General features: G+C 33.3%; 6 protein-coding genes across 10 annotated transcripts in view; 5 read left to right on the forward strand and 1 right to left on the reverse strand.

Annotated features, from left to right (window-relative positions):
• The first annotated feature begins 2761 nt into the window (after window positions 1-2761).
• On the forward strand, window positions 2762-5014 carry LOC112737797 (large ribosomal subunit protein uL22y). Its single transcript, XM_025787906.3, has 7 exons — window positions 2762-3008; window positions 3099-3135; window positions 3330-3370; window positions 4006-4236; window positions 4314-4416; window positions 4641-4708; window positions 4789-5014. Exons 1-7 carry the CDS (start codon window positions 3006-3008, stop codon window positions 4849-4851), a joined length of 546 nt encoding a protein of 181 aa, XP_025643691.1. The 5' UTR covers window positions 2762-3005; the 3' UTR covers window positions 4852-5014.
• Window positions 5015-6562: 1548 nt separating this feature from the next.
• LOC112737800 (NADH dehydrogenase [ubiquinone] 1 beta subcomplex subunit 2-like) lies at window positions 6563-9841 on the forward strand. 2 transcript variants are annotated; one of them, XM_072211523.1, is made up of 4 exons: window positions 6563-6804; window positions 6892-6937; window positions 7039-7095; window positions 9481-9841. In XM_072211523.1, the coding sequence occupies exons 1-3, from the start codon at window positions 6701-6703 to the stop codon at window positions 7093-7095; spliced, it is 207 nt and encodes a 68-aa protein (XP_072067624.1). In that variant the 5' UTR covers window positions 6563-6700; the 3' UTR covers window positions 9481-9841. The 2 variants fall into 2 exon arrangements, with proteins under 2 accessions (XP_072067624.1, XP_025643696.1); XM_025787911.3 differs by lacking the exon at window positions 9481-9841 and adding an exon at window positions 8034-8319.
• An 11-nt stretch (window positions 9842-9852) lies between these two features.
• Window positions 9853-12825, forward strand: LOC112737799 (large ribosomal subunit protein uL22y). Its single transcript, XM_025787910.2, has 7 exons — window positions 9853-10759; window positions 10850-10886; window positions 11081-11121; window positions 11761-11991; window positions 12069-12171; window positions 12396-12463; window positions 12544-12825. Exons 1-7 carry the CDS (start codon window positions 10757-10759, stop codon window positions 12604-12606), a joined length of 546 nt encoding a protein of 181 aa, XP_025643695.1. The 5' UTR covers window positions 9853-10756; the 3' UTR covers window positions 12607-12825.
• A 724-nt stretch (window positions 12826-13549) lies between these two features.
• LOC112737798 (electron transfer flavoprotein subunit alpha, mitochondrial) lies at window positions 13550-19462 on the reverse strand. 2 transcript variants are annotated; one of them, XM_025787907.3, is made up of 8 exons: window positions 19188-19462; window positions 18926-19114; window positions 17301-17512; window positions 15839-15999; window positions 15414-15572; window positions 15238-15290; window positions 14044-14184; window positions 13550-13966 (listed from the first exon to the last, which is right to left on the reverse strand). In XM_025787907.3, the coding sequence occupies exons 1-8, from the start codon at window positions 19275-19277 to the stop codon at window positions 13889-13891; spliced, it is 1083 nt and encodes a 360-aa protein (XP_025643692.1). In that variant the 5' UTR covers window positions 19278-19462; the 3' UTR covers window positions 13550-13888. The 2 variants fall into 2 exon arrangements, with proteins under 2 accessions (XP_025643692.1, XP_025643693.1); XM_025787908.3 differs by having other exon boundaries at window positions 15414-15569; window positions 19188-19453.
• A 23577-nt stretch (window positions 19463-43039) lies between these two features.
• On the forward strand, window positions 43040-44689 carry LOC112737801 (DNA-directed RNA polymerase subunit 10-like protein). Of its 3 annotated transcripts, none has more exons than XM_025787912.2 (5): window positions 43040-43258; window positions 43439-43531; window positions 43645-43703; window positions 44272-44366; window positions 44469-44689. In XM_025787912.2, the coding sequence occupies exons 2-5, from the start codon at window positions 43496-43498 to the stop codon at window positions 44492-44494; spliced, it is 216 nt and encodes a 71-aa protein (XP_025643697.1). In that variant the 5' UTR covers window positions 43040-43258; window positions 43439-43495; the 3' UTR covers window positions 44495-44689. The 3 variants fall into 3 exon arrangements, with proteins under 3 accessions (XP_025643697.1, XP_025643699.1, XP_025643698.1); XM_025787914.2 differs by having other exon boundaries at window positions 43049-43258; window positions 43449-43531; XM_025787913.3 differs by having other exon boundaries at window positions 43049-43258; window positions 43452-43531.
• A 25400-nt stretch (window positions 44690-70089) lies between these two features.
• LOC112737802 (protein disulfide-isomerase 5-4) overlaps window positions 70090-71830 on the forward strand; it is an 8598-nt gene continuing 6857 nt past the window's right edge. The window contains exons 1-3 of the mRNA XM_025787915.3: window positions 70090-70370; window positions 71431-71521; window positions 71633-71727. Of these exons, the coding sequence (XP_025643700.1) occupies window positions 70330-70370; window positions 71431-71521; window positions 71633-71727 (227 nt within the window). The 5' untranslated portion in view covers window positions 70090-70329. The remainder of the gene's footprint in view (window positions 70371-71430; window positions 71522-71632; window positions 71728-71830) is intronic.

Raw genomic sequence — 71830 nt, forward strand, 5'->3', positions numbered from 1 at the left:
TTGAACCCTTGGAGAGTTTTGAAGCTCGTTAACGGATTCCATGTTGGCATCTTCGTGAGATAACGAACATGTCCCCTTCCTTTTGGCTTTCAGTTCTTCCATCTCAACCATGACATTATCGTACGCACGATGAAGAATGGCAGTCAGCTCCTCCAATTCTGATGCAAATTCGCAAATATTTTGCGAACAAAACACTAATTCGTCAAATCTCTTGCTTCTTGGCTCCAACAGTGGCTCGTCGTGGCTGCTCTTGATGTGTGTGTGTCGCCTCTTTACCTTCTTGCTCCATCGTTCTAATATATATCTTGGTGACACTTGGGTTACTCGTTCAAAGCTTAACACGCTTAGTGCGTGACGGCACAATATCCCTCTTGACTCGAATAATAAGCATTGCCATTTCACTTGGGCTGCTACTGAGTCGTAAGTAATCACAAACTTGTTGAATATTGAGCTGGAAACTTATTCTCCAACTTCATAAACTGAATAGCCTAGAACGGAGTTCGTTAATCTTGTGATGCAATTCGCCTTCCCTCTGAATTGTGTTTGGACTTTCCTAAACTTTTGGTGAGTGTACACATGTTGAACTGAGCTTCAATGGAGGATTTTGTTGCACACGGTATCATCGTATGAAAATCTGCAGCATCCGATTCTCTCTCTGCTTGCTCCCTGCTTCTGAGGCAATTATCGTATTGTTTGACAAAATGAATAAGCGAGCTGTTATGGGTAATAAACTTGTTAAAAAATAAATGCATGCTCTCGCTCCTTTGTGTGCTTCTCATCTCGGACCAGAAGTGGTGATCCAGATAAATTAGAACTCATATATGACGGTCTCCATAAAGATCTGCAAAATGCACCCAAATCAGACTATAATGCACCCAAAAATTTGCAATTCGCACCTCTGCTGCAGATTTTAAAAAATATTACCTGAAAGCCACTTGTTGTCCACAAGACCATACTTCAGGAGAAAATCATTCCAATTCTTATCAAATGATCTTTACTATGAGAGTTCCAAACAACTTGGCTCATTTCTTGTTCGGTTTCTGCATGTCCCTTGTACCCATTTAATTTGCTTGGAATCTTCTTCGTGATGTGCCAAATACCAGATTATACCTGAAACAGATTACCACAAAACAGAATTATAATCAACAAAATGCACCCAAATAATAATTCTTTGCACCCAAAAAATGCCGATATGCACCTCTGCAGCAGATTCCTAAAACAACATAAATACAGCATCATAAACCAGAATACCATGTTACCTGTTTGTATTGTAGGTGCTGTCAAATGAAATAACATCTTCGAAATACTCACAGGCAGCTCTGCTCCTTGCATCTGTCCAAAAAGCAAGCTTAATGAACTGATCGTCCTCGAGTTCGAGCTCAAAAAAGAAATTCTGATTCTTCTCTTTCATTCTTAATAAGTATTTCCCAAATTCTTTTGCATCCTCTTGTTCCGAAACATTCCGCACTTCTCTAGTGATGTAATTTCTCACGTCTTTTTCGATAAAATTTAACTCGCGGTGACCCTCGGTTGCTACAACAAATGATTGGAAAGTTTTGCTAGGTTTGATGCCGGCTTCCTCGTTATTCTCTATTGTACGATGCACGGACATGCTTAATTCCCTGTGCTGTTTGAGCATCTGTACTTGATTTGAACAGTAAGGATGTGAATGATGCAACAAGACATTCGAAATGATCCGAATACCAACATCCTTCAATACATGTATATAAATTCTTGCAGGACAATTTAAACCAGCTGAGGGATTTGTCTTCTCGGTGGGAGATATTTTCGATTTCCATTTTTCCCCTCTAGTACGTGTAATCAATTGATTCATAATTTTGTTTCCCTTCTTATTTGTGCACCGAACTCTTGTAGAAAAACCTGCAACCTTTGAATAATTATTGTAGAATTTTGCAGCTTCGTCAAGGGTTTTAAAAGTCATCCCAATCTTGGAGACAAACTTGTCATCAACTGCACAGGAGGTCTGCTAAAATACACTATATTAAAATAATAAACTGTAATAAAATGTAAATGCACCCAAAAATTTCTAAAATGCACCCAATTATTACTGATCTACACCCAAATGTCTGATATAAAATAGACAAAATTATTTTAATTCTAAGGAGAACTAATGCATTAGATTCAATTCAAATGAAGAAGAACAAACAACAAATATCACAGGCAAAGTTTACAGATTATTTAGCTACACAATCAAAAAACTACTAATCAGATTCAAATTCAAATTTAATTACTAACTAAAACTAAATCACACCTGAAGAACATCATTGGATTCAGTTTCAAATTCCACTTCGCTCTAGTTCACCTGAGAATCTGAAGTTGAATCATCCATCATCTTCAAACACAAAACAAAACGAAAAATCTGACGTAAGGCAGAGAGAAACGAAGGTAAAACACAAAGGAGAAGGCGCAGAAAAAAGGTCAAAAGAGATCGAAGAGAGAACACAAGGAAAAGTAGTAGAAATTGAAAAAAAGGAAACAAAATCTTTTTAAAAAAGGAAATTAAATATTCGCGCATTGATTGATTGAAAAATCTGTTAAGTAGGCGCCTAAAATATACATCCAAAGAGTAGCGCTTTTTAGGAATAAGAGGTATTCATGACTTGTAAGACTTATATAGAAAAAAAATTTGTATGCGAAGATTTGCTGATCTAACAAATAACAAAAAACATCTCAATCCGGACTGAGTTTCGGGTCTTGAACACTCCTATGTCCTAACACCCAAGACCCAACCCAAAAAGATGCTATAGGGTACAGCAGCTATGGAAGCTGTCGGCGCGACACAGCGAGAAAGAGAAAATTAGTTTGGGGTATGGGTTCGGGTGGGTTGGGGTTACGGATCGGGTAGGGTTTTCGGATTTGGCCCAAGAATAAAAAAAATAAAAAATGCAATACATTAATACAATATATAATGAAAGTAAAACCCTAATTTGAGAACCCTTCTGTGTAGCCTCCGCGAAGAGGAAGAACAAGCTGCAATCGCCGACATGGTAATCAATGTTTCTTGTTCGTTCCTCATGCTTAAAATCGATATTCTCCATTCTTCGATCTGTTCTCACCACGCACTCTTCTTTTTTCAGGTGAAGTACTCCAGAGAACCCGAAAACCCCACCAAGTGTATGAACTATTTTGGTCTCATTGAGTCTTCAGATCCTATTAGCTTATATGCAATTTATTGAGCGTTTTTTTTTGTTTTCATAAAATTTACATTCAAAACGATGTTAACAGTTACTGGAATTTGTTTTTATTTTTTATCTTTTGGCTCAAATTGTTGATTTAAGCTTAACCTGTTGTAATGGTTGCAACTGTAGCTTGCAAGGCTAGAGGCTCTGATTTGAGGGTTCATTTCAAGGTACAATGTTCTATTTTCCTTCGTAATAATTTACTACTCTTACATTAAATACCTAAATTTAGAGCTAGGCTAAATGATATTTGTAGCTCTCTGTCATGTTTCATGAATTTCATCAATTTTTCCTTTATTTATCTGTGTGTATGTAAATAGATGGGTTTTTGGAAGTGGAGATTTATGGTAGATGATTATGGATTGTGAGCTGGGTATCTCTTGCATTTGCATGCCTTAGTAAGTGGAATAGTTTAATTAATGACCTTAAGTGTGTGTTTGTGTGCTGGGCATATATCTTTATCTTGCTTGCCTCATTAACTGTTCAACCTCTTCCCTTCCTTCGCTTGCTTTTCCTCGGTCTGCTGATCTCCTCCAAAGTTCCAACTGGCAAAGCCTAGTGGCTGATAATTTCTGGTTTAATTACAAATCTGATTTATCAATTGATGCTTCTATCCGGTGGTCCCTTGTAAATCATTTTGTACATTGCTTTATCATTATCAATAATGGGTTAATTTATTTGTCTCTTTTGTTGATGAAAGTTTGATATAGCAAATTCCATATTATGTGAATAAAAAAGATGGCTTATATTATTCATTCAATTATTCTCTGTTATTGAGCGGTGATTAAGAAGTTTTCTTTTACAGAACACTAGAGAAACTGCCTTTGCTATCAGGAAGTTGCCGCTTGTTAAGGCAAAGAGGTATTTGGAGGACGTTTTGGCCCACAAACAGGCCATTCCATTCCGACGCTTCTGTGGTGGTGTTGGGAGGACTGCCCAGGCAAAGAACAGACATTCCAATGGACAAGGACGCTGGCCTGTAAAATCAGCTAAATTCATCCTTGATTTGCTCAAGAATGCTGAGAGCAATGCTGAGGTGTGTGTGCTGCATTGCATGACCGTGTTTGATTTTCCATGGCTTGCTTCTCTTTGAAATTGTTTTCGTTTGTGCAGGTGAAAGGTTTGGATGTGGATGCTCTCTACATTTCCCACATCCAAGTCAACCAAGCACAGAAACAAAGACGCCGCACCTACCGTGCTCACGGAAGAATCAATCGTAAGTTATAATCTTAGTACTCTAACTAGGGTGATTCCCGTGTTTTGTAAATCTATTTTATCTTTTGGTTCCTTAATCTATTTCTCACGGAGCTTTAATCTCCTTTTATTATATTGATGTTTAATATGATTACAAAAGATAAGTATATGAAAATTGGAGTGGTTAATTCTAACGAGTGTTGCCATTGCACTCTTCATAATATTGGTTATGACTTTTGTTGTCAGCCTACATGTCATCTCCCTGCCACATAGAGTTGATCTTATCCGAGAAGGAAGAGCCTGTTAAAAAAGAGGTATTGATTTTACCATGTTTTAAAAATTTTGATATGATTTTCATGTTGCATCAAATGTTCATTTATTGTTGTTCTTGTAGCCGGAGTCCCAGTTGGCAACAAGCAAGAAGTCTCAAGGCCTTCGTAGTGGTGCTTCATCCTAAATTGCTGTCGATGCAGATGATTGAGTTACTAAATTCCTAGGTTGTTAGTTTTGTTACTCTGTTTGCCCTATATTTGTCATGGATCGTTTTTTTGAATGAACAGCAATTTTGTTCATATATTTTGCCAATTTAATTTCAGATTATGGGAAATTTGTTATGGAAATCTTTTGCCAATTTTTTGCAATTAGTATTTGGATATTTCCTTAGTATTTAACTTTTGCAATTATACTTTGATAGAATTATAAGATTTTGGTTGATGATATTTCATGTAGTGTTTTAAATTTAGAAGATATTAGTATTTTTACCCGTAATAACATTACGGGAATATAAATTTTTTAAAATTACGGTCTATTTTGTTCTGACAGTATAGATTATGCATGACAAAAGAATTATAAAAGCAAATTACTTTTACAAAAAAAAGTTGTAGATTGACAAAAGTCTTTGGCTAAAAAGATTAATCTCTGTAGATAAAAAATCAAGCAATAAAATTTTTAGTTATTATTTTTATGTAAAAAAGTCTAATTTTTTATTTGAATGATATTATTTTGTTAATTTTGTTTTTTGTAGAACAAAAAAGTAGAAAAAATGGAGAATAAGAAAAAAGAAAGAAAGATAAAGATGAAGAATGAGAGTGAAAGTGGGATTTTGTTAATTTTGGAAGAAAAATTTTATTTTAATTGTAATAAAAAAATATTGGATGACATATTTTGATTTGTCAAATTACTAATATAAAATATAAATTATATATAGAGTGAAAATGGTAGAGAAAAATAAAAAAATGGAGAGAGATAGATATAAAATATAAATTATATATAGAGTGAAAATGGTAGAGAAAAATAGAAAAATGGAGAGAGATAGATGAGAGAATTTAAGAAATGAGTTTATTAATTTTGGAGAAAAATATTTTCTCTCAATTTTAATAAGAGAGTGTCATATGACATTTGATTATTAAATTAGCTAGTAATATATGATACATAATATATGTATATTTCAATTTCAATTTTAATATTTCAATTTTAATTTTAATGCAATTAAAAAATGTCATGTTGCACATTTTGATTGTCAAATTAGTAATTAATCCTTGATATTGATAATGATATCTAAAATAGATAGAGTGATTGAATGAATGAGAGAGATAGAGAAAGGAAGAAGGAGGAGAGGAGAATTCTTTAATTTTGAAGGGAAAGATTTGATTTCAATTGCAATGAAGGAGTGACATGTGGCACATTTTAGTTGTAAAATTAGTAAGAAGGAGGGAAGAATTCTTTAATTTTGGATGGAAAGATTTAATTTCAATTACAATAAGAGAGTAACATGTGGTATATTTTAGTTGTAAAATTAGTAAGAAGTAGATGAGAATTCCTTAATTTTAAAGGGAAAGATTTAATTCTAATTGCAATGAAAAAATGATATGTGACGTATTTTGGTTGTAAAATTAGAAATATATAAAAAATTTTAAATTTATTTATTATTTTATTATAAAACAATTTTTTCAGTTAAACCGCAGTTAATCTGATTGAATTAGTGAATCAATAACTTAACTTATTTAATAATCAGTTTGATTCTTAAAACCTTAGTTATATGACACTTAACGTAACGTATCATCATCTAAAATAATTTAACTTAATATTATATCTTTCGGTAATTAATTTAATTAATCAATTTTTAAAGACCAATTTAAATATCAGTTAATATTCTCAGTGACGAATTTAAATATTAACCCATTAAAAATGGAACTTAACAACCCTTCTTTTCCGGAAAACTTACAAAAACTTAGGCTTTGTGCTTGTGAGATTCCACTCTGTACTGAATCATTCCGATTTTCCCAATTCGGAAAGCGAAGTCGAAAATGGGGGGAGGCCACGGCGAGGGCACAACCTACAAAGGCATAACCATACACCAACCTAAGCGGTGGCACACCGTCGCCGGCAAGGGTCTCTGCGCTGTTATGTGGTTAGTTTCGCTCGTTCCTTTTCTCCGTTTCGATCTGCAGTCGCTACTGATCCATATTCACCATGTCTCGGTTTTTGTGTTCTCCAGGTTTTGGGTGTTTTACAGAGCAAAGCAAGATGGTCCTGTAGTATTGGTAAATTTTTCAATTCTAACCTCTCTCAAGCTTTCTTTATTTCCATTTCTATCAAATTAATCAATCCAATTATTGATTTTTGTGTGCGTTTTTTTTTATAGGGTTGGAGGCACCCCTGGGAGGGCCACGATGATCATGGCCATGGTGGTGGACACTAGGTATGATCTTCCTCAATTTCCTCATCATCTTAGTGTTGGAGACTTGAGTTAATGGAATGTGTTATTATCTTCATATTGTATATAAGTTTTATGCACACCCTACTTGTTATAGTAGACAAATAAGCATGGATATGATTCTATGATGGTCTATAAGTGCATCAAAGTTAAACTTATTGGTTATTGCAATAAAATGCCGGCATTCTACACCCAATGTGTCCATTCTGTTGCTGGCATATGCTATGTGGTTGCAATATTTTTGTAGTTGATGGTTATTTTGTTGTCTAAGATCAGTGTTGTTACTTATTAATCAAACTATCAATAGTTAATAGATCATTATAGACATCTATGTGTTACAAACATTAGAAATCAAAGTCCAAAAACAGAAGAAAGGGAACCATATTATCAAATCTGATGATACTTTGATTTTTTTTTTTACCACCATTATGTTTTTGGAAAAAGATTGGGAAGCAACTTTTTTTTGCCAACATTTTTCTTTCCCTTGAAATTTATTTTATCCTCCCTTTAATCTTTGCTCGTCTACTACTTCGTTGGCTGAAAAAAGTTGCTTTCCTAGCAAAACCATACATTTTTTTCTTTGTTATTTTGCGTGGTGACACCATGAGATATAACTGATCCTTGTTCAACTGTGGGATTTTAAGGATTATGCGGTTTTCTTCAAAAGTTTCTTTCTATTTTTTATGATATACCTGGTCAGATTGGTTGTTGGTTTGTTCCTAGTTTGTATATAAGAGATATATGGTGTATAGTGTATACAATACACAACTTAGTGTTTGGTAAACATTTTGACAAGTGATTGAGATTTAAAATTTCATCTAAATATAGAAAGTCCATAGACACACAAACAGGGAGGGAAAAAAAATTTCAGAGGATAATTTACGTAGTGATGTCTAACATGTATGCATTTGATTTTGCGGCAGACATCAGCTCAGGAAAGGGGAACAACAAATCTTGAAGAGTCTGTGATTGCCGTTAGTTTCAAATGTTTACCTTATCGCATCAAATAAATTTAAGCTTAAAAAGAAGAGATTTATTTTGCATAATTTCATGAACATTAATATTGTGCTTTCAGAACCATACCCTGTCAACTTTGGCGATAGTTATGGTTGTCTGGATAAATGTTTCATGTCTTTTGCCATTGGGAGTAATTTATATTATAGACTCAATATTTGTGTATCTAATTGAGCACTTTGGTGTTGTTGACAATCCTTGCCTATGATTTGTTCTACCAATAACGATATTAAATTACTTTCAGAGTAAATAAAACATTATGACATATGGTTTTTGATTTTGTTAAAAGTATGGGTTCTCACAAAACCAAGTATACAATAGAATTGTGTCAGGTATGCGCTCTCTCTGTATATATAAATATCAAAAATGTTATTTATACACTAAAATTAGTCATTAAAATTAATTACTAATGTATTTGTGTATAAATATATGTAGTTTAATTTATTTTTAATGTGTATTTATATTTCAATATGTATTTTATACTAATAATTGGTTTTAGTATATATATAATATTCTTATCCTTATTCTTTGTCGTCTTTCAAAGTTGGTATAACTCAAAAAGAGTATACAAAACATTACTGTGATTGGATATTTTGTAATGTGTGAACTCGAAAATTAAATCGATTTTATTGAATGAATTTGTCACCACTTTAAATCATATATATATATATATATTTGGTCTTGGCACCACTTTAAATTATTAAACACATTTTTTTTCTAAATCTGAAGTATTCCTTTTTTTTGGGACTGGAATGTCCCTTTATTAAATAGAGGCCCAAATTATATGGGTTTTTCAGTAGGAGTTGGGTTGGATATGGAGGGCGTTTGCGTTAATGGGTTAAATCTGATTTGATTACTTGTGAATAATAAGTATGGACATCAAACCAAGTTGGGTTGGTCTAGTGGTTAGCTCACTAGTCCGCTTAAGCAAGTGTCGGGGGTTCGAATCCCGCCTTGTGCATGCAGCAACCCATTGGCCAGCGGCAAACCCTTAAATGGAGCTCAGTACCGCGACGGATTAGTCCTTGACCTGCCGGGTTGGGGGATACCGTGGGAAACCAAAAAAAAAAAGTATGGACATCAGGTCATGAGGACGGTGGCTAGGTTGTTGTTAGGGCCGGAATCCCACCAATTGTATGCTCCATTTTGGTTTCATTTGTCTTCAGATCTTATTAGTTTATATGCAATTTATTGAGCGTTTTTTTTTCCATTTTTGTAAAATTTGCTTTCAAAACGATGTTCACAGTTACTTTGATTCATTGGAATTTGTTTTTATTTTATATCTTTTGGGCTCAGATTGTTGATTTAAGCTTAACCTGTTGTAATGGTTGGGATGACGTTTTGGCCCACAAACAGGCCATTCCATTCCGACGCTTCTGTGGTGGTGTTGGGAGGACTGCCCATGCGGAAAACAGACATTCCAATGGACAAGGACCCCTTGATTTGCTCAAGAATGTTGAGAGCAATGCTGAGGTGTGTGTGCTGCATTGCATGAAAGGTTTGGATGTGGATGCTCTTTACATTTCCCACATCATACTTGCTGTTGCTGCTTTGCTCTAAATGTACATAGTACCAATCACTTTCCTCCTTAGCACCATGCCAGCATTGAGTTATGTATGACAAAGGTCTCTCATTTTTCATTTTTTTTCTCTTTTCATTAGTAGTGTTTATTGTTCAATATCACCTAAAAGTAAAAAGTGTTTGTCTATTCTAATTACATGCTGCAAGAAAAATAGCAGATAGCGTGATTAACCTTAGGCGCGTCGACGATGAGGTGAACAAAGTAGCGATAGTTGCTAACAGGGCTGCCAGCCTGCCACGGTGGCTAGAGTAGCCGTGGTGAAAGCTGTTCAGAACAGAATGGATGGACAATTTTGCTATACTGATGTCTAAGAGAACAGAAGAGAAGAGAAGGGGAAGCTCTGCAGATAGTGAACATAATTCAGAAATTAGGATTTTAAAAGGGAAAAGAACCAAATTGCGAAAAAAGTTTCATTCGGCATATCAGCTCATCGTTGGAGTGCCAGCATGGGACTACTATGAATTCTGGAATACACCCTAACTTTCTGATTGCTAGTTTTGGACAGAAATTACGTGAGGGACTACTATAAATTTTGAAGTGTAATTTCGAAGACATAATTAAATAACTATTAACTTCTGTGATCATATAATATAAGAATATTAATTAAAATATAAAAGTACAATGACATTATTAATTTTACTATAAAATATATATTTTTATTATTAAAAACAAACTTCGAGCCATAATTCGAAGCACAACACAAATTCAATAAAAAAATAACACCGAATAAAAATGACAAATCAAAATCTAACAAAATACATCTCGATCTGGGCTGGGTTTCGCGTCTTGAACACTCATAATATCCAAGACCCAACCCAAATAATGCTGTAGGGTACAGCAGCTATGGAAGCTGTCGGTGCGACACATCGAGAAAGAGAAAATTAGTTTGGGCTTTGGTTTAGGGCGGGTCGGGTTACCGATCGGGTAGGATTTCGGGTTTGGCCCAAGATTAAAAAAATGCAATACAATATATAATGAAAGTAAAACCCTAATTTGAGAACCCTTCTGTGTAGCCTCCGCGAAGAGGAAGAACAAGCTGCAATCGCCGACATGGTAATCAATGTTTCTTGTTCGTTCCTCATGCTTAAAATCGATATTCTCCATTCTTCGATCTGTTCTCACTACGCACTCTTCTTTTTTCAGGTGAAGTACTCCAGAGAACCCGAAAATCCCACCAAGTGTATGAACAATTTTGGTTTCATTGAGTCTTCAGATCCTATTAGCTTATATGCAATTTACTGAGCGTTTTTTTTTTCCCCCTAAAATTTGCATTCAAAACGATGTTAACAGTTACTGGAATTTGTTTTTATTTTTTATCTTTTTGGCTCAAATTGTTGATTTAAGCTTAACCTGTTGTAATGGTTGCAACTGTAGCTTGCAAGGCTAGAGGCTCTGATTTGAGGGTTCATTTCAAGGTACAATGTTCTATTTTCCTTCATAACAATTTACTGTCTTACATTAAATGCCTAAATTTTAGAGCTAGGCTAAATGATATTTGTAGCTCTGTTTCATGTTTCATGAATTTCATCAATTTTGCCTTTATTTATGTGTGTGTATGTGAATAGATGGGTTTTTGGAAGTAGAGATTTATGGTAGATGATTATGGATTGTGAGCTGGGGTATCTCTTGCATGCCTTAGTAAGTGGAATAGTTTAATTCATGACCTTAAATGTGTGTGTTTGTGTGCTGGGCATATATCTTTATTTTGCTTGCCTCATTAACTGTTCAACCTCTTCCCCTCCTTCGCTTGCTTTTCCTCGGTCTGCTGATCTCCTCCAAAGTTCCAACTTGCAAAGCCTAGTGGCTGATAATTTCTGGTTTAATTACAAATCTGATTTATCAATTGATGCTTCTATGATCTATGTGTTGGTCCCTTGTAAATCATTTTGTACATTGCTTTATCATTATCAATAATGGGTTAATTTATTTTTCCCTTTTGTTGATGAAAGTTTGATATAGCAAATTCCATATTATGTGAATAAAAAAGATTGCTTATATTATTCATTCAATTATTCTCTATTATTGAGTGGGAATTAAGAAGTTTTCTTTTACAGAACACTAGGGAGACTGCCTTTGCTATCAGGAAGTTGCCGCTTGTTAAGGCAAAGAGGTATTTGGAGGACATTTTGGCCCACAAACAGGCCATTCCATTCCGACGCTTCTGTGGTGGTGTTGGGAGGACTGCCCAGGCAAAGAACAGACATTCCAATGGACAAGGACGCTGGCCTGTAAAATCAGCTAAATTCATCCTTGATTTGCTCAAGAATGCTGAGAGCAATGCTGAGGTGTGTGTGCTGCATTGCATGGCCGTGTTTGATTTTCCATGGCTTGCTTCTGTTTGAAATTGTTTTTGTTCGTGCAGGTGAAAGGTTTGGATGTGGATGCTCTTTACATTTCCCACATCCAAGTCAACCAAGCACAGAAACAAAGACGCCGCACCTACCGTGCTCACGGAAGAATCAATCGTAAGTTATAATCTTAGTACTCTAACTAGGGTGATTCCCGTGTTTTGTAAATCTATTTTATCTCTTGGTTCCTTAATCTATTTCTCACGGGGCGTTAATCTCCTTTTATTATATTGATGTTTAATATGATTACAAAAAATAAGTATATGAAAATTGGAGTGGTTAATTCTAACAAGTGTTGCCATTGCATTCTTCATAATATTGGTTACGACTTTTGTTGTCAGCCTACATGTCATCTCCCTGCCACATAGAGTTGATCTTATCCGAGAAGGAAGAGCCTGTTAAGAAAGAGGTATTGATTTTACCATGTTTTAAATATTTTGATTTGATTTTCATGTTGCATCAAATGTTCATTTATTGTTGTTCTTGTAGCCGGAGTCCCAGTTGGCAACAAGCAAGAAGTCTCAAGGCCTTCGTAGTGGTGCTTCATCCTAAATTGCTGTCGATGCAGAAGATTGAGTTACTAAATTCCTAGGGTGTTATTTTTGTTACTCTGTTTTCCCTATTTTTGTCATGGATCAGTTTTTTTAGAATGAACAGAAATTTTGTTCATATATTCTGCCAAGTTGATTTGAGATTATGGGAAATTTGTTATGGAAATCTTTTGATCATTATTAAGTTTTAGTTAAATGAGAGTGAGTTACCTTATGTTAAGTAGCTTCTATTCCTTATTAGTTGTATTTTATAATATAACTATCCTAATATTTTAAATTTGTATTAATAATTGTAATTAGACGAATTATTTTTAAACAAAATATTAACTATAATTGAAGTTTCTATTTGTCAAGGTTTTTCAAAGTGAGGAGATAATAAAATATATAATTACTTTTGGATCAAGATGGTAGAACTCAATAAAAGTTGCAAATTCAAAGATGATTAAAGTAGAATAAAGTTCTATAGTGGGCATTAAGATTGGTATTGTGCATCAAAATTGTTTCTTGACTCGTTCTTTCATTTAAATCCTGTTTTGTTTTTGTCGTTTTTTTTAATATTGTAAAAACATAAGAAAATTAAAAATAAAAATAAAAAATGGAAACACAAGTTGAATGCATTTTTTTTATTTAAACTGATTATTGGACTCATAAGTCCAGTTACTGAAAAGCATTTTGCTGAATTCTTGAATAGTTGAATGTTTTAGTTTAAGGGAAATAAGTTACTAGGATGTAGCATTCAAATTCAATAGTTTAACTATGAATTCATAAAAACACAACTAAAGAGAGGCAAAAGTAATCCATAAACCTAAAATGTGGAGCAAAATAATATTGGAAGTTGGGAAAACTGGTACATTGTTGATGTGCGAGCCACTTTGATGGGTAACCCGTTACCAACGCTCCATCGAACTTGTAGATTAGTATCAACATTACTTAAACAGTAAAACTTTGTCACCAATAATTATATTGAAGAAGAAAATGTTAGAAATACTGATGAACTTTCTTTTGTTCTTTGTTAACACTTACTAACTTATCACAAACTTAGCAAAGCCTACTCTTCATGTTAATTGTTAAATTTACACTTCAATCCTCAGGTTTTGATCAATGCTAGATGATTTAGTGCATCAATTGAATCCATCGAAATAGGAAAAGCGAACAGTCTAGTATTCTGGGGATTCATCAATGAACCTCATTTTCTTTATTTTTGGAAAAATAATAGCAATTTAAATGTTACAAGATGAAACATTGAGAAAGTGCACAATTCATACTGATGCATGTTACACGCTTTATTTTTTCTCAGGAAGCTTCTCTAGCAACTCTGGTATCACCTCAAATAGGTCTCCTACAAGTCCATAATCAGCAACCTGAATTTAACACATCACACAAATTAACAACACTTAAACGAAATAGAAAGCTTCAAATTCACAAAAGAGGCACTAACCTGAAATATAGGAGCATCAGCATCATTGTTCACGGCAACAATAACCTTAGAATCCCTCATTCCTGCTAAGTGTTGAATAGCTCCGGATACACCGAAAGCCATGTAGAGTTCAGGGGCAACAATCTTCCCAGTTTGCCCTACCTACATGTTACATTCCCATAGCTATTAGTCCATGCATTGATGACAAAGTTGCTATGACCATTGAGATTTAATGCAAAGGAAACCACATAGGAATCCAAATCCTCCAAAAGACATATCATTACATAGATATTGAATTGCAAGTTAGGAAACTAGGAAACTTGTTGCTGCTATTTTATACATCACGTTAAAACAGCAGCTTCAACTATCTGATGTTAATATTTGACAAGATATTTTGAAAAATGCTAAGAGTCTATAACTAGCAAAAGATAACATGAGATTAATAAAAGACTGCTGGTGCCTGGTAGACAAAATGAAAGAATATTCACGGCCTTTTAATGTGTTTGGTAGGATAGAGCCATCATTACAAAAGTGAGAAGAGAGATTAGTAAAAGGGTCGGAAACGTGCCTCCATGAAAAGGGGAGAAGCACCTGTTAGTGGGATTGACAGTGATAGTTAGAGGGTTTACAAATTAGACAATGAAAAAAAAGGAGGTTGTGAAAGGGAAAGGTGTCTCAACATTTTTTGGTGTGTCTTGGAGAGTTGAATAGTTTTGAGGAGCATTAACCCTTACTGGATCAGTGAATCACTGTTTGTGACAACTGAGAGAATCAATATCAATACAAAAACTAGTACGCCTAGCCTCACTGCGTGGAGCCAGCTACATGGATCAAGTGATACCAGTGTTCCTTTGTAGGCATATCCATGACTTAACCACTATATTTCAATCATTTTATTAGGTCTCATTTTAGTTCTAGTTATGGGACTACAATCCATCTAGTCCACTCTCCTAATTGTAGCCTTGAAAGCCTTCTCCAGTAGAATCCATGTCAATAAAACACAATTTTTCCACGAGCAATATTTCAATAAGAACTTCCTATTCCTCTTTCTTACAATGCAGGCTTGTAGTCTCAATCTTCTACTCTTAAATTCCTTCAAAAGCACATCTCATTTACACAGAGACGTATGAAAATTAGGATCGTAATAACAAACTTCAATTACAAATTTGGTCATACCAAACATAGTTTAAATCTAAAAGGAAGTAAAATTGTCACCTGAAGGTCATTTGGGACAAACCCTGCATCAACAGCTGCACGTGTGGCACCAACTGCACAAGATGGAACAAAGCATATTTAGGATTGGCAATGACGAAGCGATTTTAAACTAAAGGAGAATATCCAATAAAAAGTACCATAATAGAAGTATATAGAGAATAATAATAGTATAATACCAGCACCACCAAGTTTCTTGGCCAAATTTTCTATCAATTTAAAGTTCTCAGCATTCTTTAGTGCTCGGCCACCGGTAATTACAACCCGTGCATTTCCAAGATCTGGTCCTTCATCATCCTGAGAAGTTTGATATATATATCTAGACTTGTTCAGATCTGCTGAAATCCAAAAGAAAATAATTAAAGCTCATCTCACCATAAGGGATACAATTAAATATCAAAATCTGATAGGGTTGTAAAAGATCAAATAGATTTAAATGGCTGTGGACAATATCCCTGATACAGTTGATCCAGTGCTCTTGAAGCATCCGACCAATACCTATATAGTCAGCAGATGAATAACGACGGAGTACTGTATTCCCAATCTTGCTTTTTCAATTTTCCATAAAACAAAATGTCCATGCATCCTAAACAGGGAAACAAACCTTCATCGAAGTTCGAAAGGTTGACCTGGGATATTGAAGCCTCAGCTTTTGAGTCATTTGATTTCTGGGGAATAGGAAAAGATGTGGATCTAATCGTCAGTATACAAGGATTGGAACCCGTATAGCGGACAGTACAAAGTGCATTTCCAGCATATATTGGCCTGAGATGAAGTTAAAATCTTACTTTCAGTCAGATGAAAAAACCAACATTTGATGATAGATGGATGAATAACAAATACAAACACTACTATTAAATTAGCAAGTAAAACAACACACTTACATACACAAAAAATACAATTCTATTTTTATTGGCCTCTTTAATATATCCTACCATGTGCAAACTAGTTTTAAGAATAAGCATAGGTAAGGAGGTCAACAACAGCAATAGCAGAAAGAGAGTTAGACAAATACTAACTCATGAAAAGATTAAATTTGATTCATGTCCTTTCCAAACCATTCATGTCTAGAATTTCTCTATTTCTACACTAAATCTTTCTATAGGAAGCCTTAAGCAAGCACTAAAACATATTCCTATATATCCATGAACACCGTGTCCATTATACCAGTATATCACTTTGGTTTCTCATCTAAAACCACGACTATCATGCATTCACGTATGTTTTGATGTCTTATTATCCAAAGCCAGAAGCCGGCAATGGCAAATATGCTTTAATAGCATTAACTTCCTAAAATCTGAACTCTTAAATCATGAGATAATACAGTTTTAAAGGTTTTTGTTTACTATGGATTCAATATTATTACTAGATCTGCAAGTACAAATAAGTTCTTGTAAAAAATAAGTACATAAGCTAAGAAGAAAGAAAATAAATAAATAAATAAAAGAAATTGAGTTGAAGAAAAGCTTGTATAATACTAAAATTCTGGACAAACTAGAACATGCCTTAGTTCATAGCTAAGGACAGCGTAGAAGAATATCTGTTCATGATTTTCCAGGCATTTCTATAAACTTTGAACACTCAATCTTCCCAATGATTCATAAAATAAGATAGCAATGATGATTAAGAAAATAATGCATCTACGGCATTTTAGCATTAAGACTCTGAAAGCCTTAAACTAATAGACTGTAATTAAAACAAATAAAACAGTTTCTTCTGCAAAACAAGGAGATCTGCTGTCGATCGACAATAAGAACCTAGTGTTACCGCAAGGAGAAGACCAGAATCTTCTGTAGCTATTATGCCTCTCTCATTACAATAGCTTAATTTATCAAATGTCAATAGCACAAACAATACCCTTTTGAGGGATTTGACGAATGTGCAAACATACAAGGGCATGGAATATACAGTAAAGGTAACAATTCCATTCCATGTTACAAAGCAAATACATGATTATCCAACAGTAGTGCTGAATCATGATCCTTTTTCATATTTGATCAGCATAGAATGATGCAATAAACAGAAAGTGGTGTAAATATTAAAATGAAAACACAACAAAAATGTACCTCACAAAAGTCTGTGCATCGGAAATTCCAGTAACATCAGTAATTGGAGAAACGTCTAAAAGGGCAGCTGCACGGGGCATGATATTTTTGCCAAAAGAATTTGAAGCAGCAATTATATGAGAATAACCCCCTTGCTGCTGGACTAAATGGACTAGTTTTGCCCATGGTTCTGCCAGAGGGTTCTTGAATTTTTCTGAATCTGCTATGAGCACCTGCACCACAAGTTGCACTCCCAAAACAATAATCAAAATCCTGAAGTCTATCCAATCTTCTTCAAGGCAAATGCTCTATGCACTAAGATATGAACACCCATATATCAAAAGCATTAGTACAACTTAGCCTCTTCTCAGTGCGGAGTTGGCTCCATGGATCAAATAAGATCATACCGTCGTATTATAAACCATCCAATCGGCAATCAACATCATGAAGATTCCACAAACTTTTATGTTGGTTGTTGACTATCTAACAGAACTTTTTTCTTTTATCAAAACATAATACCAGCCATTTAAATATTTGCAACAAAGAACAATATATGCTGATTTCCCCAAATCTAAATCTAAACAATACCAATTATAATATCAAGAATAAACATCCAAATTGATCCCTAAGGCTGCGCTTGTTTCCTGGGACTGCGACCAAGACTAGGGACAGGGACTGAGTATTGTGTTTGGGGACCAGAGATTGGGACTAAAATTTCAGTCTTGAGACACAAAATTTCAATCCCATCAATACTTCCAAAAAGTGGGGACAAAATGGACTGAAATTTCTGGAGACGGACTGAAGCTTTAATAATATTTCTTTTTAAAAATACCCTCATTTAACTTTTCAAATTCCAAATCGACCTCTTAGTCTCCATATTTATCTTTAACCAAACATGATACTGAGACATAACTCAGTGTCTCAGTCCAGTATATTTTCCACCAAACACAATACAAAAACTTAATTTAGTCTCCCTTCCAAACACAACCTAAGGAATTTCATATCAGACACTTTGGTACCCAACAAATTCTTATTCTCTAAAAATTCTCAAAAATTACTTCTGTCGTACGGACTAGTCTTTGTGTAGTTTTGAAGGGGAACTAGTTTGTCTTAGAATGTATTTTTTGAGCACCTAATTGTCTTATAATAAAATTCGTTAGAGGCTTACTTTGTTCAACATGCATATTAAAAAATTGATTAAAAATGACTCAAGGACCAATATGTCCAATGAGAGTTATTCTCAAGGATAGAGAATAAAAATTTGTTGTAGACTAAAGTGTGTGATCTAAAATCCTAAACCAAATTAGGTGTTTACTCTAATATCAATTTAGGGTAATCTCAAAACCAAAATTTTCAAAATTTGGCGATAGAAGGATGAAAAGAATACATCAATCTGAAATGCCGATAACCCCTTCAACTAACTACTGGTCAAAGGAACTAAAACCCTATGATTCAAAACTCAGAAACTGGATTAGCATAACTGTGAGGTTAGTACTATAATTTGGTAATTAAGTTCAAGAAGTCAAATCGCCTAGTTTATAGGATTTTTCCACCATATCTGAAGAAGCTCCTTGCGTAATTATCCAAATAATAATAATAATAATAATAATAATAATAATAATAATAATAATAATAACAACAAGTACCTGAGAGACTGAAGGGTGAGAAGAAGCAGCGTGTGAAGCAGCTTGATGAAGGGAAGGACCTGAGCCAGCTAACAGAACCGAAACGGAAGAGTTACCGTGACCAGCCAGTGACGTGGCAGCCGTAACTGCAGAGAGAGAATGGGGTTTCACGGCGCCACTATCGTGCTCCGCCACAACCAGCGTGCTTCCCTACACCCAGTTCAAGAATCAGCACCATGGATTGAACAAAGTGAAACAAAAACTAACTGAATTGGAGTGGTACGTGTCGAGAAGAGGAGAAGGAGTGGGATGATGCGGGGAACAAAAAGGGGCGTTTCTTAATTGCTCTGAGGATCATGCGAGTTGTTGCCATTGGAACGGTGATGGATGGTGATGACTTCTTAGTGCTTACGATGAATGACGTGTTTAGTAATATGCGGAAAATTGTGCCGTATGGAGGTCCCCAACCTTGACGGATGCTGATTTGGTTTAGTTTTGTTCATCAAAAACTCACATCGAATTATTCTTATCTTTAATGCATCATTAATTGATTATGATATATATATATATATATATATATATATATATATATATATATATATATTTTACCAAAGATATGAGATTCGAACCCGCAACCTCTTAATTGAATATGGAGAGACTATGCCATTTGAGCTATTACTCATTGCAAAAATTTAAAAAGATAGGAGACTCGAACCCGCAACCTCTTAATTGAGTATAGGAAGTCTATGTCATTTTAGCTATTACTCGTTGACGATTATGATTTATATATACTGGTCGCCTATCATCCATATTGCATAGAACAAAAATAAAATCAGGTCCCTCAAAATAAAGAGTAAGGGTGTTTACTAGGGGTAGCAAACGGGCCTAAATTCACCAGGCCGGTCCGGCCCGCGTAACCTGTCAAAAAAAAATAGGTTGGGCTGGAAAATTGGGATCGCCAAATAGCAAAAGCTCGCCTAACCCGCACCGCTTAAACCGCGGGCTTTGGCAGGGCGGGGCGGACTTTCCGCCGGGCTTAGTATTTGTTTTGCAAGGGGTATTTTTACAATTTTTTTTTTTTGCCAAAACCCAACTTCTTCCAACTCAACTTACAAGAGAATAAAGATGAAAATTGAGTGTTTTGGATTATGTTTATTTTGTTTTAGAGACAATATTTATAATTATGTTTTGGATTGTGTTTATTTTGCTTTGGGAATAATATTTATAATTATTTTTGGATGAAAACTTGGTTTATAATTATGTTTATTAGATATTTATAATTACAAAGACTTTAATGTTTGTGAATATAAAAATTATAATTTGTTTATACTTTTAGAAATTATAATAATTAAAAGTAAAAAACAGAAGATATTTTTTTATACCTTTATATATATTATTTAATAGTTAAAAATAAAAAAAAAGATATTTGGCAGGCTTAGCCTGCCGGCCTGCCAGCCCGCCATTAGGCGGGGCGGGGCGAGGCGGGGCGGGCTTCCCCGCTTGCCACCCCTAGTGTTTACAAGTAGTCCAATTACCCGATTAAAATCAACTCGACTCAATGATATTAGTATTTTATTAGCCCTGTTATACATATACGTCTTTTTAGTTTACAAGTTATACAAGTTGGGTCAAATCCAACAAAAATAACCTTCACGTATACGAGTGTGTGCACATGCGCTCCACTCAACCGTTTCAATAGCGCGCTCACTCACGAAGTCACGATTATGAAAAACACTTCTTCTTCCTCGATCAAAACCCCAACTTTAAAGATTCAAACAACGCTCAAAATCTCTCAAAAAACTATCAAAATCGTCGCGAAAACTCGAGGAAATCAATAAGAAAACTTCAAAATCTCCATAAAAAACCACAGAAACAAAAGAAGAAAGATTGTTCAAGGTATTATTTCACTAATCGTCGAGGTTTTTTACTTTTTTCTTTCTCATTTCGAACACGAAAACTATGTAATCGTATTTCTATTTATTAAGTAGATTCATTATGTGTTTTTGGTTTAAAATAGATATTATTGTTCTCGTCATACTGTTCAATCGGTGATAACCATTTTAGGTACTATTTTTCGTATATTTTAACGTATATTTTCATGTGTTTTGTGAATGTTTGCATGTTTAGAACTGAGTTTGTATAAATAGAAATTTTCACTGTATTTCAAGTAAATTCGACTATAACTGGTACTGTTGTTCTTGAATATTGTCCTTGTGTTTCTTGTGTCATTTTATGTATGTTTGGTTGACTTAAAAATGATTTTGAACTCATATTATGTCATGTAATCTAAAAAATAATAGAGGTGTATGTGGCTGGTATTTCAGTGTATATCATGCGAATTCGAGTGAAACTGGTGCTGTTGTCCTATCCTTGGTGTAACTAGAAACAGAATATTGTCTTTGTGCTTCTGGTGTCATTTTATGCGTGTTTGGTTAACTTGAAAATGATTTTGAACTCATATTATGTCGTTTAATCTAAAAAATACTAGAGGTGTATATGGTTTGTATTTCAGTGTACATCAAGCAAATTTGACTGTAACTGACGCTGTTGTCCTATCCCTGGTGTAACTAGAAACAGAATATTGTCCTTGTACTTTTGGTGTCATTTTATGCATGTTTGGTTGACTTGAATATCATTTTGAACTCATATTATGTCATGTAATCAACAAAATACTAGAGGTGTACATGACTTGAATTTCGGTGTATATCAAGCGAATTCGACTGTAAATGGTGATGTTGTGATCTATTAACCATATTTTTTATTTCTTACAGTAAAAATGGCAAGTAAGAACCTTGTTGGACCAAAATACAATGTAAGCACATATATCTTAGACCAACTCAATTTTTCTTTGTATAAATATAGCTTATTTAAATTATTCTCGTTTCGTTTATTTACAGAAAACTCATGATTTGAGATGCTCAACAAGACTCCTGAATGAAAAGTTCTAAAACATGAGCAAAGAAAAGAAAGCCATCGTCTAAGAATTGGGATTTGGTGGTTTGATGCAGATCCTCACAATGAATGTGCCACATAAGCTCTTGAAGGAGTTGGCATATTCCTTTAATGTGATAACAAACAAATTGGACACCAGTACGTTGTATTGACCATCAACCCTGAAAATATAGGAGTTGCCCTTGGCTTGAATGCATCTGGTAACCGATTACACAAAACTGTTATACTTGCATTCTTTGTAATCTATTCTTTTGAACTCATATTATCTTATGTAATTAAAAAAAAATAGAGGTGTATATGGCTGGTATTTAGGTCTATTTTAAGTGAATTGAAGTGTAATTTTTTATCTTGTTTTGCTGCTTTTGTAGGGGACCTCTTTCCAAACAAAGTTAATTTTAACGAGTTTATTGAGGAGGACAAGGAAGTTTATAGAAAGCTTCCAAGGAAAAACATTGAAGCAACTGACGGACTTGATGATGGAGATTGGTGTTGACAGTGACAAAGATCAGCTTACGTTCAAAGGGTGTTCATCCTCTACATTCAAATAGCGTTCTTGTTGCCGACAACAATAAACAAGATTTCTCCCATCCACATGCCTCCGATTTTTTGTGTGGACACCGTAAGGGAGTGGAATTGGGGTGGTCAAATCCTCGACTTCCTCATCAAGGGAATAACTGAGCACGTCTTGAAAAAGAAAAAATATGTCGATGGCTGCCTCTATACTCTGATGATTGTATACTTTCACGAATCCAAGCACAAAAACAAGGGGGCGGATGCAATCCCTGGACCGTCCTAGGTGATGCACTGGACTAGGGAGTTGTTGCTTGAGAGGATAGAAGCTGAAACTAAGGGTCATATGGTAACTGAACAGAATCTTTTTCTTTAATTTCGGTGTTTTTGTTTTATGTATATGATGTAAACTAATGTTTTACCTGTTTCAAGGCATCGTCAAGAAGGCATAGTTGAAAGAGAAATTAACGAGAATGAAAAAGGAAGAAAAAAAGGAGAAAAAGAAAAAAACACAAAAAAAAGAAGGACATTTCATCGGAAAGAGATAGTCTACTTCCTCTGAGTCTGATTCTGAATAAGACTCTGAGGAACCACCAAAATAAAGAAAACAACCAAATAAAAAAGCAAAAAAGTAAGTATTATTTTTCGGTGGATTTTGTCTTTTTTATTGTGTTTTTTGTCTCATGATTGTTTGCTGTCCGGAATGGTATCCAAAAAGAGGAAGCAGATTGTTCGGGATTCCTCCTCGGAAAGCCAAAGTGAATCTGATGATGAGTAAGATTCTCAAATTATCATTGGAATGCTATATTTTCTGTCTATATCAAAAAATTTTATATTGACAGAATGTTTCTAATTTATTGTCAAAAGTGAAGAATTGGAGCGAATAATAAAAAAAAAGGAAAAAAAAAGTTCAGAGTCCTGCAACAAAGTATGCATTCTTTTCGGGGGTATTTTATCAATTGTGTTGTGTTTGTTTGATTGATAATTCTTTGATTTTTAGGATGCAATCAAGAAAAAGAAAGCACATTATTGAGGATTCATCTTCTGAGAAAGAAACTGAATCCGATGAAGTGTAAGATATATTGTATAGTTATCTTTCTCTTTTACATCAAAATTTTATTTGTTAACATAATCTTTTGCATTTGCTGTCAGAACTGAAGAAATAGAAGAATTTTTTAGAAAATAAAAAAGATAAACAAATGAAAAGGCTGCACAAGGGTATATTTATTTTTGGTGTATATTAGTAATTTTAATGTGTTTTTGTTGTTGGTGATTGTTTACTTTCCCATGATGCAGGAAAAGAGAAGAGAGATACCACAAGGTGGGCTCTGCTCCACGAAAGTGCACTATGATTCTTTCTAAACGTAAGATTCTTTATTTGATAAATCCTAATGTAATTAATTACTTGAGTTTTACTAAATGATGTTTATTTTGTCCTTAGAATGCCGGATGTGAACTTGGAAAGTGAAAATGATGCTGTCTTTTAAACACAGACAAATTAAAGTAGTGTAAATAAACCAAGTGATAACATGTAATTTCTGTTTCTATAAACATTTTCTTATTTCTTATGTTACCATGTCCTGCTTCTGATTTTGTATATATTTTTTTTAGAAAAAAAATCCTTTAATGATTTATTCAAGAAAAAACGGTAGAAAGAAAAAGAAAAAACTGCAACTATGTAAGTTTTCATAAAACAGAGGATGTGTTTCTCTTCAATGCTTAAGGTGTATTCTGAGATTATTTGGTGTATTTCCGATTGGGGACCAAGAAGAATCATTTAGTGACTCGGCTCAAGAAGGAATGATTATTCTTCGAAAAGAGACACATTCGCAGTCCGAACTGCTCAACGTGTGAGTTTTCCAACTTATTTTCAACCTTCCAATCTTCTATTTTAAGAAAGTTTATTAACTTTTTATTTTTGTTTTCATTAGAATTCCACTTCAAATATGTGTGCCTCCATCAGAGACACGAGCATCAAGCCTTCTGCAAAATCCACCAACCCCTGCAAAGTCTCCTAAGGAGGAATTTAGAAAAGAAACAATTAATGCATAGGAATAATATTTGGTTACATGTCTTTTACATAGAGGTGTATTTGGTTCTTATTTTAGTGTATTTCTTGTGAATTGAGGTGTAGTTGGATTTTTTTTCATTTAATTCCTTTTCTGTAATCCTGCAACACTCCACAACTCCATTAACCTGCTGAAAGCACATCTACAAAGCCAACAACTCCTTCTAAAATGTAAGTTCTACACAATATAACTCCCTTTCAATATCTTTTGTCTATTCTTATACTATTTTATATATCACCATGTAGTCATCCACCCCCTCAAGGCACTGCTACATTAATGATAATTGCCAGGACAACATCGCTTGTAAAGCATGAATTTCCTGCGCCATCATTCTGAAGAATTACCATATGTTCATAACACACAGTAAAAGAAAAGAAAGTAATTCTAAAGATCTATTTTGTGCTTAAATTTTATTCCAATAATAAACAATATATAGATCAGATCTAAATACCTGTGTACGCTAGTAAAAATCACTTTCTCCTTCGATGGTACGAAGGCGCTATGCGTATCCACACCGAGACCAACCTTTGCTGTCAACTCCTTGACCAATAGACATCTGATCTAAATTGAAAAACCTCTTGCAACTCTTTGCACGTCATAAAATTCTTCTCCAAGAATTAGGCTCACATATATTTATGTGTGTAGTGGTAAAGGAATAAAATTCTTGTGTTTTTATTCTCATCTTTTTTCTCTACTCTTGGCATACATATATATAGTATGAGATTTGTTACTGATTTTAAATTTGAATCTTTCAAATTTATGAATCATATCATAATTCAATTTGAAACAAAATCAATTAGGATCTCATCCAAATTTAGAATTCAAATTTAGAAATAGAATAAATAATTATTCTCAAATCTCATTTAATATTCTCAATTATTATATTATTATTATATTCTTGATGCTAGCAAAGAATATAATAATATTCCATTTGAATTAATATAATTATTTATTTGATCAAATCAAAATAATAATTAAATAATTCTAAAGCAAAGATTAGAACACTCGTTAGTGTGTGACCCCATAGGTTCAATACTAAGCGGGTAGTAAATTACTCATACTAAATTTACTAATCAATGTTGGCGTCTAGCAACACTCCTTAACGATCCGATAGTATGAAGTAATATATTTTTACTAAGAACCTGAGAAAAACAAAGTATAATTCCTTCTATCTTTTTAGCTTTTGATTAACCCTTAGAGTATGGTTTAATTGTCAAACTCTAACTTAGTACTATTATTATAATGAACTGTGAATGACCTAATAAACTCATTTCTTCATTCAATCAATCCCATTGGCCAAGGTTTTATTCATCTCAGTCATTATAATCATAGAGCTCAAACTATTTACCGAGAGTTGACGGATTCTTTATTGACTAATCATTAATTCTACAAATATTTAAATCATATCTAATATCCATTCAACTAGCACCCTAGAGTATTAGGTGTCCGAAATCAAAGTATAATAAATACATTGTTAATTACTATGATAGTCGCAGGTCAAAGGAAACTCTATTACCATGTTCATCTTGAGAATATCCTATTGACAAATATGCGGTAATTATAACCATTGGGAATTCTCAAAGTGAGTCAGTTCAATGGTCATATCTTTATATGCACCATATATATATATATATATATATATTGATCTTTCCGGATTATAATATCCTTTTTAATAATCCTATGACCAAGAATAATTTAGATTAAATTATAAAAGATTCATCTCTCAATATTAAGATCACTATCACAATGATAAATCTCTAAATTTAATCAAGGACTTTATTATATTAACATTTTAATATAATAACAATAACAAATTATTTGGCACATGACTGATTGGATTGTGGTCATACTATTTATTCCCAACACGTTCAGCCTTGGCTTTAGTGAATCGAGTCAGGAAGATACACTGACTTAGAAGGGTCAGCTAGCAGCCGAGAAGGGAAAAACTCAAGAGAGCCCAATACTGGTTGAAGATTTAGAAGAGCTGGGGGAGTAGGTTGTAACCACTGGGGTTGCGGCGGCGCTAAAATTTGTTGAGGATAAAAGTCCCCTATGCTAAAAGGTGCAGCCCACCGAGCGCTTTGTTGACAAGTTTGAAACTCCTGCGAAACAGAGCAAAATCTCGGACAACCTTAAAGAAAAGTGCTTTCTCTAGACCACAAATATCAAGACTTATGAAGATGGAAGCACTAATGAGTGGGACGTAATATGCATCCTCAACCATCAACAACCGCTGCAAATAAATAAAAGTGCACTTTGCATCTCTAAAAGACAATACATATATTAAAGCCTAGGTAATCTTAGAATAACATTAATAATTTTATTATGAGTTGTTCTGCCATGTATGTAATAACTTTGGTTTTTTGTTTTTTAGATTGTCACTGCAATGTGTCTTCTTCTCAACAAAAAAAAAAGAATAAAAGATTTAAAGACCGAATTTACTGTCTTTCTCCTGATATTGTGGTAAGATATAGTAAGCTCAAATTTTGGTGTATGTATGTAATGTATTGTGTGTAATAACTATTACTTTCGGTGTTATACAAAGCAGAATATGGCTTTGAAAAATCATAAGGGCAAGTTCAAACATTCAAAAATAAACAAGTCCTTTGATATTCAAGACTACAAGATGTTCTTCCCGTATCTGGACATGAAAAAGTTGGCATTCCATCCATTTGTAAGTTTTCGTTTATAAAGTTTCTTAACACAATTCTTTCGTTAATTGTTAATTAAACTAAAAAATTGTTCTCTCTGCCCGAACTTCAGATATTTGCCCCAATTTGCTACGAGGAACATTGGTGGATATGGATTGCCGATGTTAAAAACATGAATTTTGTTAGGTTTTGCCTCAATCTACTTCTCTTCATCGTGTTTCATGAATTGGGAAAAGGGAAGAAGACTGTTTGCAAGCCTTATATGGAGTGAATTACGTGGACTTGGGTCCATTTGGATCTGGTTCAATCGGTTCGGTTTGTTGATTCAATTTTGAGCTAAATTTTTTGAAATTAGTGTTTAAATTTGTATTTTAAATATTTTTACTTCTTCAAATTCTAAATAATAATCTCTTATCCTTCTTCACTCATAATTAATTGTCTTACTCGTAGTGCCGAAAAGACTTAAGTCGGTACTTCCGGTTAAATTACCGGTACGTGTCTTTACGTGTTTTCGAAATAAATTACATTTTTTTACTCAGAAAAATCCTCCGAATCCAAATATTACCATTAAATTTTCAAATTATGAAATCTAAATCTCCCAATCCTTTTATCCTATATTTAATTAATTACTTATTTAGTTACCGTTTAATTGGATTTTACAAGAAACGAATACCGTGGCTGACTCTCTTGCCAACAAAGAACAACACCTCCCTCTTGGCCTTCATCTTTTTATGCTCTGCCTTCTTCTTCTGACATTAAGAATTCTTTTCTGTTAGATAATTATGATTCTCTAAGGTCGAGAGGCTTTTGCTAGTTTTTTCTTTTGTTTTTTTGGGTCTTTGATCCCTCTTTTCTTGTCTACAAAAAATATGTATGAATTTGTGGAATTTGTGCTAACTTACTTACAAGACACTTAAATACTCTGAACTCTCTTATTTAACAATAATTTAAAATAGTAGACTACAAACACATTATCACAAAATAATTCATGTAGTCTTTTAAATATATATTTATAATTTGTGATAAGTGTTTGTAGTTACCTAATTGAATGTCTTCAAAAAGTATTTTATATTCAAGTGTTTTAATGGAAAGAATAACAAGTATCTTCTCAACACTTTTTTAAAGAACTCTTCCAATTAGTATATGAATATATCTGTAGTGGATCAAAATTTCATTGACATTCAACAAAATCAGAATCAGAATACTAAATGATCTTTAACTTTATTTTCTGACTTCATATATGTGAATATGTAATTTTTTTTATTCAAATAAATTTTTTTTACTATACTATTTAGTGATTCATTCTTAACATACTCAAATTTTTGCCAAAGATACTAACAAAATACACAATCACTACAAGTATACCGACTCGGTATCCATCAGATTAATACTGAAAAAGAAAAAAATTTATGCACTTTTAAACTTTATAATTTTTTTTTAAAGGCATCTAATAAAATTATTTTTATCTCTCTTAAAGTTGAGTATATAATCTTAATTACAATTTTGTATGTCACTGAGATACAAGAATAATAAAAAATATATTTATTCTCATTAAACTGATATATATTCATCAACTATATTTATCTCAAAAAATCATATAAGATAATAATTTAATAAAATATAAATTACTAATTAATGATAATTTTTTTGAGTCTATGGATAAAATTATTTCACTTGCAGTCTATATATTTATTTGCATCTTATGACACAAATTTTTGCATATCAATTATCTCATCAACATTACTATTGAAAAACAAATCCTTATATCCATCTAGTGTAACTCAAAATCTAATATACCATCAATGCCATTATAGTCTTAAATGAGCCCTTTCATGAAAAAAAAAAAATCTCCTTGTATTTGATAGCTTTACAATAAAACATGTTTTATATTTTTATATTACCTATTTAGTCTATTTGTATTTAAATATTAATGCTTAATACTTTCAGTAATTAATGAGAAGAGCCTTAAATATTATCGTTTGTTATGGACTTAAACTTTTCACTCATAATACTAATACATAATAGTTCACATAAAATGAGATAAATTTCTTTAATAATATACCAAATGACATTTGTTTTTGAGGTATTGAATTTGTCTTTAGGATAATCTATTAACTATATTTCACTCCAAACTCAATACCATAAATAAATTATCAATTTTCTATCTCCAAAAAATATCTTAATGGTTGAAAAAAATAAGTACTCCTAAGATAGTGCAAGATTAAACAAAAATTTAAAACTTGATCAAGAATCTAAATTACAATTTTCAATGTTTTCTCCCAAAGTGATTTTGGTATTAAAGTATGATTTTAGGTATTCATATTGACAATTGTCAATTTTTTTTTTGTTTAACTAAAAAGTTAAATTCACGATAAAAAGATTTAAATAACAAAGAAATCACAATAATTTTCTTTATAATAAATAGTGGCGGATTCAGAAATTTTATAAGAAGGGCCAAATTAAATACAAAATAAATTAAAATATAACATAATAAAAAATCAACAAAATATAATTTATAGTATATAAGTTAAAATTATTAATTATATTATATAGAAATCAACATTTAACTACATGTTTTAGGATTTTGATATTTTTAAATTTGTTCTGTGATATTTTATATAACTAAAATGATCAATTTATCATCTGAAATAAAATTTGAAGCATTCTCTTTTTTAACGTATACAATCATATAATCTGCTAAAAATTTATCTTTTATCTTGTTTTAAAATCTTATTTTAATAATTTTTATTGTTTAAAAATTCGATTCAGTTGTTACTGTTGCCATAGTAAAAATCAAAATAAGAAATTTTTTTATAGTTGTTACTTTTTTACATTAATCCTAACCTATATATATTTTTCAATAACTTTTTAATTATTTATATATTTATACGTTTTTATTATTTTTTTAAACTTATTTGTTAATTGCTACTAAATATTATAGTACACATTATAATTTACACATATTAAATTACTAATATATAAAATTTTTTAATGTATTAATATACTAAAATATATTTAATCTATAATATATATATATATATATATATATATATATATTATAATAATAATAAACTAATAATATATTATTATTATTTTTTTAAAATTGGAAGATCATGACCATCTTAGACCCCCTTAAATCCGCCACTGATAACAAAATTAATCAATTAATATTCATACTATTATATTCATAATAAAATTTATTTATTACTAAATCTATATTCGTATGCAGAAGAGACCTTGAATGAATCTTTATACAAACGAAAACATATGATTTAAATACTTATATCATATGAAAAAAATATTTAATCCATGATTTTAGTATCTCCAACTTTATTTTCATTTAATTTTAAATTAAAAGTAATAATAATTTATTCAATTCAATATTTATGAAAACAAATGAGATCATCGTTGTATAAGTCGTATACTTATATATATAAAATGAGAAATACTACAAGACCATCAGAATTTATTATTTTTAACTATCATTTTTAGTTGTTAATTTAATTTTTTTAATCTAATAACCCAACGTCATACTTTAGTCTATACTTTAAATATTGATTTATTTCTTTTTAAAAATACTAATATCCTAAACTGATCTTTAACAATTTTTATTTAAGATAAATCACTTTTTAACAAAAAAAAGTGATTTTTTTTGTTTTTTGTAGTATCTAAATTCTCAATCCGACAGGTTAATTATTAATTTATTGCGGGTCTGAGTTTTATTCAAAGATTTATCATTGGCTAATAAATTACTGCATATACAAGATAAAATTTGAACCCTAATATTTATTTAAGTGGACTAATGAAACTAGTCACTAGATAACTACTAGACTAATTTAAGGGTCTTTTTTTTTTATATGGATTAAAGTTTGGTGATATTCAATGTAATGGATGCATGGAGAAAATTTTTCCTGCTATGATGACAGGCGTAAAACGTAAGATGCGTTTTACTTTCGGCCTGTTTTTGTTTTTTTTTTTTTTTTTCGTGCAGGAAAGGGAAGAAACGTGGCCTGCGTTTTGGTTGGTGCAGGATTTTCAAAATTTTTTTAAAATAGTTTTAATCCAAAGGTGGCCTGCGTTTTGTGTTGGGCTAAATAATTTTTTTTTTTGTAATAACAAAACGCAATCTGCGTTTTGTGCTGAGGGCCAGATTTTTTTTTTGGAAAACGCAAAACATAGGCAGCATTTTTTCGCGTTGTCAGATTGCTTTTTGAAAAACGCAGGTTGCGTTTATTGAAAAAAAAATATTTTCCTGAAGAGGCCTGCCTATAAATACGAAGCACTCCTCAGCACAATGGCCTCACTCCCATTCTACTCATCATTCTCCTCTTTCAAATACATATGTTGTAGTTGTTAGTTTTTTTTGGCAGTTAGCTATGTCAAAAAAATCGGAGTACGTGAGGTTAAAGTTATGGAAAATATTGCAAATTTGCGAATATACTATAATGGTGAAGTTATACCAAACACACATGAAGGAGTGACTTTTGTTTGTGAATGTCTGTTGTTATTTGCTATTCCATGTACCATGAGCTTTGTCGATTTGCAAAATGGGCTTTGTAATAACATTCAAAGCCACATTTTGAAAAGAGTGAGCAACCTTTTATACAGAAGTCCTGTGCAAGTATTTGGTGGGCTAATACAGTTTCAATTAATGCCCATTACTAACGATGCCAGTATGCAGCAGATGTTCTGTATTTATCAACAAACCCGATTTCACGTGCCGATGATAGAGTTGTACGTTGAGTTTGAGCAGCAGTCAGGGTCGGGCGCGGTCGGCGAGGAGGTCAATGTTGATGAGCTCGGTGATATAGATTGGGAAGAAGAAAATAATGACAGTGAAGAGGAGTTTGAAGCTAACTATGAAATCGATGACGAGAACGATGATGGAGACTTGGCAGGCAATCCGGAGGTGCCAAATGAAGCGAATGCGATTATAAGCCAGCACCTGTTTGGTGTTCCGTCTTTTATGCGGACTCTAGATCTGAAAGCCATGCATGACCCAGAATTTTCTGAGTATGCGAATACGGGTATGTTATGATTATTAACTCAAGTTTCCTATAGTGTTTATTTTATATGCATCGTCTGACTGATGGTGGTGCGCATGTCGTAGGTGAAGGCAACGCTGCGGCGGAAGATGGCGAGTTTAGTGTTGGAATGGAATTTGGATCGAGAGAGTCGGTGATATCTGCAATCAAAAGCTACACTATCTCTAGAGAAGTTGATTACACTGTGTATGAGTCTGAGCCGCAAACATTCCATGCGAAATGCAAGGGGTATGGTGCAGGGTCTGATTGGCTAATTCGGGCTAGCTTGATTTGAAAGAAAGCTTGTTGGGAGATCAGGAGATACAATGGCAAGCACACGTGCACCGTGGGAACGATATCACAATATCATGCCAAGTTGGACTCGGACACAATTGCATATGTCATTAGGCCATTGGTCGAATCAGACCCCTCGATAAAGGTGAAGTCTGTAATTGCAGAAGTTCAATACAGGTTCAACTATACTGTCAGTTACCGCAAGGCTTGGTTGGCAAAGCAGAAAGCTGTTGCCAAGGTTTTCGGTGATTGGGAAGTTTCTTACCAGACCCTGCCAGTATGGTTGAAAGCAATGACGGTTAAAATGCCAAGGTCTCGTGTTCAAATCAAAACGCTCCCCGTTTACCGTGAGACTGAGGAGGTTCAAGGTGTAAGAGTTCTGCATCGCGTTTTTTGGAGCTTCTATCCGTGTATTGTAGCATTTAGACACTGCAAGCTGCTGGTGCAAGTTGATGGCACGCACCTGTATAGAAAATATAAAGGTGCACTTCTGGTAGCGGTTGCACAAGACGGGAATCAAAACATTGTGCCTATTGCTTTTGCCATAGTCGATGGTGAGACGGCAGACGCATGGGAGTTTTTCCTAACGAATTTGCGAAGATATGTTGTTACCATTGATGGGGTGGGTATTATTTCTGACTGCCATACCTCCATCGACGCTGCAATAGCTCGCAGTAACGGTGCATGGTCACCACCAAGGGCGTGGCACATGTACTGCATCAGGCACATTGGCTCCAACTTCTTAAGGAGGTTCAAGGCTCTATATTTGCATAAACTCGTGGTGAACACAGGTATATCAACTCGCTATTATGGTTCTATTCATAGAAAATTTGTGACATCTGCTTATGACTAAATGGTTTGTTGAAAAGGCTATTCTAGAACGGAGCAGGAGTACAACTAAAACTACCAAAGACTTAAAGAGCGGGGTGAGGCATATACTCAATGGTGCGATGAGATCGGTGTTGAGAGATGGGTGTTGGCATTCGATGGTGGTCATCGTTGGGACATATGACGACAAACTTGGTAGAGTGCATAAATTCTGTCCTGAAGGGGGCACGCAACTTTCCTGTGACTGCCCTGGTCCGGTCAACTTTTTATCAGCTGAATGAGTTGTTCACCCGGAAGAGTACCGAGGCTCATGAGCGTCTCCACAACGGATTTACGTATTCACAGTTCGCAACGAAGAGAGTTGAAGAAAGCTTCCGACGTGCAGGAAACGTTGTGGTCAACCGGTTCAACAGGCGCAATGAGATGTTTGAGGTTCGTGAAATGCAAGATGGTACCATTTACACGGTCAACCTTGCGCAACGACACTGCGACTGTGGCCATTTCCAGGCCGAGCGACTTCCATGTTGCCACGTGCTTGCATGTTGCGCCAACTAGCGTCTCGATTGGCAAGTGTACGTGCACGATGTGTACAAGATGTCTGAAATTTGTAAGGTTTACAGAGGCGAGTTTGTTCCGATGGGTGACCCATCTACATGGGATAGATACGAAGGAGCGAAGGTGATCGCCAACTGGACATTGAGGCGCGCGACGAAAGGAAGACCGAAGTCCACCCTCTACTTGAATGAGATGGATTCACGTGAGATGCGTGGTCCTCGCCGGTGCACTATATGTGGACGCGAGGGACATAGCTGCAGCCGATGTCCTCAGCGCGCAGGTCCAAGCTCTGCTGGAGGTCATTAGTGGTTAAGCTTTTCAATGTAACTTTGTTATGACCTACTTCACAATTATATGTTACTTTTTATGTAATATCGTCATGTATTTTAACCTAGTTAACAATTTATAATAAATAAAATTTTTAATCTCGTTATGATAAATAAAGTTTTCAACCTAGTTAACATTTTCTAGAGTTACATGGGAACAAAGCTAAATATGTCATAATAATAATTACTGAACAGAATCATCTAAATATGTCATAATAATAATACTGAATACAAATGTCGAATACAACTATGAATACAACCCTGAATCACCCATCAACTACAATAGACTACTTCCTCGGCGCCTTCTTTGAATACAAGGATGGGGTGTATTTGTCCAGAGGCGCAGTCTGTGTCCGTAAGTTATACGGATGACCCTGAGACACACTGGCGTCCATCCCACTGCCGACTTCAGGACCACTGCCTAAATCTATCATGCTCACAGCACCAGTGTCATACAAACCGCTGCCACTCATTCCCAGAGCACTCGCTCCACCAAGATCATACCAGTGCTCCAAGTCGGACCCCAAGTCTCTCTCTTCCTGCTGCGGGTACTCATTCAAATCAAATAACTGGCCACGTGGTGGTGCGGACAGACCGAGCGGATCTACATGACCCGTCGAGTGATCAAAGTCGAAGTCACTAGCATGACCTGAAGTGGTGCGACGACCACTAGAATGATGAGATGTAGCAGGCCCTTCCTGCGGTTGCATCGGGCCGAGAAAATCTGTATCTCTCAGGACCTCAGAGAAGCTGATGGTGTCCAATCCACCCAACAGACTAAAGTGACCCTCGGCTGGAATTACCAGATGTGGTATGTAGGACTCAGGTGCCTGAGGCGGCTGTGATTTCGGTATATATGTTGCCTGCTGCTGATATGCCGGTCACTGCTGGGCATATGCTGGATCCTGAAACTGCTGGACATATGCCGGGTCCTGAAACTACTGGGCATATGCCGGGTCCTGAAACTGATGGCCATATGCCGGCATCTGAACCTGGTGCTCATACGCCGGGACCTGATAGTGGTGCTCATATGCCGGCACCTAATTAACAATTAAATACAATTAATAGTAATTACTGATAACTATTTATAAACCTAATAACCATAATACTAGGAATTAAAAACATTACCTGTTCCTGTTGCTCATGAGGCGGGACTCCCTGGTGAGGGCCAGCTGGTTCTTCCTGTTGCTGCTGTGGTTCATCGGCGCTAATCTCTTCGCCTGGAACTCTATCTGACAACCGCAGGTGAATCCCATACTGCTGCGTGTACCAGTCGTAGTACACTGGGAGAGGATGGAAATCAATAATCTCCTCGCCTAGCTGCAATTTGTTATAGCGGTCAAATGTCCATCTGTTAACCCATTGACTGTAAATCTGTCCCCAATCATGGTTCTGTGCTCCTGTCAGCCGCTTGCAGTGATCACGACCAAGGTTGAACGCGGGGCCTGGTGGTAGCTGCTGCATCTCGAACTGTCGTCTGACCCGATCTGTCGCGTGCCATTCTATGCACTCGAATGACACTAGAGGCAACTGGGTGGAGCACATAATCATATGGGGAGCGAGGCCATCAGGAATCCCCACTCCCATATATGGCTGCCATATAAACTGCATAATAGTTACCAAGAGGTCGATTAGAAAAACTATTCTTCTGAATAAAAACATTGGACATTAATGCCAATGTCGCGAAACGTGTTGAAAACCAGTCAATGCCAATGTCACTGCAGCTACCTCATTCAACATATCTGGCGGATCCAGTTTTCTGGGCAACAAATTTCTAATAGCCTGCAAAAAAAAATGATAATTATTAAATTCTAAATAATACCGGTTAAAACATAATAATAATAAATTTTTAAAAAATCACGAATATTTATCTATTATTTATTAAACAGTATTATTAATGATTAAAAATTAATAATAACTTATTCTCACTATCATAACCAGTATTATAAAATAATCATAATAACACTCTAATTATAATAATAGTTATCCAAATATAACAATAATAACAATAATAATAACCATTTATTATAATAACTATAACCTACACGGTTTGTTATTAATATACAGTATTAATTATTATTACAAAATATTACTGAAAAAAATCATTTATTATAATATCTATAATAATAATTTTTTTTTCTACGTAAACATTATTAACAAAACCGTTTACTGTTGACATTATTATTATTATTATTATTATTATTATTATTATTATTATTATTATTATAAAAAATAATAATAAATTACTAAAAAATAATAATAAATTATTACACATTATTCTTATTAAAAATTATTAATAAATTATTTTCATTAACAGATTCACTATTATTATAATAATAATAATAATAATAATAATAATAATAATAATATAATAACAGTATTAAAAAATTTAAAACGTAACGCAAAATTAATAATAACATAATATTAATTATAATAATATTAATAACCTCAATACTACTAATTACAACACAAATAAATAAAATTCAAATAAATTTATATATTTATTGTTAAATATTAAAAAAATTTACTTACAAACTGGAGATGATCCAAATACTCAATAATATGATCTTCTGGTTTGGTATAGTCACGCACCATTTTTTTTCCTATACCATGTAGTTCTTCTTCTTCACCAAGCTCTTTCACAAGCTTCTTCACTCTCCCTCAACTATTTCTTCAGTAACTAGTTTTGCTTCAATAACTATGCTTCTACTTTAATCTGCGTTTCTCACTTATAAGGACCCAACTGAACCCCCTCCCAGAACACGTGGCACGCATGCAGGTAGAGAGCTTGCAAAACGCAACCTGCGTTTGGCTCTGGTTTACTGACAAACGCATTCTGCGTTTTGCTCAGTTCGAAGTTGGTCAAGCCTTGGTCCTGCGGCATGCAGGGCACGTTTCAATTTCTTGTTCCATTCCCTCGCCAATCGCAGCCTGCGTTTTGCAGGGCCTGCAATTTTCTGTTTTCAACGCCTGCAAAACGTTACCTGCGTTTTGCATGTCTCTGATCTTCACAGGTCCACATTTATGGATATCACACCATGCATCTATTTATCTGTACCTTACCATTGTGTTATCCATTTAGAAATTAATTTCTGCTAATTTAAATTGGTTACAAATTTTTTAAAAATATTAAACATATTAATCCTTAATTTTAAGCAATCTAATCTTTCTATCTTAATTTTTTTTCGAAAAAAGGATTAATTTATATTTTATTTTAATACAGAAGAGTTTCTCGAATATTTTAAGAAAATAAGTACTAATTTAAAAAAAATGTAATATGACCACTAGGACTTTGAAAATTGTTGTGGTAAACTTACAAGATTTTAAGGAAAAAAAATAGGGCTCCGCTACACATACATGCAAATAACACATACAATCCTTACAAGTTAGCCCAACACAGGTTTAATCCACGCGCACTCCCTCCCTTTAAATGGAGCGTCAATTCCACGCGCGTCACTCAAACGATTACGCTTCGAAAAAACCGCTCGTTATGGCTCACTCTTCCTCTTCTCCTTCAAAGATAACACAAATCCTCAAGTTTCGAGCAACATTCCAAACCAAAGAGACATTTGAACTCGTCGCGAATAATAGCAGAAACCATCAACAAAATATTATTCAAGGTACGTTATTATTTTACTCATCTTGTACATTTTTCACATTTCTGTTTCTGATTTCGAAATCGAAGAACTAGGTTTTACTGTTCTTCTATGTTCTTCTAGGTTTTATTGATCTTCTTGTTCTAAATCTCATATCATTGTTTTTACTGTTCTTCTTATTCTAGGTTTTACTCTTCTTGTAAGTTCCTCTAGGTTTTACTGTTCTTCAAAGTGGTTCTAGGTTTTACTGTTCTTCTTGTTCTAGTTCTTCTCGTAACTGATTTTTCGCTGTATATTGCTTAATTTATTGGATGTATATGGAGTAATTTGTATGGGTGTATATGGTTGATTGTTAGGTGTATACGGCGTAATTTGTTGGGTGTATACGGCGTAATTTGTTGGGTGTATATTCCTGAACCCATATCATGTAATATAATCAACTGTTGCAACTGTTCTAATATTGCTTGTCCTTGGGTGTATATTGCTTGACATACAATATTGCTAGAGCTTGTATATTTATCCATGTTTCAGTGAATTGAATATAATTTTGAACTGATCTAATTAAATACTTATGAAATCGGTTTGAGTGTATGTACCTCATCTAAGTTTTTACCGTTCATCTTGTTCTAGTTCTTCTTCTAACTGATTTTTGTGTGTATATTGAGTAACTTGTTAGGTGTATATGGCGTAATGTGTTGGGTGTATATGGCGTAATTTGTTGGGTGTATATTTCTGAACTCATATAATTTAATATAGTCAACTGTTGCAAATGTTCTAATACTGCTTGTCCTTGGGTGTATATTGCTTGACATTGTAATATTGCTTGAGCTTGTATATTTATCGTTGTTTGAGTCAATTGAACATCATTTTGAACTGATCTCATTAAATACTTATAAAATCGGTTTGCGTGTATGTGGTTGATCTATGTGTGTATCTGACTGATATTTATGGGTGTATTTTTCATTGCAGTAAAAATGGAAGGCAAAAATCAAGCTGAAAAAATGTAAGAGCAAATATATATCTTCGATCAAATCAGTTTTTCATAATAGAAATATATCTAACTCTAATTTTGCTTTGTTTACAGCAAATCAAGGACCTAAAGTGTGCAACCCATCTGTTGAGTGAGAAATTCAGAAATATGAGCGAGGAGAAGTGATGCAATAAGACTGTCCAGGCCATCATCATTGTTATTGAGTCCATTTTGTTAGATAGATTATAATGATATTGTCACTGATTAATGTAACTGTTATATACTCTTGTAAGAAATTGAACACATGGTGTAAATATATTTGATCCAATTATAAGTAAATTTTTTTCCATAATTAAACTCTCTCTGGTGTATTCAAAATGTTTGATTTACAGGTACTATAATATGAAGGAAAACATCAAACCAAATATACACCCATAACCTGGCATTTTACACCCAAAGAATGTTGACTATACACCCAAAACCCTAAAAACCTAAATCCTAAACCGTAAACCCTAAACCCCTAAATCATAAACCCTAAACCCTAAAAATGAAACTCTAAAACCTAAAACCCTAAAACCCTAAAACCCTAAACATTAAACCCTAAAACGCTAAACGCTAAACCCTAAAACATAAACCCTAAACCCTAAACCACCCAACCTACTATACCCAAATCATTGAATTTTAGGGTTTAGGGTAATTATATTATTGTTGGACGAATTGAATAAGCGAGCTGTTCCGGGTAATAAACTTGTTAAAAAATGAATGCGTGCTCTCGCTCCTTTGTGTGTTTCTCATCCCTGCCCAGAAGTGGTGATCCAGATAGATTGGAACCCATATATGACGGTCTGCATAGAGATCTGCATAATACACCCAAACACAGACTATAAATACATCCGATAAAAATTAAATTTACACCTCTGCTGCAGATTTTAACTCAACACTACCTGAAAGCCACTTGTTGTCCACAAGACTAAAATTTAGCAGAAAATCATTCCAATTCCTATCAAATGAGTCTTTGCTATGAGAGTTTCATTTTTCCTCTCTGCTACATGTAATCAATTGATTCTTAATCTCGTTTTCCTTCCTATTTGTGCTCCAAACTCTTGTAGAAAAACCTGCAGCCTTGGCGTAGTTCCTGTAAAATTTTCCAGCATCTTCAAGGGTGGTAAAGGTCATTCCAACCTTCGGAACAAACTGGTCATCAACAACAGAGAGATGCTGCAGAATACACCATGTCAAAAACTATAAATACACCCAATTATTGCTAATATAATACACCAAAACGGCACCAACTCAACTAAAATGACAATAAAAGCCATAAGCTGTAAATACACAGGCTGCAGAATACACCATGACAAAAACTAAAAACACACCCAATCATGTCTGATATAATACACCCGAACGACAACAACTCAGCTAAAATAACAGAAAAAGCCATAAACTGTAAATACACCCACACTCCCAAACAAATACACCCAAAAAAGTTTTGATCTACACCCGAGCATCTGCTATAAATTCCAGATAATCAATCAAAACTAATACATTACATTCAATCCACAGATTTATGTTCACGGGGAAGTTTCACAGTCAATGTTCATGAATTATTCAGCTACATAATGCTATACAAATTACCGCAACAAAATTCAGAGTAATCGTATGTAAATCAAACCTTAGGAACTTCGTTAGATTCAAATTCATAATCCACTTCGCCCTGATTCAGCTGACAATATGAGGTTGAATCATCCATTATCTTCAAAACGAGTTCAAACTTTGATTTCAGAAACCAAAAAATCGAAAAGAAAACGAAGCTGGAGTTACAGAGAGAAGAACTAACGTCAATGACGAAGAACAAACCAATGAGAAAGGAGAGGAAAAGAACGATCGAAAAACCAGGGGAAGACGCGCGAGAAGAAGAACGATGAAATTTGGAAAGAAGGAAAACAAAGAAGGAAACAAATCTTTTAAATTTGGTAGTTATATAAACGCGAGATCTTTATATAGCGCGTGTAAGTGACGTAGGAGTTGCAGCGCGTTTTGGTGGATTAGGCGTTAATGAATTTATAATAATTATAAGCCCTAATCGCTTTTATACTAAGCTTTTCTCAAAAAAATATTAAATAAGTCATCAAAAGATTTTTATAACAGACTTACCGTTACTGCTCTTTATAGATAAGACGGACAAATAAATTGAATTGTAATAATGAGTTTATAAACCCTACAAAAGAATTAAATAGTATAATTTTTTCAGAAATTTATTAAGTCCAACATTTTTTTAAGAAACTTGATAATTATTCTTTTGTGGAAACTATATAGTACATAACTTATTAAATAAATAAAGGGTACATAGAGTTACCGAGTTACGAGGTCTAAAAATCGATTTAAATCAATAGTTGGAATTGTAAATCCATAAAAAAATTTTACCAAAATCAATGCATTTAATATTTGTTGTTGGCTAATAAATTATTATATATATTAAAAAATTAATATATATAAATTTGAATTTATGAAATAAATTAATAATTTAAAAAAAATAAATTTAATAAATATTATATTATATTTATAATAAAATAAATTATTTTAAAATAAAAATAATATTATATAATATAAAAATATTAACTAAATATAAAGATATAATATTTTATTATTAATTTTGCTATAAAATATATATTTTAATTATAAAATAAAACTTTAAACCAGACTGAATCATCTAAAACATGACACAATCTAAATTCAAAAATAGAGTTAAACCTAAAATGGTTCTTGAGATTGGCGTTATGCACTAAAATTGTTCTTGAGATTCCAATTACACTAATTACGTTTCTGAGATTGAAAAAATGCACCATATCAGTTCCTGACCTATTTCCATTAACGACGTGATGAATGATAACGTGGACTGTAAGTGACACGTGTCACTTCATGATTTGGCCACGTGTAATGGTACAATGATGTGGTGAGTAGTGACACGTGGCATGCTGACGTGGATGGTTGTGCTACGTGTCACAATGTTATTTGGCCACGTGTCCATTTGTGCCACGTGTCGCAACAGTATTCGTCCACGTATCATCCATTATGTTATCGTTGTATATGCACCAAATTAGTCCCTCACTTTGCATTAAGTAACTCATTTTAGTCCCTAAAATTGAATGTCGTTCACCAAACTAGTCCCTTCACCAATTTTTTCTCATTTTTTTTAAATTTAAAATTTTAATATCTTAGATACTCTAATTTTAATTCTATTTTTTCATATATTGTTTAAATACAAGTGCTTTTATAAAAATTTTTAAGATTTTATTTTTTAGTTTTAATTATATAATTTTTTTAATAATTTAACATTGGTAAATTTTGTAATATATAAGTATGTTATTATAAAAAAAATAATTATATGATTGATTAGACATATTTTTTCATAAAAAAAAATATGTGTTTTTAACAATAAATTAATAATTAAAATAAATATTTTTTTTCTTATGAAATACACGTTTTCGTTATGTGTAAATGAGCTAGAATGAGCTAGATTGAAGGCACTTCAAGCATCCTCACTACCATCTTTGACCTCTGCAGTCTAGACGAAAGAGGTCAGAGATGGTAATGAGGGAAGCTTGAAATGCCTTCACGTCAACTCCAAGACGGCGGTTATTAGGGGTATCCGCAATAAAAAAATATTTTATAAAAGAACTGAAAGATGTCGGAGATGTTAGTGAAGGTGTTTGAAAAGTCAACTCTAAGTCGGTGGTTAGGGTATTCACAAGAGAAAAAATATTTTATAAAAACACTTTTATTTGAAGAACATGTGAAAAAATAGAATTGAAATTAATGCATTAAAAAATATTGAGAATTTTGAATTTATAGAAAAAACTGGTGAATGGACTATTTTGGTGCACGACATTCAATTTCAGGGACTAAAATGAATCACTTAATGCAAAGTGAGGGACTAATTTAATGCATATACAACAAATGACATAATAGATGACACGTGGATGAATACTGTTGCGACCCATAACACAAACGGACACGTGGCCAAATAACATTGTGACACGTGGCACAACTATCCACGCCAGCATGCCACGTGTCACTGGTCACCACATCATCATACCATTACACGTGACCAAATCATGAAGTGACACGTGTCACTTACAGTCCACGTCATCATGCCATGTCATCACGTCGTTAATGGAAAATAGGTCAGAGACTAATATAGTGCACTTTTTTCAATCTCAGAGACGTAATTGGTGCAATTAGAATCTCATGAACAATTTTAGTGCACGACGCCAATCTCAGGAACCATTTTGGAGTTTAACTCTCCAAAAATAATACCGAATAAAAAAACAAATCTAAATCTAATAAAATATACTTGGGAACCGAGTCGAGTCGGGTATTGAAATATTGAACAACCCATACTGTGAGCAAAGCAGCGGGGTTTCGGGTTTAGAAAAGGAAAACGAAGCAAAATAAGACCGACGAGAACCCTAAATCCTACCCTCTTCTCCCAGTAGCGGTTCCTTCTTCCCTTCGTCCTACGCAACGCATTCCCCTTCGCTGTCGTCGTCTCCTTCCGGTCGCCGGCGTCGCCTCCGTTCCGGTAGGCCCTCTGCTCCTTTTTAATCCCATGCTGTGTTGCTCGTTATTTGCTCATTGTTGCCGCTATATTGTGCTGTCACTGCTGTATTAATTGTTCTTCTTGTTGGTTATTAGAGTTAGCTTTAGTTATGATTTTTTATTCATGCGATTATGAAACTTTGGTTGATGATTTACTTTTAAGTTGAAACAAGAAGCTGCCTCTTAGAGAAGCTTCCAGAGTGTGCAGAGAAGGAGCAAGATGATTATCCCAGTCCGTTGCTTCACCTGTGGAAAGGTGATTTTCTCTTCTTCCTTGCATTTCAACACACTGTTGTTCTTTCTTTTTTCACGGTTTCAGGGTTTATTTAATAAGTCTTTGGATAATTGGTGCTCAATTTTTGTTTATAGGTTATCGGAAACAAATGGGATGCATATTTGGACCTTCTTCAGTCAGATTACTCTGAAGGGTCAGTTTCGCCCTCTTTCTTCATACTTTCAATTCCTAGTTTTCTTCGGTTAGGGTTTATAGCCTGTGTATTTTATTACTGTTGCGACTGCCTTATTATATATGTAATATTTACATCTTATAATCCTGTTATTGATTTTGTATAGCTATGTTAATCATCGCTAAAATTTGAATGTGGGGTTACTAATTACATACTTGCATATGCTGAGCCGAGTTAGATAGAAAGATTGATTTTATTTTATTTTTTGTGGTGACTTGAACGGCTGAAGGGTCGTTTCACTTGTTTGTCTATCTATTAGTTATTAATTTATTGGATCTAACATGCTTGGCAAAACGGTAGTATGAGTAGTCAATGGTTTAGGATGGATGGTAAACAAATCCTGATTAGTATGATCTATCAGAAGCTATTTGATTGTTGTACATTATTTTAACCTTTTCAATTCAACATGCATTTGCCTATGTTCAATATGTGAAATCTGGTATTGCTTTTTCAGTTTTCCTTAACTGCTGATGGCATTTTAGTTGATTAGTTAGGTCTAATATGGTTGCCTTAACATCACGGATTGCAGAGATGCGCTGGATGCTTTGGGGCTGGTTCGTTATTGTTGTAGGCGTATGCTTATGACGCATGTTGACCTCATTGAGAAGCTCCTGAATTACAACAGTAATGTGTCTCTCTCTATAATGTCATTGTTTTTTGTTTCTTCTATTCATCCCCATTTTCTAACTTCGCCTGTTTTGTACTTGATGTTGCATTTGGTTTCAGCTCTTGACAAGTCTGATCCCAGTTAAAAATGATGTATGGAATTGGGTGCGCATGTCATTCTTCCGAATCACATGTCTACTATTTTAGATTTTACTTCTTGAACATATCTGTTCTTTCTTTTTGTTGTTGTTGTCATTGGCATATAAACTTCTCTGTAGATTTGCACAGTGGCCTAAAGTTCTATGCCTCTTTTGCAGACTAGCTTAAGTGCTTTTGTTTCATCTATTGTTTTCTCTCTTATTACACAGTCCTACATTTCTCTCTCTAACATGAAAGTGAAAGTGCATAAAAATTTTCCACAATTGATGGAAGGGGAAGTTTCCAACAGAAAAAAAAGGGGTAAAGTGGCATCTTAAGATTTGTCTTTCATGAAAAACACGGCAAAATTAATTGACCAATGAAAAAATAAAAGGATCTTCTCCTCTCAACTTTCTTTCTTTATGTGCTCTCTGTGCGTGCGTGTGTGCGTGATATAACAGATGAGGTTAGATTTTAGAGTTTTCCCATGATCAAGGATCAATAATCACTCAATAGCATGAAAAACTAATGCAAATATTATACTACTAACTATCATGGAAAATCATTACCACTTCCAAGTAAAAACGGAGATTTTTGTTCCTATTCTGAAAGGTTAAAAAAATGGCTTTATTTTGGCATACCTCCATATAAAACAACTCCATTCGAAGCTGTCATTGAACACAAACAAAGCTGTGTTTTGACTCACGGAAACTTTTGCCTTTTCCACATTACTTTACTTTGGGAGAACTATATATTAAGTTGAAAGCTATTCACACCAGTTTCAATGAGGGAAATTGAGCTTTGAGTACAGCAGCACACAATAGGCATATCTCATCATTGTTGGATGTAGTAATACAACCTCAAGAAAAGGACTAGTACTTTTGAAGTTTGAACTAAAGAAGGGTTAGTCAAATATCATATCATTAAGCCATCTAGTGTGACACATTGAGGTGTCACTTTTGTCTATTGATGTTGGATTCAAATGTTTTCACCTACTTAGTCTTCACTCAAATGAAGTCTAGAAACGATATAAAGGGTTTGTTATTATTTTCATTCTCCGCCCCCCCCCCCCTCCCCTCTCCCCCTCTAATTCCATGCATACTTTGTTTCATATTACCCTTAAAATTGTGATTGGCCTTCCCACTCTGTTTTATATGGATTAAATTTTCATTTTGGTTTTTGAAATTACCGTGATTATTCATTTTAGTTCACCCTATAGTGATACCCTAGATACACGTTCGGACATTATTTTAGTCTCTCTATGGTGTTGAGTCAGTGAACGAAATACTGAGGTGGCAAAATCTTGCCACGGTGAACACTGCAACGAGACTAACTGATGCGACAAGATTTGTTTTTGAACCCAATATAGTTTCTGAAACTCTAATTTTATTCTCATTATTTATCCGAGTGCCAGTCTTTTCATCCTCCTTTCTTATCTTCTTTTTCTTCTTTTTCCACAAATTTAAATTTTCATTCCATTCAAAGATTCATTGCAAATATTGCTGATTTAGCAGATATTGATGGTCAAATGCGATGCTACGTGGTGATGAGGATTCAGTTACTTCCCACTTGATTGCATTGCTTGTCCATCACATCCTCACCTCATTAATTAAACTATCCCATCGAATGTGAACCCATTCGCATGTTGCCCAACACGTTTTATTTTCGTACTCCCATATCATTAGGAGTGGTAACGGATAAGGTGGGGGTAGAGTTTGGATCTAATTTTAATTCTATCTGCAAGTTGAGATTTTTATATAAACCCAATCCTATTTTATCTGTAAGTTTAGAATATCACAGCTCTAACCCTATCCATTCTTAGTCATCCGATCCTACTCGGGGGTTACAAAAAAGATACAATATTATTATATAACTTAATGGTAATTTAAAATAGAATTACTTTTTATTTAAAAAAAATATTAAATTATCAATTAATGATCTTTTTTTAGTGACTAAGGATAGGATCTTGCATTTAGTAAGACTGTGTGAGAGTTCTTTGGTTCAACATCTATTTGAAATATATTTTTATATAAGTATATAACATATACATACATAAGGTGTGAGTTGATCAGGTAGAGTTGAAATTCAATCTAAAAATCCTACTTGCATCTTCCTCTATTCAGTGTGGATTGGATTGATAATTTTACCCGACAATAGTTTTTTTGTAACAGTTTTTTGTTGCAAATCTTCTGTGTCATTTTTTGTTGATAAATTTATCCAGATATTCTCTTTTTTTTTTATGTTTTATAAAATTGGTCTTTTAAATTTAAATTTGTGAAAGAAGAAGAAAAAGAAAATAAAAAAGACAAGAAGAAGGAAGGAGGAGGATACAGAAAATTGGAACTCCTATAAATAATGGAAATAAATTAGAGTTTTAGAGGTCACATTGTGTTCAAAAATAAATATTGTCATATCAGCTAGTTATTGTAGCATCATCTTAGCAAGATTTTGCCATCTCAGTATTTTGTTTGCTTACTTAGTGCCGAAAAAGGTTGAAGGAAAAATAGTGCCGCCGATCTATATATGGGACATCATTATAAGAAATTATAAATTTCAAAAATTAAAATGAATAATTACATGAATCTCAAACACAAATAAAAATTTAATTCTTTTATATGTTAAGCATGGAATACCCTCCGAATTTCCAATTAGGAACGACGATCTATAATAGAAGTTCATTTCTTGATGGCGTTCAAGAAAAATATTGCTTCTATTAACCAGCTTGCAACTTGCATGGTCTAATTACAGATTTCAATCAAACTCTTTTTTTTCATGGAATTAAACTCTCTTAATAGAAAATTTATAAACACCATTATAAAAAATGTCTAGATTAACAGAGGATAACTTAAAACCGTTATGGCTATATCTCTATTGAATTCATACAATTAATATCAAATTAACAATCATTCACAAAAAAATTTAAATAAAATAAATCATAAACTTAAAAAATAACTTCTAATAAAAAGCAGTAGAGATATTTACACACTACAACCCTTATTAGCACTACAAGCTCTAGGTAATCTTTTTGTTTCGAAGATCACCTGAAATTGATGAGATTTGGGTTTGAACCTGAGATTCAGTGTCTTTTTTATGAAAATTTTGATGTTTTTACTTAGTGAGATAAAGTTCGTTTGAAGTCTTTGAATGAGGATGGAGAATGATACCTACAAGAGACTTATGAATTAAGATTGAAAAATACATGTGTATGATGAGATATTTATATAGTAGAAGTGATAATCTTACTATCTTTTTGTAATTTATCAGCCTATAATGATGGGTGATTACTTCCCCTTTTTGTGTAGAAGTTGTTGAGATTCTTTATTTAAAATAATGGGCTAATTTGTACGGATGCATGTTGGTACAGCTAAGACCTTGATATACAAGTAAGGTTGGGTCGTGGCTAAAGGATCCAAGCTTCATTAGGTCGGACATATTTATAGTGGATCTGGATTCTTTATAGATTGGGCCTTATTCATTTTGAGGTTGGCTCTTTTTTTGAGCTAGGTTATGAAAAATGCCCCTACTCGAAGTCGAATTAGATAAGTCGGACTCGAGTAATAAGATAGATAAGTTGTATTTGACGTTGGTATATTGAACAAGTTATATGATCAGGTATAGCCCAGTCATTATGCAAGTCGGTTTCTCGACGTGATTTTATTTGAAAAGGTCGACTGACTCAATATGATTTTGAATTGATATAACATTTTGTACTTCTATAACCGTTTATGTGCCCTTTGATCTTCTTGGTAACTATGCAGCATTGAATGCATTGTGATTTTACCTTTTTACCCTTATTCATAACTATAAAAGCTTGACTTTTCTTCTTCTTCCTTATTTTTTTTATTTCTTCTTGGTGCAAAAACTCTCCTATTTTCTCTAAAATTGTTTTCCCCAAACTCCTCTTTCCTTATAAATTTAGTGTGTGTTTGGACTACAGTTTATAAATTGTAGTTTGTATAAAATTGATTTTGCAAAGTAAAATAAATGTTGTTTGGATTATATTATTCAAAATCACTTTTAGATAAAAAATTACTAAAAGAGACATCAATTTAAATAATTTTTTATATTATTCTATTATTTTACTTTAGATATTTGAATAGATCTTATTAAGAGACATGATAAAACACTAATAAAATACATAAAAAATAATAAAAAATATCATAAAAAGTTCATATAATAAAAAAAATTCATATAAACTAGAAAATAATAAAAAATAATAATATACATGAAAAAACAGAATACTAAAAAAATAATATAAAAAATATTTATCATATAAATAAAATAAATACAATAAAAAATAAAAATATAAAAGATAGTATTATACATTTTATAATGTCAAAGAAAAAGAAAATGTTCTATAATTTTTTTTAGTATCGTTAGTATTCTTTAATTTAGTATCATTTTGGACTATAAATTTTTATTATTTATGACTCATTTATTACTTATAATTAGTATATAATAAAAACGAAAATAAAGTATAGTCAGAAGTACAATAAAAACGAAAAAAAAATCATGCAAACATAGTATATAATAATTACAATCAACAACATATATTATATAAAAAAAATTACAATAAGAAGTAAATAAAATTCATATGAATAAAACCAAATAAAAAATAAAAAAAATTTATACACAACATAAATATAGTACAATAAATAATAGAAAAAAGAATTTATATAAACAAAAAATAATAATTTTTTTACCTGGGCCGTGATTAAAATAAATTTGTATGAAAAAAATTGGAACGAAAAATATACACAAAGAACTACTGTAAAAGTTATATTTTTTGGTGACTTACTGTAAAAGTTATATGGCTACTTGCATCTTTTTTATAGAAAAAAATAAAGGATAAAGTTGGTAGAAAAGGAAAAAAATTTTCATCTAATTTCTCAATGATAACCAAACTTTCCCAACGCAGAAGCTAGAATTTATTTTTTGATTCAGGTAAATGTACGTTTAGAGGTGTATGCATTTTTGGGTTGAAAACAAAAGATTATCAAACATAAAAATAGAACGTTCAAGACGCTCAAACGGACTTTTCTCTTCCCAACGTAAACTCCAAACACACCCTTATTAATAATTCATTGAGAACCACTTGCTGGTTCAAGTCTTTCTGTAAATTTTTTGTGTCGCCTTTTTTTGAAATTACATTCGTGGTGCCTTCCTGATCATCAAAGTTAGTGTTTTTCCTCTATCGATTTTCAATTCTTCTTGTTTCTTAATTGCTTTTCTTGCATGCCACTATAGATTTATTGCATCTTGACGGTATGATTTTGGTTTTAAAAATTGTTTCAGATAGTATTGTTTTTGAAAGAGTGAATACTCATTTTGATCCTTGATAATTTTTTCAAAAAGACTATGAGGTCCCTAATAAAAAAAATTCATTTCGGTTCTTGATATTTAATTTTGTGAGATAGTTAGCCCTTTTGTCAATGATTTCTTTTCAAAATATACTTATGTCACACGTTAATTACTAATATATCCTCCATTAAATTTTTATAAGTAAAAACAACTTAAAAGTCACTAATAAATTTAACCAATGTATTTGAAAAAGTAACAAAAAATAAATAAAAAACTAAACGACCCTAACAGTTATCCTAAAAGATAATGAGACTCCCAACAAAAAAGAATTTGTCAATCTTAGTTTGTTCTTAACGGACAAATCAACTATTTAACATGTCATGTAGGCTTATTCTATTAATATAGAGAGAAAATATTGACAGATGGGCTAACCAGTCTCACAGAAATAAAGATCAAAGGCCGAAAATGGTATTTTTTATTGAGGACCTTGATGTCTTTCGAGGTAATTGTCAAGTGCCGTTTATAATTTTTTAACCTTTTGAAAATATGATTTTTAAAATGTTGATTCCTGCAACTTCTTGTTGCTATTGTTGTCTTGTTGTATAATTTTGCGCCTTAGAAAATCAGGGATCAAGAGTGTATTTTTTGGGATTTTCGACTTTGTTGTAGTGCACGATGCTTTGGTACTGAAAGCTTGGTCTAGGTTGTGTTTGGATTGGGAAGTGAGGAGGATATGAGTTGTATGGAGGTCAAGTTTAGGCATAGAATTGATGCGGTTGAAAATTGTTGACTTGATGGTGTGAGGTATTTCTAAAAATAAGTGTTTGATATGGAAGAAAATATGGTGTAGGACTTTGATAAGAAACTGCTCAAGGCCTTGGAGAAAATGTCAAACTTTCGGAGATAATAGGGGATTGGTGTTTCACAAAATTCACATATTTATCTTTCTTCTTTGAATGAAAACTCTTTTTGACATGATTATCATCATTGCCAATGGGTAGTTTTCCAACTTTCGACAACATTTCAATTCTTTCTTCAACGGGAAGTGCTATGGTGGTTATGGAAGATTCCTTCAGCAGGTGAGGAAAAGTGTTGGCAAAATATGGAGACGACACATGTGAGATCTTTGGAACTATGAGGAGACAAATTCTGTCCAAAAGTAAAGGCTATAGGAGTTGTAGGGTAATAGAATTAGATTAATTCTGAAAACATAATTGTAATTATATTATTGGGCCCTGTTAGTGTGAAGTTGCAGTCCTTTTTTGGAAGTGTGTCAATGATATGGATTTTTGGGTTTCGAAAAAAATTGAGAATTCAAAAATAATAACAGTAAAAGTTACATGGGCTGAAATGAGCATTACTTATAATAATAGCATTGGATATTGTATTAGGAGTAGTAATAAGCATCTAAAACTTTAGTATTTTTTCATAAAAACACATTTTTAATTTTATTTTTATATTAAAATAAATATTTTTTTTACTAACTAACTGATTAGTTTATATTTATTATATTATCATATACTATATGTATTTATCAAAAAATAATATTAATAAATATTATATAATCTTAAAAAATATTATATTATTATTAATAAAAATATTTGATTTTTTTTATTTATACATATTTAATTACATTTATATTAATAATCATAACTAAAAAAAATACTTAATTTAAATATAAGTGAGTCTAAAATTAAAATAATCAGTAACAGAAATTATTACATATATTGATACAACATATATTTGATCTTTTTTATTTAATTATTCCACAACAATATATATAATTTAGTATAATTACATATATTCATCCAACATATATCAAGCAAATCTCAAATGATTAATTTAACGTATGAAAATAATAACTACTGTAATATGATTAAAAAAATTATTCATAATTTTATTCTCCACCTTTTTATGTTATTAAGATATTAAATAATTATTTTAATAACAGTTTTTGGACTTCGATAAATGCAATATATTATTTTTGGATTTCGATAAACAATATATTAAAATAATTATTTAATATCTTAATAACATAATAAGGTAGAAAATAAAATTATGAATAATTTTTTAATCATATTACAGCAGTTGTTATTTTTATACATTAAATTAATCATTTGAGATTTGCTTGATATATGTTAGATGAATATATGTAATTATACTAAATTATATATATTGTTGTGGAATAATTAAATAAAAAGGATCAAATATATGTTGTATCAATATATGTAATAATTTCTGTTACTGATTATTTTAATTTTAGACTCACTTATATTTAAATTAAGTATTTTTTTTATTAGTCATGATTATTAATATAAATGTAATTAAATATGTATAAATAAAAAAAATCAAATATTTTTATTAATAATAATATAATGTTTTTTAAGATGATATAATATTTATTAATATTATTTTTCGATAAATACATATAGTATATGATAATATAATAAATATAAACTAATGAGTTAGTTAATAAAAAAATATTTATTTTAATATAAAAATAAAATAAAAAATATGTTTTTATGAAAAAATGCTAAAGTTTTAGATGCTTATTACTATTCCTAATATAATATCCAATGCTATTATTATAAATAATGCCTGTTTCAGCCCATGCAATTTTTACTGTTATTATTTTTGAATTCTCAATTTTTTTTGAAACACAAAAACCCATATCATTGACACACTTCCAAAAAAAGGGCCGCAACTTCACACTAACAGAGCCCAATAATATAATTACAATTATATTTTTAGAATTAATCTAATTCTATTACCCTATAACTCCTATAGCTTCTGCTTTTGGTCAGAATTTGTCTCCTCATAATTTCCAAGATCTCACATGTGTCGTCTCCACATTTTGCCAACACTTTTCCTCACCTGCTGAAGGAATCTTCCATAAGCACCATAGAATTTTCCTTTTTCTTTTACATTGTGTCCAATTGCTCACAAGTTGGTACTGATTCTAAGTTAAACTTATATTGACTCATGAATTTTTCAGCCATATCTTTTCAATAAGATATCTTAGAGTGATCTAGTTGAATATATCATTCCAAAGCGGGTCCTGTTAAACTTTTATGAAAGAAGCTAATAAGAATTTTTTTTCTCTTTGGACCAAATTGTCATTTTGGTGTAATAACTCTTCAAATGAAAGAGTGGATTGTCACTTCTATCATATTTGGAGAACTCCAGTATTTTGAATCCTTTAGGTGCCACAATATCTAAGGAAGGGCATAACTGGTTAATCTCTACAGAACCATAAACATTGGATCCTTGGATAGATTGAATTTGTTCTTGAATCTTTTCCATCCATTTTCTCCTTTGTTTTATCTTTGTCGGTTTTGTGTGACTACCCTTAGCATTATCCGCGATTTGCATTGGTACGACCTTTGTAAGGACTGGTAGCATCATTGACCATTCCCTCTAGAGAAATTTCACCTTGGATAAAGGAATATTCATCATTTCAATGTTGCTAGTTGTATCTGTACTACTCATCTGAAGTCTATTAGTTCGCAATTGGTTGATAAGAGTGAAAATATTTATATATTTTATCCCAAATACTTAAAATTTTAGTATTTATTTGTGCATAAATATATACATATTGCATGAATATTTTCTAGAGTCCATAAGATTGTAAATTATTAAATTAGTTTTTAAATTATATAAATTTGCATTATATTTTGTTAAGGCATTATTTTGGACCCTAGGCTTTATGTTTGTATCCAAACTCGTATTTGTATTTTGAACGCATTTTTTTGCGTAGATCTCTTAAGTCTACGTATTTTATATGCTAAAAAAGCTAAGAGAAAAAACTATAATTATTGCTAAAATAAACCATCGCAAAAGATGATGTTTAGAAGGTTAAAATTATCCTAGTGTTTGACTCATAAATTGAATTAGAAACATTAAAACTTTATTCATGCATCTAATATACAAAATGAGCCAATAAAAATGATGAATTGTGAAGTCAAGCATGTCAAGCTCTGCTTATTGAAATTCTGAACAACTAAAAAAAAAAGGATATTATCTAACCCTTTCATATTCAAATTCTTCAAATCTTATATCTAAATTGAAGAAAATTGAATAATCTACAACTCTATCTTTTATATTTGGAGCTAATTCATCCATCTAGATGGAGTAAACAGCCTGGGAATAAAATAGTGCAATTTTCATAATGATTCTACAATGTTGCAGTAAATGATGAATATCTCTTTCACTTTTTATTGGATTAGGAAAAACATTGTGTCTAAATTCAAATGAGACATATATCTACAATTTTGATTCAAAAGTACTGGTCAGATTTTTAGAAAATAATACCGAAAAATGAGCAACAAATTGATACATATAATTTGAGAAATGACTTAGCAAAGAATATACTGGAAATTTCTCATATAAAATTTTTCCTATACAAAGGAGGGAAATCTCGCGCATTAGAACATGTAATTGAGAACAACAATACTCTTCTCATATTTAATTTAATTTCTTAGGTCATAATTTTATATATTTAGGAGTTTAGTTTCATATAAATTTAGTTATAGTTTGTTCATGTTATAAGCATTTCAAAACTAAAACTTTGAATTTCTCATCACTTTTATTTTCTTAATTTTTTATTGACCCTCTAACATAATTAAAATTCTAACATTTACTTTAATGTCATTTTATTTTCCCCAACATTCTTTATCTTTTATGATTGGCTCAGTCGTATGTGAAATTGCTAATTTACTTATTATTTATGTCTATTTTCTAGTGATCAGTTCATCGTCTGTAAAAATATTAATTTACTTTCTTGTCATTTAAATTATTTTTTTAACCCAAAAAGTGGAAATATCCCTTTCGAGGATGACTTTAATTTCGTTTTTTATATTTGAGTAATTTTTTATTGATTAGAGATTCTAATAAATATCATGGTTTATATTTGAACTCTTGAGCTTTCTTCAATTAAGTATCTTTGTTTCTTCAATCCTCCCATGTTCAAATTTGATATTCATTCACGGTGTTAATGAATCATTGCCTTAAACAATTGAAGGTTAGTTGTATAAATTACCTTTTCTCTTATCTCGAGTATTTGAAAGGTTAGTACGATTAATCAGGATAAGAATGTCCTTAACTTACATTAGCTTGAAGTTTTGTAAGGTTGATTAAGTTAGGCAAAAGAAATTAGGATTAGATTTTGGTGTGAATCTAGGCTAGATAATTGGTCTTAAAACTAATCTAGATTATTAAGAAGGTAATGGTTACTATTTCTATTTGATTGAACATTAGTTAATCCTAGCAGTGTTTAGGATTTATTAGACGAGGTAAATACCAAATTAAAATAGTCTTTAAATGATTTTAAAATTTGACAAGCGTACTCTTGAGCTCATCGAAGCACATCTCTGATAAAAATGCTATTGAGTTGACCACCATATTTTACTAAGATGGCAGCCTTATTAATTAACACAATCTATCTTGAAAAATCAAAACACCAACCCCCTTTCTAAAACCCTAATCCACTCCCTTCCCCCAATGCAGTAACCCCTTCTTTCTATAAGCCTAATCCAGCGAAGAATCCTCCTTCCCTAACGTACTAAGTTTATTTTAATTTTTCCAAATCCTCCTTCCCAACACACTCTTCCAGAATCATACTGATAAACACAAACATAACAATATCAAAATACGTATTCAAATCCAAATGCAATCAAGCAATCAATCTTAGCATCAAAACCACAACATTCATTAAAAAAAGGAAAAGTATACATTACCAAGAGAGAGTCTGCCAACTATTACCAACACAAATTAAAAAAAAAATTAAAATAAATTTATATGGCTAAATTAGGTTTTATGTGGGGTCCATGGAAAACATTTTGAAAAAGTAAGGAAATGGTAACCGTGGATCAGGTTAACCTCAAACTAGAGAAACCCAATACCCCAACCCTTTCACGCAACTTCTTTCCTAAGAAACCATCGCCGAACGTCTCTCGTACAATTGGTCAAAATTTTCAGTCATCGGGACGCCGCCATGCCCAATCCGCCAGTGACCGTCTCTTCCCCCCGATTCCAATTGGATGCACCAACAGCCTCGTGGAAGAAAGATGCGACGTGCGTGCATGGTGGTGTCGCGAAACCGTAGTGTCGTGAACTATACCAGGTAATATCTTCGTCCTGATTTTAGTAACATCAATAAGAATCTGCAATAGACTTTCTATTTGCGACACAGGCCCTTCCTCGAGCACCGATTTCCGGTGTATGTGTCTGCGTTGAAGGCGAGTGTATCACAATATGTCCATGGATACACCAATTTTTGAAGAAGCATTGTACGGCAGTGCGTATGACGTAAGGGAGAATTCTAATTCCACCGACGTTAATGTTCCGTGTTTGAGTGAAGATGACACACCACTTGTAGAACATGTAATTCTTCTTTTGGTAGCGTCTTTGCTTAGGCCTTCCAGCAACCTTTAGTGGTGTACTGTGATGTAGCTATTTATTCATGATGATGATTCCCGATTTGAAATGTATGTTTTGGTTTTGTAGACCTTTACGAAGATCGTCGAATGTGGGTTCCAATATATTTCCAAGGTGAATTTTGGGCTGGTATGAGAAGTACCCAACGGAGTGAGAGTATGCACACCTTTTTCGGTGGTTACCTGCATTGTAAAAGTGGACTGGTTCAGTTCGTGCATGAGTATGACAATGTGCTTGGGAACAAAGAGCAAAAAGAACTAAAGGATGATGCTGCAGACTCTAAAAGAGTTGTCCCATGTTCATCGAGCTCTACAATTGAAAGACAATTTCAGCATGAGTACACAACCTCTAAGTTTAGACAAGTCCAACATGAATTCAGTAAAAGAGGGGATTGTTTAGTCCGTGGGGTCACTCAAGAGGGTGATTTATTTCGGGTGACCGTGAACGAGCAATACCTACTGTATGGGGAGCTTAGATCTTGGAAGTACAGTGTTAAGTTTGACCCCAAGACACACAAGGTTCGGTGCGAATGCAACATGTTTGGATCAAGAGGTATTATTTGTTGCCATTGTCTTGCTGTGTTGTTTTATTATGGAGTAGACACAGTACCATCTTGCTATGTTATCCCTCGATGGAGCAAGAATGTACAGCGAAAACACACTTTCATCAAGAGCAGCCATGACGAGAAGCGATCGGACGAAAGTCATAACTTATTTAGACGACTGTGTTCACACTTCTACAATGTAGCACAAGATTTTGTGACATGCGAAGAAGAAGCAGTCATGTTACATTCGGGTCTTGATCAGTTAAAGTCAAAGTTGCTTGATTATCATGCGAACTTGGTGTCCAGGCGTGTTCCAAGTTCACAAAATAGCACGGTCACACAGGGCGACCCCCATCTTGGTGAATCTAACATCCAAGGTCCTTCAAAGGTTTCAACAAAGGGTCAGCTGAGAATGAAGAGGCTTGGATTTGAACTCGACGCCTCAATCAAGAACTCTATGCGAAGAAAGAAGAAGAATCTACCGCTGGTATGTGTTTCCTTTTTCCATAGTTTCAAACCACTTGATAACTTGACTAAATGGATAAAGTTGTTACTGTTATTCACTTTTTGTCTATGCATGTTTGTTATTTTTAGGATGTTCATCAAGCATTGAATCAAGATATAGTGGGTTGTTCTGCTAGGAGAGCAAATGAATCACAGGAACATGGCGGGTTCTTGTCGTTGTTAAACTCATTTCGGCCTACTTAAAAGAATTTTGATTATAGATTTGTATGGAGATATCCCTTTATTAAGAGTAACCTTTTTACTCTAATCATTGCCAATTTATTCAGCTTGTTAAATAAATAAACATTGTTAATAACGATATATCATTATTTATTGAGTTTATGTTCATTGATTAATATTAACTCCTAACAAGTTTGTTAACTTTAAAATTTGCTAAGCATTGAAGGTTATGTGATATTGATTAACAAACACGTAAGACACATCTCGCGGAAGACACATCCATATGAATACACCTAATTTAAAGTCATAATCGCAGAAGACACATCTCGCAGAATACACTAAAGACACATTCGTAAAAGACACATCTCGTAGAAGACACATATCGTAGAAGACACATATCGTAGAAGACACATCCCTATGAAGACATTTCCTAGAAAGTCACATCTAGAAGACACTTCCTAGAACAAGACACATCCCTCTGAAGACACATTCGTAAAAGACATATCACATAGAAGACACATTCCTACGAAGAAATATCCTAGAAAGTCACATCTAAAGACACTTCCTGGAAAAAGACACATCCCTATGAAGACACCTCGTAAAAAGTCACTGCTAGAGGACACTTCTTGAAAAAGACACATCCATATCTAGCCACCAGCAACAAGTCACAGCAGAAAACACCTCTTCCATAAAAGACACATCCAAATTTAAACAACATCCAAACCCAAACATTGGTAAAAACACATGTACTGGGTGACAGATCTGTTGAAAGCCACCTGTAACAATCCACGGCTAAAACAGACACATAAATTAGAATTTACACCTCCACCAGAACATAGTTTCATTTTCAGTCACCTGCGTGCAAAATGTGAGTAACGATGCATGACTAAGATAAGTAGAGACATCCAGAGACATGTAGGAACCTCAACAGGTGTATTCATTGACAACAATTACACTTAAAGAACGCATTAGTAGTCGAGCCTGTGCACAAAATTATCCCAAACCAAGGTGCAAAAGACAAAATCCATATAAACATGAAATGCATTATCGTTGAATTAACCAACAAAGTTTGTCAAGGTCTAAAGTGCAACTACCCATAAACAACCTAACAATCCAAAATAAATAGTCCTATTGTGTAGGAAAAGTAATTTGTCTAGTCCCAACAAAATATAGCATAGGATGTGAGAATATTCCCTCCACATATAAACAAGGACGTTATCAGGAGCCTTCATCTTCCCATATGTTAGCTCCTTTTGGTGGACCTTTTTTCTTTGGCTTTCCTCCAACCCGCCGAAGTATGCTCTTTGTATCAGGAGCTGTGAATGGAGTTCTAACCTCCATACGTTTGTTCCTTGGTTGGTTGCGGCGCACAGGAGGTCGAGCACAGCTATTAAGGGCATTCAAGGCAGCTCCAATGGATATATTCTTGTGACATAGGATGATGTCCAATATTATTTCCAGCCTGTCTAACTTGACGACGTCCTGCATATAAAAATCAATGTAAAACTCCTAGAAATATTTCAAAGGCAAATTAATATACACACCAATTATATTCTTAATTTGCTAACAAAAAACTCCTAGAAATATTTCAAAAAATCAGCTAAGTGTTAAAGGAAGCCACAACCATTGTAAAATCATTGTGGACCATTGCTCTTGTCGCTCAATGAATCATGAGAAAACCAAAGATGTACAGAAATACATGTTGATCGCAACGGATTTCGTAAATAAAAAAAATTACAGCATCTTGTTAACGTATTTGTATAATCATATGCCCAATTTCAGTAAGAAAAAAAAATTTACTGCACAATACAAAAAGACTATGTATGCTTAAAATATACACTCATTCTCAACTGAAATTGTGGCTCCATGTATCACAAGAAAATTCACCAAAAGACATATTAACCTACCATGAACAACACACATTAAGCAAATTAAACTGAGAAAAAAAAACGAGTGAATGATGCTAAAATGAACAAGACACATCTAAGGATTAGTTGGTGTACTCCCAAATAAAAATTATAGAGCCAAAAAAATACAAATTTAATTTGCTAATATAAAGCTCATGTAACCATTCCTAAAACCGCAAATATCTAATAAAAAACACATGGATCTCAATGCATTGCTCAAAATATATAGTCATTCTCAACTGAATTTATTGCTATGTGTATCACAAGAAAACTCACTACAAGACACATGAAGTCACTATGAAAAAGTCACATTTAGCAAATTAACTTGAAAAAAAAAAACACAGAGTATTGCTAAAAATAAACAAGAAAGACTATGTATGCTTAAAATATACACTCATTCTCAACTTAAATATGTGGCTCCATGTATCATAAGAAAATTCACCAAAAGACACATTAACCTACCATGAACAACACACATTAAGCAAATTAAATTGAGAAAAAAATATGAGTGAATGATGCTAAAATGAACAAGACACATCTAAAGATTAGTTGGTGTACTCCCAAATAAAAATTATAGAGCCAAAAATACAAATTCAATTTGCTAATATAAAGCTCATGTAACCATTCCTAAAACTGCAAATATATAATAAAAAATACATGGATCTCAATGCATTGTTCAAAGTATATAATCATTCTTAACTGAATTTATTGCTATGTGTATCACAAGAAAACTTACTACAAGACACATGAAGTCACTGTGAAAAAGTCACCTCAGCAAATTAACTTGAAAAAAAAAAAAACACAGAGTATTGCTAAAAATAAACAAGAAAGACTATGTATGCTTAAAATATACACTCATTCTCAACTTAAAGATGTGGCTCCATGTATCACAAGAAAATTCATCAAAAGACACATTAACCTACCATGAACAACACACATTAAGCATATTAAACTGAGAAAAAAAAATATGAGTGGTTGTTACTAAAATGAACAAGACACATGCAAGGATAAGTTAGTGTACTCCCAAATAAAAATTATACAAATTCAATTTGCTAATATAAAGCTCATTTAACTATTCCTAAAACCGCAAATATCTAATAAAAAACACATGGATCTCAATGCATTGCTCAAAATATATAGTCATTCTCAACTGAATTTATTGCTATGTGTATCACAAGAAAACTCACTACAAGACACATTAAGTCACTATGAAAAAGTCACATTAAGCAAATTAAGTTGAAAAAAAAACATAGAAAAAATAAACAAGACACATTTGAGGTTAACTTCTTGTACTCTCAAACGAAAATGGATAGACCAAAAATTACAACATCAATTTGGAAACAAAAAGGTAATATAAACTTTTTCTTCCATAAGAGCTAAATGTTAAAACAGACCACACCAATCACATAACCAATTTGTACCACTATAACTCAGTGGATCAAGAAACGACAAACAATTTAAAATAAAAAATTGGATCTCAATTCACTTTTAAACACAAACAACGATTACATCAATTATTTAGCCTAATTGTAAAATAACATTACCAACTTGAGTACGAAAATGCACACGTCAGGCCAAACATGCCCACAAAATAATCTCAAAATTTAATAAAGACACATCCGAATAAATCATATTACTAAATTATGTTACACTTAATAAATTATATTATAACATGCTTCTATCATAAATAAATTATATCAATAAAGTGCCTGCAATAATTTTAAATATCAAAACTGATGAAAAGGTACTAAATAATCTGACAACGACAACAACTTCGTCAACGAGGGTGACGACAGTGGCACTACACTAATCAATATTTTTCTGTCTGCAAATAACACAACATGGACATACGGAATAAACTACAAATAACCACGACGAAAAAAAATTGAATAACTGATCACACCATTTTTGTCAAAGAACTGATACAACACAGTATAAGCAACCTCCTTCGTATAGGAACAAGATCACCAAAAAACACTTCATACACCAACACCCAAGTTCGTTCACAGCCAAGAGACATAGACACATGTTTAATCCTTCTCAATTCAAAAAATGTAATACTCAGATTTACACACCTATACAAGCACCTAATTTAAATCTCAAAACCCACTAACCTCGTAGTGTCGCGGTGATGCCCTAGGGAAGACACGCTTCTACTCGGGCTCCTCCGCCAGTGAACGAGTGGCTCTTGGTGGCAGTAGCGATTCAAGAAAGCCACGGGATTTCTAGCAAACTCACACAGGCCTACGAATTCTGCCGCTGCCTGAGGAGAGAAACGCTGGGTTGTTGCATCTTGTACAAGGCCGGACACCCAGATGCGTCTTCAAGGCACCTCCAATGAGCACTCGCAACAGACCGAACGGCTTCACAGCGAATATCGGACCGTAACCTAGACGTGGTGGTCTGGTGGTCCGCCAGAGTTGACTTTCCCTTGACGGCGGAGACCGGTGGAGACGGCAACAAAGGATTCTATTTGGCGCTGGATGCGAATAAGGAAGGTTGGGAGAGATGGTCCACCGTCAGTCAATTTGGGGCTATGATAATTTAGGTTAACGTGGTAAATTAGGATTAAACCATGGTTAACTTAGATGTGGCTTTATTTAGTAGATGGGCTTGATGTCCAGCCCAACTCAAGTTGACAGATTTTGGCAGATAAAAAGTTGGTAACGTAGCACTACTGTTAAAAAAATCAGAGAAAGAGAATAAAAAAATAGAGAAAGACATATTGATTCCCTAAGAGAATAAAAATAAGAGAAAGATGGAATGAAAATAGATAATAAAAATCTACGAATTGGACACCAAAATAGAGCTCCGAGAAGAGGACGGTAGAGATGCTGGCTAGACGAAGGCAGCGAAGCCTGAGAAGAAGGCAAATTGATTCAGTAAGAGAGATTGAGCCACGAAGATAAATCGACAACGCCAAAAAGACAGTCCCGCAAAGACGAACTCGGGAGGGTTAGCAAAGATCTTCCACTTTTTCTTGTTATTTCATTTGAAATATTCAGATATTCTCCAAGTTTCAATCAAACTTTACTTCCGGGTTAATTGCTTTATTTATCCACCATTGATTGTAATGTTCTTGATGAAGAAGAGACCGTAACCGTTAAGTATCATATGATGGAGTGGCCGGTTTCTTACCCTTTTTCTTCTTGAATAAAGACATCTTTTGAATGATAATTCAAATTGCAGAAGGTTAACTGACACCAAACTTAGAGTTTTGGCTACGGTTTGAGCATGGAATTTAGAGGAAGAAGAAGAATATGTAGTGTGTGGAATGAGTGATGGCTTATGCATGTATTTATAAGGAAATCTGAAATGAAGTGTGTGGTGTGCATGCTATGCAGAGGGAATCAACGAAAATTAAGGGCAACATGCCAAACTTTCAATTCACAAAATTATTATGAATGTATGTGAGTGCATGTGAATTTTGACAAGAGCAAAACTTAAAGAAGACAAACACATGTATGCTTGATGAGTAACTAAAGTGATATGCCATGCATGCATGGTGATAACTTTTTTTCTTGGTGACAATTCAATCACAAAAAGGAATCAAGAATTAAATGTGTGAAACTTTTGAAATGCAAACCTAATTTTTAAAAATTAGGGGAGTGGTAAGCTGGGCATTTCAAGGCATGGTTTGTTTCCTGGGAGTGTGCCCATACCATACGCCGAGCTTCTTTGTCTATCTGCCGGGCGTGGCTTGTGAAATTTGGTTGGCCGCTGGGTGTGTGAATGTATCTACCGGGCGTGCCTTTGATATGTCGGGCTTTCCAATGCAGCCGCCAAGCATGCATGCCATAAGTGGAGGACCACTGGGTGTGTAGTCATGTCCGCCGGGCGTGCCTTCCCCCCACCCCCCCTTTTTCGAACTAAACTACGATGCATGCATGCAAAAGAGACTATGGATTCAATGTAAAAAATGTGCTAAACAAAGAAGAGAAAACGAAAACTAACAAATAATTGGGTTGCCTCCGAATAAGCGCTTCTTTAAAGTTACTAGCTTGACATTGAGTCTTCTAAACAGGAGTTAGGTTGTTTTATGGCATCTTCTGCCAGTGCCATCTTCCATCACTGCCATTATTTCCTTGACTATCTTCTTTTGTAATGAACCTCCAACCAATGAATCAATATTGATTTTTAAGGGTTGAAGAATCCCATTGTAAAAGAATTGGATCAGAAGCTATTCGGATAAGTCATGATGTGGACATCCTTCAAACAGTTTTTTATATCTTTTCCATGCTTCAGGGACTAATTCATCTTTTTGGAAAAAAGAAACGATGTCCTTCCTTTATTGGACTAAACTCTCATTTTTGCTGCCATTCTCTCTTCTTCTTCTCTCTTGGCTCTTGCTTTCTTTCTTAATCAAAATAGAGTTAACTCTATCTCAGGATCGTATTGGAGAGGAGGTGTGGGGTCTCCTCCTTCTTGCATGCAAGACAGCAATAAAAATAAGATCAAACATAACTTGTGAAATACAAGAAAAAATAAAGAAGGTAGGATAAAGAAAATAAAAGCAAAGAAAAAGAAGGTAGAATAGAAGAAAAGAAAAGAATATAAAGAAACTAAATGTGAAACGAAATAAAAGAAAGTAAACAAGATCTAAGTTAGGACTAAACTGGACGTATCTTGTCAATCTCAATTAATTTCTGGTAACGACGCCAAAAATTTGATGAGCGAAAATTAAAGCTTATGGATACCGGCAAATACACTGGATCGTTCAAATAATATCACGGTGAGCGGATATCATTCCCACAAGGATTAAAGGACTGAGCAAACAAATATCAAATTAAATACCTAATTAGATCAAAATAACCTGGATTGATGAGGGCAAAGTTGTATCTTGCTTGGAATCTTGGAAGTTGAGTACTTCGGAGGCAGTGATTGTTGATTAAAAGAGAATAATAATGGAGAGAGTCAAGGACTTCGGAGATGTTTATGCTCTTAGAAAAATCAAACTTTGTTTACTTATTTTGAAGTGTGCAAAGATCTTTCACGATAAATCTTTAGTAACTGATTTCCAATTCTTCAATTCCTCAATTTTCTTTAATTAACCAATCGTCAATTCCTTAATCAATCGATTAATTAAAGAGGTTAAGCACAAAAACTGATTTAGTTCCTAATAAGATTTAAAAGTAGTCCTTATGTTGAATTATATGTCACTTATTTAAGCTAGTCCTGTCCAGTTAAATCTTAGAAGGAAACACAATTTTCAAAAGTTGTTCTAATCCGAATTATATGTCAGTTATTCAAAATTAGAGTGATTGAAAATAATGTATGTGTCGCACACTAATTGAACCACTATTCCTAGCTGAATTCAAAGAGTCATGTGAAAGAGTTTTTAAGCTTTAATTCAAATATTAGTTTTTCCAAAGTAATAAAAGAATTCAAAAGGGTTTAACATACCCTCCGATACCACTAATCCAAATGAAGAACGAATAACTCAATCATGAAAGAGATCAATGCAAGACTTCAAAATAAAATAAACTTATATTAATAACTTATAGAAAATATAAACAAAACTCCTAACCATTTGACAAAAGATTAGTTACCCATAAAAGAAAACAAGAAGAAAACTAAGTCGAGGAACGAAATGTCTTCTCTATGAACAAGGTTCACTTATTTATATCCTAATTATAAAATTCAAATTCAAACTATCATAATCTCATCTTTTCGAAGAGAAAGATAAGATAACTAATTACTGATTTCAAATTCAAATCAAATCCTAACAACCAAATCTTTTATTTTCTAGATAGAATTAATATTATTACTTTCTTTGATCCTATTTTCTCTCCATATATATTTTATATTCAGGAGAATGAGCATTCTCTTTATCATTGAGTCCATTAGTCATAAACCACACATGCAGCATTTGCAAACAATCTCACAATCTTCCTCCTTTCTTCTGATGACACGCGTCAATGGACAATAAATCTTCGTGATTTGTGAACTTTGTTCAATAGTATAATGGCAGAGAAAAATGGTCCAATAACATATGATGAAAAGAAAAAAGAATTGAAAATAAATCGTTGTGATTTGTGAACTTTGTTCAAGGTAAGTTTCTTTCTCTTATTCTTTAAGTGTTTTTGTACTTTATTTTTTTATCAACAGATAAAATAAAAACATTATTTTCTGCAAATCAGTGCTTATGGAACTATATATATGTTGAAGTGAATTGGAAAATTTATTTAAGATGCATGAATACTACAAAATAAAAAAAAATAGTTTTAACATATATATATATATGAAATAGACCTAATACTTAATATATCTTCTTTGCTTCCTCTCTTAGATCATCCCTTTTATTCTCCAACTTACCTTCTGTGCTATGATATTTTTTCTAGAATGTACTTTTTTGTAGTATTTTTTCTCAAAAAAAAAAAAAAAAACTTCTCTTCTTTTGCTTTATGGGTTTTTCAATTTTTTCTATAGTCGTCCCCCTTTTTGTGATTTTTTTTTTCAAAATTTATAGTGAATAAAAGATGATTGACATGATTGCACTCCCATACCTAAAGCTCATTCTTCACTTGAAACCTTTTAACAGGTTCAAGGAGCGGGCGTTGATGCTTTATCGCTTCGTTCAGTAAATATTTCATCAATGACGCTCTTCTTCACTTGTCACTACATCTTGTTTTTTTTTTTTTTTTTTTCTTTCGTGTTGTTCTGCTTCATCTTTATCATGATGCATGTTGTCGATAGGTTTAATTTGCACGTTAGTTAACTGGAATATGTCATAGAGCACCCTTGAGATTTGGCAATTTTCTTTGAAGTTCAGTAAAAAACTTGAGCCTTTATTCTTGGTCTCGAAGGGTATTGGGCTGAATTGATTAACCAAACTTCTTTTTCTTTTGCTTCCTTTATATATATGCATCAAAAGCGTGTTGGCGATTATTTGGATGCATGCTAATAATTTGCAAGATCTCTTACATACGCTGAGTTTTCATCCCATTTTGTATGGGAAAAGCAAGGTCACTTTTGGAGACTATGTAAACAGGGCCATGTCATTGCTTGTTGGACCCATGTTCCTCATGGACACGATGAGGAGTATTATCTCAGGCTACTCGTTAATTTTCAAAGAGGTTGTACATCATTTGAAGATATTATAGCAGTTGGCGGAGTGGTTTATGATACATATAAGAAAGTATGTTATGTGCTTGGTCTTTTACAAGATGATAAAAAATTTGTTGATGCAATTACTAAGGTTGGAGTATGGGCATCAGCATCATATGTAAGGAAGTTGTTTGTTGTGCTATTAATGTCAAACAACATCAGTAGGCCTGAGTTCTTCTAGGAACAGTGTTAGGGACTTCTTTCGGATGACATTGTGTATTCTCTTCAAAAAAGAAATCGACACAATGGTATTTTATTTAATTGCTTAAATGATTTGCCAAATTTTCAAAATGCATCTCCGTTAATTTTTTTTTTTTTTTTGCAGATATACTTATTTCAGAATCTGTCATAAAGAATATTTGACTTTGAAAAATAGAGAAGATTTTGGAATGCCGTAGACATTCACTGATAGATTTCCCAGACATGCCCTTACCTAAAGATATAGACAGAATTAACATTTTTTTGAGTTGAACTTTGATAGGCAGAAATTCTTGTTGGAATTAACCAAAATGGTTTCAGTTTTGAATCCTGATCAGAAAGTTGCTTACAATGAAATTGTTGAGGCAATCGATAACAATTTAAATGGTTTTTATTTTGTTTATGGATATGGTGGTACTGGTAAGACTTTTCTTTGTAATGCATTGTCCTTTCTAATTAGAGCAAAGGGTCGAATTGTCTTAAATATTGCATCAAGTGGTATTGCATTTCTATTGATGCCTAATGGCTGAACCACTCACTCGCAGTTCAAGGTTTCGTTGAATATATGTGAAGTTTCTATTTTCAATATTACACACGGCTCTACTTTCGGACGTCTCATTTCTTGTGCAAAGTTGATAATATGGAATAAAGCACCAATGCTTAGCAAATTTTGTTTGAAACTCTTGACAAAAGATTTCTTGATGTTTTGTTAAAGCTTCTCCATTTGGTGGTAAGGTGGTTGTTCTTGGAGGTGATTTTCGTCAAATATTGCCACTTATTCCTTGAGACATGTGAGAATATTTTTTATTCATGCATGAATTCTTTTTATCTGTGGAGTTCTTGCAAACTATTGGAGTTAAGACAAAATATGAGAATTTCTAGCAGAAACCCAAGTGGTAGTACTATAGAAACTGTAAATTTTGTAAAGTAGTTACTTGAAATTGGTGATGACCTTTTAGGAGATAATATGGATGATGAGTTCCAAATACAAATACCTGATCAGTTTTTACAGCCAAATGAATGTTCAACCTTACAAGGTTTGGTTGAATTTTTGTATCCTGATCTGTTTAACTAAACTTATAATGGTGATTAATTTACACAGAGGAGTATCTTAGCACCCACTCTTGACATTGTTTCCAAAGTTAACAATCACGTGATGTCTTTAATACCTGGTGATTGTAAAATATATATACAAGTGCTGACTTAATTATTGCAGAAGATGGTAATTTGGAAGCTGAGTTACACAATATGAGCACTAAGATGTTAAATTCTTTAAATTGCTCAAGTCTTCTGCAACACAAGTTAATTTTGAAGGCTGTGGTGCATGTAATGTTGTTACGCAACATAGATCAATCAAATGGACTATATACTGGTACTAGATTGCAAGTTAGGCCTCTAGGAGATCATGTCATCGAGTGCATAATACTTACAAGTAATAATGTTGGTGAAATTGTGTTTATTCTTTGGATGAACATGATCTCTAATAACGAAACTCTATCTATTAAGTTCTCAAAGAGACAATTTCCAATTGTTTTATCATTTGCAATGACGATAAATAGATCTCAAGGACATACATTGTCAGTAATTGGAATCTATCTTCCAAGATTTGTCTTTACTCGTAAACACACTTCGTTTTAATGGGCGAACAACCCAACTCTTGGAACATACTATAATTCCAGGTGGCAAAGAGCGACATCGAGATGCCAAACCTTCGTGTAGATGTGAGTTTTTGGGAAAAATTAGCCTGTTATCTCTAGAGTAACTTTTATTTGTTGAGCGACGACCCTTCCACTCGGCATTCACTAAGGCCGGCTTTCGTCCTTACTCGACGGATGGGTCTTGTAGTCAAGCTTCCTTCTGTCTTTGCACTCGAGAGCCAATCTCCGTCCGATCCGAGGAAACTTTTGCACGCCTTCATTACCTTTTGGAGGCCTACGCCCTATAGAAACTGTCTACCTGAGACTGTTCCTTGGCCCGTAGGTCCTGACATAAGGTTAGAATTCTAACTCTTCCAGATTGGTATCTCACTGATGGTTCGAGTCCCCTCCTTGAAAGGAGGCCTTTTCCGCCCTCCACTTAAGCTGTGTAGGAAAAGCCCAAAGCCAATATCAGGAACAGTGAAACTTCATAAGGTCTTTCTTTTTAGGTGGAGGCAATCTGCATCTTTATAGACATGTCTATTTCACCGAGTCTCTCTCCGAGACATTGCCTAGATCGTTACTCCTTTCGTGCGGGACGAAATTACCCGACAAGAAATTTCGCTACCTTAGGACCGTTATAGTTACGGCCACCATTCATCGAGGCTTCGGTCGCCGGCTCCCCTTTCATCACGTCACTAACTTTCTTGACCTTTCGGCACTAGGTAGGTGTCAGCTCCATATAGAGTCTTATGAGTTTGCGGAGATATATGTTTTTGGTAAATAGTCTCACGAGCCTAGTCATTGCGACCCCTTTGTGAGGGGACACTCCTTCTCCTAAAGTTACGAGGCTATTTTGCCGAATTTGTTAGAGAGAGTTGTCTTGCACTCCTAGGTATTCTCTACCTACCCATTGGTGTCACTTTCGGGTACAAGTACCCTTTGTTAAAGGTCGTTTGAGCTTTTCCTGACACAGTAAGCGACGAAATACTTCGAGGAGTTGAAAATAAGCGTAGATCTGTAGATTCACGAATAGGTCAACTTTTTGAACTGCTACTGAATCGACGGGCAGTCAAGCGACAACTTGACCAATCGAAACATCTTAGTAGTCAGAGAAAAAGAAAGTAAAAGTGATTTTCGTAGTAGCGACGAGCAAAATGAGAGCAGTGTAAACCGTGAAAATGAGGTTGTAAGAGAGTTATACAAGCGTCGTGCTGCTAGGCGAAGCGACGAAGTACTGCACCCTAGATGACGAAAGTTCACTAGCCGAAACCAATAGCTGAAAATACCACTAACTTACGCTCTCACGTGCAATCTCGTGTGAATCAGCAAAGACCACTTTGAAAGCTAAGGTTGAATAGTAAATCCTCTTGAGTGACCAATAGTAAAATAGTACCGTGAAAAAACTCTCATCGAAAATGAAATAGAGAGTGACCAATAGTAAAATAGTACCGTGAAAAAAGAGTAAAAAAACTCTCATTAAAAGTAAAATAGAGCACGAGAGTGAAATAGAACATAAAATCATAAGTTTGACTATTTATATAAATATATGGTGATAAATTTTAATGATTAATTTTGATATATAAATAATATTTTTAAAAAATAAAATATTAACTTAAAATGTTGGCTAATATTAATAAAAAATTATTTTTTAACAACTTTATCAGAATGTTTGTTTTAATGGTATTTTTAAAATTTATTCACTTGTTAGCGAATTCTTTTAGTCAAACTTACCGTGCATTTACATTTAATAATGTATTAATTATAAACCCGAAAATTTATTACTCTCTAAACAATTATCCTTCAACATTAAAAAAAAAAATTAAATCGAAATTCAATATTCCAATATTTTCCTCTTACCGTCATAGAAATTAAAATAGAGCTGAAGGGGTGAGAGAGAGACAGAGAGATATTAAGAAGAAAGAAAGTGCTAAGAAGAAGAAGAAGGAAGTAGAAGAAGAAGAAGGAACTGCTTCGATCTATAATCAGCTATTCTCTCTCTCTCTCTCTCATCCCATTTCGTCGGAGCCATGATTTCTGCCAGCAAACTCAAATCCGTCGATTTTTACAGGTCACAACAATCTCTCACTCTTTTCTCCTTTTCCGAGTTCGGAATTTTGTTCTTAGGGTATTTGTAGTGTGAAATCATCCACCAAATGTGCATTCTTCTGCAAGATCTTTGGGTACTGTGCCATTTACTGATTAATGTTGAGCTCTTCAAGTGCATGATTTGATACGATAGTAATACTTTTGTAGCTGGGTATTAGTGAGAGTATAAATACGGAATTGTACCATTTTCGAATCATAGTAGAGTTAGAATTAGAATATAGGAAAATGGTTTTGAGTTTTTGGTTACCAGTGTTTAATCAGTGACTTTTTGCACAGCGAACATTTTCACTTCTTCATTACCCGAGTCAATGAAACACAGCTTGAGCATGAAGAGAACATTGCAAGCACCAAAAGTTTTGAAATGCCTTATAAGGATTTGAAATGTTTTGTTTATGTATTTATTTATTTTCCAGTCATGTTTGACATGAATCACATGCTAGAAGCTAGGAGAGTTGATGTTATGAAGGATAGCCCATTATGTAGAGTTGTAGGAATACCAAGAAAAAAAATAAGGATAAGAGGATGTTTGATTGAAGGGTGAAAATTGGATGGAAATTTTAATGGATAAGTTTGATGTTTTATACTAAACTTAAAATTGCACATGGAGCTTATTCATGAAAATCTGAGATCCATTTTAACACCCCATCCCAATCTAGACATACAGTAATTGGAATAATTAAAATAGATTCAGGATTACCTGGTCACTCTAGACTAGACTTGGTTAATGACATAACACAAAGGCTCTGTTTGGTCCATCTATCAAACTCTACCTAGTGGGAATAGATATTTGTTGCTGTTGTTGCTGCTGGGTTTGGCATGAATGAATATCTGATATCATATGCCTAAGCAAAGCTTTGCATCTTGAAGTGTACATGCTTGGGGTCACGGTATAAAACTATAAAGGATCCATGTGGAGTAGTTGTTCTAAGTTGCTTGGATTTTTTATTCGTAGTTTGCAAGTTGCATATGTTCCATTTTTGTCCCTGTATAATTATCTACTTGCTGTTGTCTTCTGTCAACAGGAAAATCCCACGAGATTTGACTGAGGCGTCACTATCAGGGGCGGGATTATCCATAATAGCAGCTTTCTCCATGATCTTTTTATTTGGAATGGTAAGTGGTTTATGACTTCTTGGTTGTTTATTGTGATATCTTTTGTTACGTTTCAAAATAGAATTAGAAGTAAAGTTTCATTTTTGATTTTATCTTACAACCTTGTTTCAGGAACTAAATAATTATTTGACTGTAAGCACCTCTACATCAGTGATTGTTGACCAGAGTTCTGATGGAGACTTTTTACGTATAGATTTCAATATCAGGTAGAAGCTTATATAGTTGTTTTCTATCTTTGATCATATATGATGTTTCTAAAAGTTGATGGATGGATATATCCGAACTATTTTTACTAGTATTAGCTAATTA

This window comes from Arachis hypogaea, chromosome 13 (assembly GCF_003086295.3).
Source record: "Arachis hypogaea cultivar Tifrunner chromosome 13, arahy.Tifrunner.gnm2.J5K5, whole genome shotgun sequence".
NCBI classification, from domain to species: Eukaryota; Viridiplantae; Streptophyta; class Magnoliopsida; order Fabales; family Fabaceae; genus Arachis; species Arachis hypogaea.

What these genes read in the sequence shown, in the direction of transcription:
- LOC112737797 (XM_025787906.3), top strand. An exon ending in ACCCGAAAACCCCACCAAGT is followed by an intron (nt 3,136 to 3,329) that starts GTATGAACTATT and finishes TTGCAACTGTAG; the next exon opens with CTTGCAAGGCTAGAGGCTCT. An exon ending in AAGAGCCTGTTAAAAAAGAG is followed by an intron (nt 4,709 to 4,788) that starts GTATTGATTTTA and finishes TTGTTCTTGTAG; the next exon opens with CCGGAGTCCCAGTTGGCAAC.
- LOC112737800 (XM_072211523.1), top strand. Translation starts at nt 6,701, where the DNA reads ATGGGGGGAGGCCACGGCGAGGGCACAACCTACAAAGGCATAACCATA. An exon ending in GGTCTCTGCGCTGTTATGTG is followed by an intron (nt 6,805 to 6,891) that starts GTTAGTTTCGCT and finishes TGTGTTCTCCAG; the next exon opens with GTTTTGGGTGTTTTACAGAG. An exon ending in AAGATGGTCCTGTAGTATTG is followed by an intron (nt 6,938 to 7,038) that starts GTAAATTTTTCA and finishes TTTTTTTTATAG; the next exon opens with GGTTGGAGGCACCCCTGGGA.
- LOC112737799 (XM_025787910.2), top strand. An exon ending in ACCCGAAAATCCCACCAAGT is followed by an intron (nt 10,887 to 11,080) that starts GTATGAACAATT and finishes TTGCAACTGTAG; the next exon opens with CTTGCAAGGCTAGAGGCTCT. An exon ending in TGCTCACGGAAGAATCAATC is followed by an intron (nt 12,172 to 12,395) that starts GTAAGTTATAAT and finishes TTTTGTTGTCAG; the next exon opens with CCTACATGTCATCTCCCTGC.
- LOC112737798 (XM_025787907.3), bottom strand. Translation starts at nt 19,277, where the DNA reads ATGGCAACAACTCGCATGATCCTCAGAGCAATTAAGAAACGCCCCTTT. An exon ending in CCTTTCGAACTTCGATGAAG is followed by an intron (nt 15,573 to 15,838) that starts GTTTGTTTCCCT and finishes TTTGGATTTCAG; the next exon opens with CAGATCTGAACAAGTCTAGA. An exon ending in CTGATGCTCCTATATTTCAG is followed by an intron (nt 13,967 to 14,043) that starts GTTAGTGCCTCT and finishes TGTTAAATTCAG; the next exon opens with GTTGCTGATTATGGACTTGT.
- LOC112737801 (XM_025787912.2), top strand. Translation starts at nt 43,496, where the DNA reads ATGATTATCCCAGTCCGTTGCTTCACCTGTGGAAAG. An exon ending in GTTGCTTCACCTGTGGAAAG is followed by an intron (nt 43,532 to 43,644) that starts GTGATTTTCTCT and finishes TTTTGTTTATAG; the next exon opens with GTTATCGGAAACAAATGGGA. An exon ending in GAAGCTCCTGAATTACAACA is followed by an intron (nt 44,367 to 44,468) that starts GTAATGTGTCTC and finishes ATTTGGTTTCAG; the next exon opens with CTCTTGACAAGTCTGATCCC.